Below are 72,089 nucleotides of genomic sequence, written 5' to 3'. Positions count from 1 at the left end.
AGCTGCTGGAGAGTGTCCAAAGGAGGGAGCTGGGGCTGCACAGGCTGGGATTGTTGGGGTGTCTGTGCAGGGACAGGAGCTGGGTCAATGATCCTTGTGGGTCCCTTCCAACTCAGGATATTCAGTGTCCCATGATGTTTTGAATTGGCACAAATTACCATCAGCAGTACTTTTTCACCAGCTACAGAACCAAATATTAAATACTCCCCATACCCCCAAGTCCCTTGTTCCCACGGAGAGCCTGCCTGGAGTTCCTGCAGAGCTGCCTGATCAAGCAGATGAAGCTCCAAAATATTTGGTCTACAGCCACTTCAGACAGGCCAGTCTGTGGTGTTGACTGAGAACTTTCTTCCTACTGACCACACAAAGTCTTTCCATGGAAAACTCTCTGCACACAGTAACACTCCTCCTACACAGGGAGCTCCTGGGATGATAGAAAAAATTAATTTCCTGTTTTAGACCAAATCTGGGTTTCTTTTTTGCAGCTAAATTTTCTACAATTCTTTCTCCATTTTCTTTTTCTTTATGTTCAAAATGATCTCTAGACAAAGCACCCTTTGGAGAGCAGCATCTGTTCACCATACTAGTTCAGTTAAATATTGCCTGATAAGTAATGAAGCTCATATGTTTTCTACAGATTTGTCTTGAAGTAAACTTTGCTGCTACTTGCATTTGAATTTTCTAAGAGTATTTAGAGTTTTTCTAGAGAAGAATTCTAAAATAAAAAAGAAGAGAGCAAATTATCTACATTACATTTCATTAGCCTGAAAGTCTTATTGAAACCAACATTCTAAAATATATTCCCTTTTTTTAATCTACTGATGGATAGCATAATTAGGTGGCAACACTACTTAGTATTTTGCATGTCTGATAAAATACCAAAATAGAAATTAGTTGTTTTTAATGTCGTATCCTCACAGAGCTTTTTTTATCTCCAGGTTCTACTTGGGGAAGCTGAGGCAGGAAGTTAATTCCTTTTGCTGGGGGCTACCCCATTACACTTGGAGCCCTTTAGACTTCTGCAACCCCTGTGATGACATGAGCAGGGGCAAAATTGAGATTAAAGACAGGTCTCTGCAGCTCATTCAACAGCATCAAATACCTGCAGCAGCACCAGACTGTGCAGTTTTTTACATTCCCAATCTTTAAGTATTCTTATTCACGTTCCTCACAGATCCTAAAAACTGTTTCTTTCTGATAGAAAGCTCCTGAAAACAAGAAAGACCTCATACATGAAAAGGAACCTGTTAAAAAACATGAACAAGTTTCTCAAGTAAGTGGAGGGACTGTCTGGCTCAGAAGAAGGTGATTGAATTTCAGAAAGGTTTAAATCTAAGACACCTTCCGAATCCATGGCAGATTCCCCGTGAGTGAAAACCATTACCATGGTATTTGTGCTGAGGTATGTGAGATGAATTTGGTGTCTCAATCCAGTGTGTTTGGAGCAGTCACTCGGATCACAAAGTCAGTGTGACATCCCTCAGTAACTGGCATCCTTATTGATGGAATCAACAGGATTTAATGGCCATGGAGACTGAACTATCTCTGCTCACACTCCAGGCATATAGATGAGGCAGGGTGGATGTTTGTGCTGTCACTGACTATACTATCACAGCCCCAAGATAAACAGAGGGATTTCAGCTTTCAAGCCTGTCAATCTGGCATCTTTCACAAGAAGGAAACAAACTAAAATAAAGAAGGGAGCAGTGCAGCTCCAAATGACATTAATACTGATGAGTGGCTGGGAAGGCCATGCTTAATATCACTTTGTTAAAAATAAAAGGCACATGCCAAGTTTTCCATATCCTGATTTTCAGCCTGTTTTAACAGAACCACCTGTATGTGGAGAGGGAGAAAAGACAGCGCAAGTATAGGTTGTTAGCACTGCATTGAAATTATACCTGACAGAAATGTAGAAACTCTGCATACAGCAGTTCAGAACCAAAACACAACATGTTTCTCTATTTCAAGCGGCCCAGGCTCAAGAATCTAACCAGAATAAGTGAGGACTAAAAGCACTTCCATGGAGTGATGGCTTCAGCAAAATTAGTCATTAGGGATAGGTAACACATTATTTTTTTATTTTCCCATGACAACGAGATTTCTAACTGTTGACAACTTCACCAGGAAACATGGTGAGGTTTATTATGGCATTTCACAGTCCCTCCACTTTATAAGAAAAATTCAACTGGCTGGCAACATTTTGTGGAAAAATGAAGAAAGGAAAAAAGGAAAGAGCTTTTATAGTAACAACTGCTGTGTGAATCTTGGAATGTGGAGATTTGTATTCTTCTGTTGCATAAGCATCTGAAAGTGAGGGCTGTACTTTGACAGGAAAAGAACTGAGGCAGCCTACTTTAATAATTTAAGTGGAAGGAGAAGATCATTCTTTCAGTGCCTGCTTTGCAGCGAGAATATGCTGAAGATTTTTCTCTGGAAACAAAGAGGAGATTAACCACTGGAAAAGAGGTTTCTTAAAAAACTTGCAAGAAAATTTCCACTGTTCCAGCACTTGAACTGAGATACACAATGGAATTTCACAGGAAGTTATGGCATGGAAGGGGAAAGAGCTACTAATCACTTCATCACTTTATCTTCTTCACAGCTCATTGGGACAGTCAGTCTCAAAATGAATTTCTTTCCAATGCTGGTACAACCACTGAAAACAACCATGCAGAAGTGTTTTAAAGGACTCTCTTCTTTCTGGCTTAAACAACAACATACCAGAAATACCACAGGAGAGCATTTATCAAGATTGATACTGCAACCCTCATTTTTGTTGGATGGAAGCAGATTAAGAGAGGAAGTTTCTTTTCATAAGTGAAGTGATAAAACACCATTGTAAAAGAGGCACTTGTGAACACATTGGCTTTTCTGGCTCATCTTTTCACTGCTCAACCTTTGATTATTTTTTGCTTTTCCTTGAACTTATTTTTGCATCTTCTTAAACTGCAACATTTATTTCAGACACCAATTGTAACTTATCTCTAGGAAAAACTAATTATAAAACAGTCTTCTAAAATTGATTGGATTTTAATCAGAGAGTTGATACAATTAATAAAATCTACTCCTCTTCTGCATTTCTGTTGGTTCCACAATAACCAGCATAATTTCTGAGTAAGGAAAGACATTTTGCTCTTACTAAGCAAGACTTATTAGCACACCTTTGTGAGTTGCAGAGTTAAATTCCACAGAGTTTTCATGGTGCTCTAAAGGATAAAGAAGACATTAGTAGAAATCAATGGATACTACAGTGCCAAATGATGCACTTTTAAAAAGGTCATTTTATAGTAGGGAGTAAAACCTGGATTTGATCACTTGGTTATCCTCTGATATATGTCCTCCTTCTGAAGCTCTTATCAGAGCAAAACAAACAGAAACCAGCTCGAAGTTGTCACTGGCAGTAAGAAACTGCACCGGTCAAAAGTTCAGATTCAGGTTCAAGTCCACTCCCTAAAGTCAAAGAAAATCAAAATGTTCATTGCAACTGTGGTTGCCTTGTTTGATCCACTCTAATGAGGAAATTTTTCCTTTGGTAGAGGTTATTTTATCAGGCCTTATACACATCCATACACACACACACACACACACACATATATATATATATTTTTTTTTTTTTTTTTTTTAATTATTTTTTTTCTCTCATTGCTTCCTTGCCATTCACTAGTCATTGCTAGGGGGCAGCCATTGGCACAATTCTGTATTTTTAAATATTGTGTTATACCAATTTATCTTGTCCCTAATAAATATCATCTCTCAATTGTTCCTTGAATCCAGAGTTTGAAACTGGATTGAGTGGTGCATTTAAAATACCAACCAAGTACAATTAAAATACCAACTAAGACTTACAGATAATCCTTTCTGGTTTTCAGTGACAAATGAGTCATATCTGAAGCAACAATGCAAAACCTGTATTTCAGCTGGCTGCCTTCATAAACTGCTATAATAATTGCAAGTAAGTAAATTAGGGTTTCTGATGTAAACATCACTAAAATCTGCACCATGCTTGTGCTGACAAAGTGCAGCAACAGAACACAGTATCCACCTTTCCAGATTGCCAGCATCAAAAACATGATAACAATATGTTTCCCTGCCTGGCTGCTTTCTGGAGATAAAATTAAGAAATTATTCTCATAGCACTGCAGAGGGTAGAAAATATTTCTGTTTCATGACGAATATCTTTAGATTCTCATCTGAATAAAGTAAAGCAATCTAAAGCAGTGTCCAGACACATATAACATGCATGAAAATGGAGGACAGACCTATATTTAAACAGGACACAACAGATGAACAGAACATTCCCATACCAAATGTTGCACTCTTAGAAAACTCTTCAAAAGGATCATATTGAGAGAGAAAAAGAAAATGGGGCAAAGGAAGAAGAAAAGCAGGCAGAGTTACCTGGGATAAAAATCCAACCCCCCCATCCTTTAATTTACTAGATGATATTTTCATAACTCTACACGAAAGCACACAAGTTAGTGCCAAAGCAAGAGAACTGGGCGTTTAACATTCCAGAAACATCAGCTGTGCCTTCATAATCTCTGATCCCTGTTTCCTCTTAAAGGGTCATGGGATTAAAGGCTTTTATCTCAAGTTTATTGGCTCTTTTGTAACCTTTTTGCTTTATTGGATTATACTTGTATAAGTTTTCTACTGCAGCACTATGAGGCTATTAGATATGTGCTGCCAAGAAATGGAAGTCATTCACCAAGAAATGCCACATAATTTGATTTTTTTGGCCTAAATTTAGACATATTATGTGTTAAATCTATTCTCAATATACACAGAATTTCTTCACTATTTATCTGTGACATTATTTTGTTTCTACCTTTGTCCGAGCTTCCAAGCTGGCTCAACAATATTCAAACACAATGCAAAATAAATAATAAATCACTTTCTAGCACCTAGTCTCACTGATACTCTTTACTTCAGTATTCCATCTATATTTTCACTCTCTGTTTTTTGTGTTCACAGCTATTTTCTGTCTGTAGCTCTAAAAGCTCCCTTGTAAACTGCACAACAAACCCAGTGCTGCACAAGGCCTGGGAGTGTTCTCTATCTTAGTGCACATTATTGTTACACTCTGTAGTAGCTGGGAAATTCACTTTAGGCAGTGAATTGTACCCATGCAGATTCAATACTGAATTCTAATTTTAAATCACCAAAACACTATAGGGTGCAGTTTCATGTCTATGCTTCCTATGTGGGAACCACAAAGAATATTCTGTCTGAAAATATCCAGCAGAGATTTTTATTGAAATGAATGTGATCCTTCTGGGTACAGGCATTCCAGCTTTGTACTTCCTTGCCTTCATACTTCAGCCCATGGATGTGACCAATTAAGCACATAACAGGGCCCAATATTATCCCAATATAGTTATTCTTTTTTTATGGAGAGCCCATTAAGCACACAGATCCTGGCAGTCAGAGCCGACTGATATTAAATGAGTTTCTCAGGGACTCTGGGATTACAGATCAAGAACCTTCACTAAAGTACCTGATTTGCCACAGACAGTGTTGGGCCTGTGAGAAAAATCCATTGCCAAGTATCTGATGGAAGCAAAGCAAATTCCAGGAGGGAAAGGGTGACACTGGGCTGGTTCATTGCTACCATGGCCATTGCTTCAAGTGTCTCCAATCCCAGGCTGACCTTTATCATCAAAAAAAAATCAATTCCCCAAGTACTTAAAGGAATTTCAGTAATCCACTACCTGCAGTATTATCCAATAATAATCATTACATCTTCCCCATTAAAAAAAAAAAATCTTATATAGGGTGGATTAAATTTACACTTGTCCCACATGATTTTGATCTGACCACTCCCAGTTGGGCAGTTTTACAGCCTGAGGAGAAATTGATTCTTTCTCCCCACATACAGGAAGGTGCCAACACAATTCCCTCACTACAGAAGAGGCAGAGCATCCACAGGTGATGGGATTCACAGAGAATCATTATTTGCTTTCTGAGCACAGTGGCACCAGCACTCCCACACAGCCACTACTACTCAGTGTGCTCAGACCAGGAATCAATGTTTAAATCAACACAAAAAACACATCCCAAATGGATGTGAAACAATGGATAACTCCAAGGCTGACCTGGACTGAATTTATCCCCTTATGGATAGCAGTGTCATGCAAAGCCAACCCCAAAGATGCTTTGCAAGATTGCATATGTTGTCCTGAGTTTGGTGCTAAACACACATCCCAGTAAATACAACCAGTATTTTTTTGCCTCTTTTGATGTAAGAAATTAGAAACTTGGGCAAAAGAAAATACATTGCAAGCCTTTCATTTACATAAATTGGAAAATGATCTGAATTAAACAGACATGTCTTTTCTTTATAGTTGCTAACATTCTGCATGGCTTAAAACTTTCTGCTTGAAGTGGTTTATCATAAATAGACATTTCTGAAGGTCCCCCAAGGCAGACAAGTGCACTTCTAGAGAATTAGACACAGCTTTGTTTGAAAGCAGCCTAAATTTCTTTAATTTCAATGAGAGAAAAATTGTCAAGTAACATGTAACATCAGCTTTGCCCTGATCATCTCTGATGGAGTCTGTCAGTAATATCCATTCTTAGTTCAAAGCAAACTAATTTTATTTTCTACTTTCTAATCTGGAGTATCCATCTCAGTTTCAGTGCTTGCAGAGATGATAAAATAGGTGACAAAGAAACCAGGTAGACTCTGTTTATCCATAAGCAATCTCAGAGTGGAGCAAAATCCCTGTGAGTGTCTCTGCAGACACCCCTCTCCAGCACAAACACAAACTGCAGCCTCCAAGGTTAAATGTTAGCAGATTTCCTCATCTACAATTCTATCTCCTCTGAGCTGCTCATTCACTGCTCCTGGCAGAGTGCAAGGACTAGATCTCAAGGCTTTGTTTAATTAATTTCCACTGCAAGAAATGGATTTAAAGTTTTTTTGACTGGGCACGAGGCAGCTCCCAGTGAAACTCCTGCTCTCACACCAGAATATAATGGAGTGGCTGCACTGATATCGGTGAAGCACTCGAGAAATTCATCACTGTAACATAGGTCAGGCAGTGCTCCCTGGGCCCTGTAAGGTGTTGACCTATTCAGAGAAAGGTCATTTTGCTGCAGAAGACAGTTTATAAGTGGAAAAGAGCCCAACGTATAGTCATGTTGAAGGCTTTTGATCTAACCAGGAGCATTTTGCACACACTTGAAGTAACAGGAACACAGGTATGTACTGAAGTATGTAAATTTTGTGCGAGATTTTGTGTGACATTTTTCAGACACATATATTTTAAAGAATTTAATTTAGCTTTCTCTTTATTACCCTTGAGCAATAACTTCATCAGTGCTTTAAAGCAGGAATTTTTCTGCTCCTCAACATCTGCATGGTCTTACTTCAGGCAGTGGTTTACAGAGTTTCAGTGAATTTTGCAAGCATGATATGGGCTCTTACCATTAGCCTATATTGGAACCCTAGACGCTAAGAATTTTAGACTTTCTGTGTTTTTAGACACAGACCCTCAAAAAAACTACTACATTTAACCTGAAGCTGTAGAGAAAGCTTCCAAAATTAATTGATAACACTGAGATTATAAGTGTATAATTTGAATAAAAGTGTATAATATCACGTAGTAGAAAACTTAGAGTTTAAAATTTTAGAATATAGTAATATATATAAAACTAAGATAGAAGTTTTAAGGCAGTAACTAATCCTTCTTCCTCTTCATAACTTTGAGTAATATTGTATAATTAGACAGAAAAATCTACATTACAAGATATAAGTAATTAGTTATTGAGTTAAAAGTAAAAATAATTTAAGTATCATTTCTTAATTAGATAGTTTTTCCTGAAAAGACCTTGTAAAAATAGACACAGAACCATTTTGTACCTTGTTAGTGTGATACTGTAAGACTCACGACTTGTAAGACTGTAATATAGATAAAAATAATAAACATCTAAGTCTGAACACAAAATACCATCTCAAACACTTTCCATCCTGACCCTGACAAAAACATAACAAAAGATAAAAACTTAACACCTTGGTTCGAAAAAAAAAAACCCAAAACCCACAACATCCACACAGAAAAAAAAAATACTGTTATGAGAAACCAGAAAAACTATAATGCTTATTGACTCCTCCACACAAATCCCTGTGCACCCAGAACTGTCCAAGGCCCCGAGCTCTGTTGCTCTCAGCCTTGCAGCAGTTTCATATGCAAAATAAATCAGTAAGATTCTTTCTGCTTGGGATAAACCATTGTGAAATTTGGATATTTCTTCCACATTTTTATGAAGCTGAAATGCACAGGCTGACAGCATAACTCACACTGTATTGATTCCATGCCAGTGCTCGTTAATGGAGAAGCCAATTCTCACTGAATGTATGACCTACTGATATCCCAAGGCAGTTTTTGTCTCAAATACCTCCAAACACACTGAATTATTTAGAGCACAAAAACGTTACAAATGCTTGGTACATCTGCACACCCATACCTGTGTGCACAGGTATAAATATCCATCAGCACCTTGGTGAACACACAAACACAGAAATTTGGCTGAATGCACCACCACCATCACCTTGCTTTAATAAAGCCTCAGGTCCTTCAGCCTCTCACTAAACATCACCTGCAGGTTCCCTGGGGCATAATAATTTAATCTGTAATTTGCTTAAGTGTAATGGATTTATAGTGACAAATCTGGTCATTGTCAATCTATTGATCTGAAGTTGCAATTTCCTGATCCTTTTTGTGTCATTAACCACTGTTTTGGAAAGAGCTTGTGGTGATATAGAGAATTTGTCTGTGGATAAACACTCTATTTTTTTGTAAAGTATGAAACCCAAGTCTTCCTTAGATATTCAAACAAAGCTTTAAAAGCATCAGCCATGACATTTTGTATAAATATTTTTCAACTGCCCCACGGATTTTGGCAAGCATGTGTTCCAACATTAGGAAATGATAAGAGACTTAAGAACAGATATACTGTGAGAAGATATCTTCTTAAATTCTTTATTCAATCAGCTGTGAAACGGTATAATATCTTAAAAGGACACATTTGGTAGCATGAAAGACAAGTGCAGCGAGGCTTGAGCTTGCTAAATTCATTGCATTCTTCAACCTTAGGGCTGCAAATAGATTATTTTTTAACCTCTCAAGAGGATGGCAGGTATTCTGCAAGCAGCTGGCATTGTGAAGCAATTTAAATCATCTCTTTGTTAGCTGGTTTAGTGACTGCTAAAAGGAGTGGGTTAAGTTTCTTAGAGGCTTTTTGCTTTTACTCAGTAACTTCGGGCTAATAGCTTGTATTGCCAAGCCCGACACAATGAATCCACTGCTCCAAATGGATTTGAAGACACAGCTTGTGGAGAGCTGGGGACTTGACTTCTGAAGCAGAGTTTGCAGGGTAGGTTAAAATGTGACTGCGCTAAAATACAGACATAACTTTTGCTCTGCAAACTGCAGACCTGCCAAACTACTTTGAAATTATTTGTGTAGTCTCTGGGAAATCACTGCAGTTATCTCACAACTCCATCCCAGGCTGCTATGACAGCAGAATGCCTTTTCCCTCTCTCCTGTGTTTTCCTGATCTCTTTGAACAAGGAGGGCTGCAAGCATTATTCATTTAGCCTCCCAGGTTTGTATTAATTGCATTCATGAAATGGGCTTCATTTACTTGGATAGTGCATGAACCTGTTGAGCATTTCAATCTGGCAACACCTTACTTTCCAAAATTTACTGAAATTTGCTGAAGTCCTAAATTTTACCTGCATTTTTAATTGACTGTATATCACTTATCTTCCTTTGAAACTTGCACCCAGTACACAGACAGATGGGTGCACTGAAGCATGATATTAATCAAAAAGAAATCCAAAAGCATGCCATAGCATATGAGCATCTCAGGCCATCCACAGAGCTGAGTGTGCTTTGCCAGTTTGGGCAGAGAGTTTGGAATCCCCTTGGTTCTGCACAGAAAACTACACACATTTTCATGCAGATTGAACACGGTACATGGTATTTATCAGCAAGGAAGCATCCTCCTTCTAGCCTGCTCATGTGGCTGGTTCTGATGCTGGGGCTTCTGCTGCCTCCATCTGCTCATTTGCCACTGCCATGACAAACCCTCTGCTAGGTGGAGGCACAAGGGGAGCACAGTCCCAAACTTCACATGGGAAGAGGAACAAACTTGTCACTGCATAAAGGATGGAAGGATTGGTCCAAAAGGTCACTATCTGACACTGCCAACCAATCTTTGGCTCTGGTAATACAATGGGGTTTCTAAAGCAGCACATAATACATAGCCTGGGACATATTCAGTGTCATACTACGCTGTACGTAGTATTTTCAAAATATATTACAAAGTCCTAGGCATTGCCTAGAGTGTAATTCTCCCTGTAGTTTCTATCTTCATTATATCAGAAAGGAATGACAATGCCTGTGCTGGATGTATACATGTGTGATTTGGGATTCACACGCCTTTTAAACCTGCAGAATTGCACAGATTCACACACTCATACAGACACATTTTTCCTATACAGTTAACACAAATGGAATCTGCATGAGCCAATCAGTGTGGTATAAAAATGCAATTATTAACAGTCTAATGTGTGCATTAACAGGAGGGTAGGGCTGTACTTTTCCTTGTGGATGTTTTCAAGAGACCAACCCCACCAGACACAGGTGAAGGAGAAATGCTATTCCCTGTGAGAGCAGGCGTTCCTGATCAGCCAGACCTTTCTAGGTGAGAAGAGAAAGTTCAGTTCTTTGCTTTACTGAGACCCACCTTATACAACTGCTCCCTATGCCTGTTTTCAGGCTGAATCATCTTTTCAAAGCATTTATAAAGCCTCAAATATTTCAAGAGGCCTTTTTTTCTGATGACCACGGGGGTATGAACAGGTAAACAACTGCATTTGGATGCCTCTATTTAAAATTTATTTTTATCTCTCTTGACCCTGGAATTTGGAGCCCACCTCCCTCTGCATACTAAGAAAAGCAGGTTCTGTGCTTTGAATGTTTGTGTAAGAAAATTTAATTATGAAATTTAACTATTGAACCCCACAGCATCATCTCCATTCGTTCTCCTGGGCTCTGGAACCAGCATGTCTGTGGTGTGGGCAGGGACTGATGGGAGAACAGGACTGTGCCAAACATAATCCAAAAACGTTATGCATTTCTGTAACCAGATGGTTACCCAGCAGCTTAACACAGAAAGTGAAATCCTTTCTTATTATTGCTCACCACACAGAGACAGATAAAGATAACAGGCCTGGTAGTGCCATGCTGAAAACTCAGTATGAGCTCCTTCCCACATTGCACTTTCATGACTCTTTTCAAGTTCCTCTCTTCTCTTCAAAACAAAAGTGTTCCTAAAGTTTGATGTTCGAGCATCCTATTTGTGTTTCAGTGTATTATTATACATGGCCAAGGATTTTAAATGTGCATTTCTCTGACAAGTATGAATTGTGATTGGTTTTAGCATTCACATCTTACAGTCTGGCTTCAAGCTCTTCTCACACTTGATTTGTATCTTGTGTCTTAGTGGATAACAAAAAAGCACTTTTATATGAGCTATGAATTTTATGCAGATTATTTTTTTACACTGAACCCCATACTCAAAATCCAAATTGCATATAAACAGTACATGCCAAGCAGCCAAATCAATATCCAAATAATAACTAAAATGTGTTATACTTTCAAGAATATAAGATAAATTAATATAAAGAGCATTATGAATCCTTTGAAGCACAACAAAAGGAGCCATAGTTAAAATTTTAACAAGTTAGAATCATTAGCTAAACAAATCCTGACAGCCTAGCTTTGCACTTCCAGTCACACATGCTCAGAACAAAGGCTTGATATGTGAGGCAACTTTAATAGGTCCCTCTGCATATGACTAATTTTTCCTCAAACAGTCATTTTTCATTTCGTATTTTCCTCTGGATCCTGAAATGTCACATTTTATTAATCTGTGTCACTCATGTGGATTGTTAAAAGAGCAGACTAGCACTGGAGGAAGTGCTTCTCATCATTACCATACGTATGTGGGATGACAAAGGAATGTGCTAAAATTTGGAGTAACGATTATTCAAAGTAGAACAAGCAAGAATAGAATGTAACCTGTTTTCCTTTAACCACATTCCAAAGTGCACTTAGAGAAATGGCAACAGCAAGAACTGGTCCAGAAAAACCCTGGTTTGTGTTTGCTCCCTCAATAAAACGCAAAATGCGGTCAAATTCACTGGCCCTTGCACCAGCTGCGGCAGAGCTGAGTCCATCTCAACAAAGAGCCAAAGATGATAGAACTGGGCAGTTGTTTTTATTCCTTTTAGGTCAAGTTCCCTGCTTGAGTGAAAACATTTCCCAGCATTCACAGAATTAGCCAAAAGCAGAAACAATGCATTTTGAATAAACTGACTCTCCCCTCAGACAATAGTGGCTGAGGTGACCTCTAAGACCATAAATACCCATGCAGAATTCAACATGACTGTACTCACCTTAATGAAGGTACAGCACACATTTGGGACAGGAAGGGGCTGAGAAAGGTGTTGAGGTTTCTGAGAACAGAAATCTGTTCTAAATTATACATTTTAAATGGCATATCTATTCTCTTAAAAACAAAGAGCAATTGTAACTTTTTTTAAACAAAAACATGGAATAAAAAGAAGAAGCTGTAGAGAAAAAAATTATAGAAATGTGAGGAATTAAATATACAAAAACTTAACTGAAAGTTGTGTAGAAGATATTATCTCCAATTCCAAAAACATTTGCCTGAGGAACAGGCAGTACAAACACAGTTACACAGCCTATCCCAAAGAGGAAATAAAACCAAACAAACTACTGAAATAATTATCACAGCTTAGTTGTTTACCAACCTGCTCCAACCAAACCAAAATATTATCACAAAAATAAAATAAACACACTGCACTGGCAGAACCACTGGGTTGCAGAGGGAGGATACCTAAGGTTACAGAACAATACTTAACAGTTTACATTCACTAGCTGTAAACATATTTCTATTTCTAATTGATACCACAAAGCAGTTTATCAGCAATTATCTCCTTTAAGTGCCCACATCCACACTGCAGCTTTCCTGTCTGCGCTTCACAGAATTATCTCTTCCTAAATCCCAGCTTTACTTAGTGAATTTTGAGGACCAGATTAAGTCTGAGGAGTAGCTGGATTGAATAAAACAGAAATCCTCTTCCTCTCACAGAATGCAAAGTTGCAGATGGACACTGAAAATGCCACTGAGAGCTTTCCTTGGAATTGATTTAAATTAGGAGGCTCTCCAGCTTTCCAGTGGTTTCCTAATGAAGTGCTCTATGATTTGTGGCCCTAAATGTAGATGTTTAGAAGCTGAACATGTCAAGACAGTAATGTAGCAGAAAAATTATGTAATTTTATAAAAGTTACTTTGCTATATATTGTGACATAGCTACCATAGAGCATTTGACCCTAACTCTATTATAGTTGCTTCCCTGATACTAATTTGGACATCTGTCTGAGGAGAAAATACAACAGATGGATACAGGCAGAGATGAAGATCTAAAAAAAAAAAAAAAAAAAAAAAAAAAAAAACCAAAAAAAACAGACAGTGTTTTTCTTGGTTCCATCACACGAGGATTAAACAATTTAGGCTTAAAAGATGAACACATAATTTCCCCAGCGTGCCTGTTTTACTGGCCATCACATCAGGCAAACAGAGTGAGAGTTACACAGATGTCAGTGCCAGATCTGAAAACCTGTTCTCATCTTCCTCTGAAGAAGCCTGAGAGGAAAACAAAGGGAGACTTTTAAGCCAACTTAAGACTTGATTTTTTTTTTTCCTGTCAAAAAATCTTACTGCAGTACTTGAAGTGTATTCAAAACAGAGTGGTTTCCCACCTAGGCTTGTGGGGTAGAGAGTCTAAAATTAAATTGAAGGTTATATAAAACAGGCAAACCCACGAGTGTTCCTGGCCTTGGCTGAACATGTGCAGAGCAATTTGGCAATTATTCAGCTACATCTGCATTCGTGGCACACCCTGGAATACCCCAGTGCTTACCTGCAGGAGGTTCTGATTAATGCCATATTGTTTGCAACCTCCTTGCAAGGAGCATTGTGAGGAAAGCTGTGTTTCTCCCACACACACATATGGCTACATAGACAGGAATTAAGAAAATATCTTTCTTACCTTTCTCTGGCTCTCCACATGGCAAGCTAGACTTCCTAGAGAGGAGGAGCAAAGAAAATAATGAGACATCCAAAAATGAAAACACTGATTTCTGTCCTCACAGACTGGGTGATACACAAGAAGACTCGTCCCTATATTTTGAAACATTTTTACTGACGAGTTTTGCACAAATCAAACAGTGCAATTATGCTTAAACAACCCTTACAAATGGTCCATCAACCCATTGATCTCATCTGGGAAGATGACATTCCCAGCCCCAAATCTGGCAAACAGTCTAATGCTGAGATTGTGAGCAGAACATGAAAACCAGGCGTCTCAGAAATGAGATATTACAACAAGTATAAAGGCTGTTAGACTGATCAACAGCAAATCCCTTGAGACCCATGGCTTCTAAACTAGAACTGGAGTCATTTTAAGTTCGGGTTGTATTTGGAACTAGCAGACACTTCAGTCTGACCCACTTCATATTTATTCCTATTCCAGGTCTAAAGATGGGAGAATGACTTTTGAACCAGGCTCTACAGCTTGCATAGCAATCTTCCATTTATTAAGAAATATAGATTTAAAGAAAAATCATTTTCTGTGAAAAGTTAGATTTTAAATTGAATTTTAATCTTCCTGCTCCCACCTTTGAGGCTCTACATAACTCTGCTCCTCACTTCTCACTTGATTTAGTCTCCTCTCTCATAACACTTCACCCAGATCACCCCAAAAGCAATTTAACATAATCAAGTGTCCAGCTATCCCAAAGCCACATCTACAGTTGCCTCCCCCTTCTTCAAGAAAATATATTTTATTTTAAAAGCTCATTTAATTTACTCACATTATTGTCCCCTCCACATTCAACCTGAAGGCTCAGTAACTTGCACTCCCTTCCAGATCTACTTTACAATTTGTTTGGAATCCTCCATTTCATCTATTTATCTAATTTCTTCTAGATTTCATTAAGCCAGGCATTGCTTTCACTCCTAAACAGCCAGGTTGCTTTGATCATAGTAAAATTTCCTCAGGGAAGCAATTCCTGCTTTCACTTACTGTTATATCTTGCCTTTAAAAACAACAAGGAGATAGACTGGGGCTTAAGATAAATGATTGAGTGGCTCATATTTTATAAAAGCCAGTTTACTTAACACTAATAGTAAAGAGGTGTTGACAATTTAGGCAACAATTTATAAGAGTGGAATGAAATCACTGTGATTTATTCTGGTGCTCTTCTGTGCCTATAATTCTGGAGGTTACGGGTAAGTCTGTACCAGAGGAAAGGAAAATACAACCTGGATGTGTCAGCATTTCCAGGACTAAAATATTGCTTGCAGATATAGCTGGAGATAAAAATGCACTGCTGGGATTGGAAGGGTCCCACAGACACTGCCAAACACACGTTGGCAGGACTGCCCTACACAGGGCCCAGGGAGTCACCCCAACCTGAAATAATTCACCTTCCCAGAAGTGCCTGAAACAGCAGCTCCAGCTGAGGATGAGGAACTCCATAGTACAGATTCTTCATGTTTTAATCAAAACCTAATGTTTGCCATTTAACTCAGAATGAGCCACTGCCCTTGCACTGCTTGGTGAAAAATGTTTTTGAATTGTTGTACCAGATAACTGAGAGTGATTTCATTTACACCAATTTCTTTAGTCCATTTTCTCACTGTAGGCATCTCTGTGCCATGCAGCTTCAAGAGGTAAACAGAAAAAAGCTTTGCAACCTCTCTGGCAAAGAATATTTTTGGCAAACGCATTGCAGTACCATGAAGTGTCAGGAAATCAAAGACTTCCTGAGCAGTTCAGCAAACATCTCTAAAGAAATCCAAAGTACTGAGTACAATCCTTTACAAGATGTGAAGACCCTTCTTTAAAAACCTGCAGTCTGACTAAAGTCACCTTCTTATACTGAATGCCCTTCCTGGTCAGCATAAAAAGCAGAATACAAAATAAAAGGTGTTGAAGTTAAAAATAATTCTGTCTCATCTGTGATAATACTTTCACATGTAATTAATATTTCAACATATAGAGGGTTGTTAAAATGCTTGACTACTTTATATACATATTTCAGAAACAGAACTGCTCCTTCATGGCCCAGGCAGAGGTGTAATAGGTAAAATGTAAATCAAATGAGTACCTTCCTATTAAGATTCCTCTAGGAAGATAAATTTAAATGTTTTTAAATTCATATAATTATATGGAATTCCTAAACCCTCACTAACCTCAGCATCTCCAGGAGATATCCATAACCTCCTCAAAACCTCTCTGATTTAGCCTTGTATTAAGTGGCACCTGATCTGGTTTGGGTTAACTGGCATTCATTAGCACAACCAGGAGACACACAAAAACCAGAGTGCTGGCACCTGATCCTTTTTAATGCTTTCCATTCTAAACCTGAAAATGAGTAACCACTACCCATCCGCAAGCTGTGAATCCCAGCTGTGTGCTGAGTGTCAAGTACTCTTTTTCATTAAGTTACTACACAAAAAATGAATAAAAGTCTCCTGGTCTTGGCCAGTCACGACTTCTTCCTCCATATCCAGCATATCCTCCTTTCCACAAACAGTTTCTTCTCAGATACCCCTCTTCACTGGCAAAATGTAACCATTTGTAAGTTCTGGAGGCCCATTTTCACCTGTCATTCCCCATGGTGGTCACTTACTGGGTGAGATGAGACTTTTCCCAAAAAGCTTTGCAGCCTTTAAGACCTTAGAAGAAAATTTTGGTGTGTTGTTTTCAAATTATCTCCAGAATGCCAGGTTTTAGAAAGGCTAGTTTTAGGAATGGGGTGTGAATCCAGGTTCACTTCGTGGAGAGCTGGGAGTGTATATCTACAGTGGACATAACTTCAGGAAGCAAATTTACTTCATTCACTCCGCTTTGATGCAGATGTTAGAACTTTTCTTGGAATTTTGCTACTGTTCTTGAACCTCCAGTCACAGACATATTTTAACCTTATGAGGACTGAAACATTTTTTCATACAGGCTGAGACAGCTATTTTTTTCTACTTTTTTTAGTAAGTAAAACTGTATTTAAACTACAATATCTGAAGCAAGCCTACTCATTTAACAGAAACTTGAAAGGCACAAAAAGACTCAGGAAGATAAAATTATTAAACTAATAAAAAAAAACCTGGAATTTTGAGCAATTTCCAGTCAGCAATAGGAAAAAACCTCCCAGTACCTCATCTATTAGAGAATGTGCCAACTAAATATACCCCAAAAAACCCTCATCAGTATATTCAGGGGGAAGAGCTGGCAGCACCTCGTTTAGCAAGTGCAGGGCACAGCCCCAGCTCTCTCTAATTACACGTCACTCAGCGAGCTCGTGCACAGCCCAGCGTGTTCCTGGTGACAGCAGTAAACAGGGGCTGATGGAAACTGCTAATTTAGAAATTAGGCACCAAAAATAGAATCTTAATCTGCCACTCCAGTGAGTCTGACAGCAGAAGGGATCCATTAATCTGAAGTTTCCCAGAGCAGCCAATCTGGTCTCGGCCAGGGGTGTGTGACAGGCAGGTTATGGATGAGGATCTCAATGCTCCACCATTCCATGGACTTCTGGGAATATCCTGCACTTTATTCTGCTCCAGCTAGCTTGAGAAACAAAAATGTCCCTTCAATCTTTTGCATTTAAGCTGAATCTTACTTCTCTTTTGGTGAAAATCTGTTTGCTGTCTGTCTGTTAAGTCAGTGGTAGATGCTTTCATCACTAATGACAAAAACACCTTTGTTTGGAGTTTGTGCAGCCTGAGCTCAGCAACAGAAAAACACCCAGAAATTGTCCCTTCATTGCCAATATTTAACACTGAAAGAGTTCTGTAATTTTGGATCTCTGCAGTGCAATAGCTTTGAGAGGATTGGGTTCCAGCCCATGGACAGGCCTGTACAAAGAATCACCTTCCTGCTGTGGCAGAGCCTTACTGCAGTAATTCCAGCCAACAAATCCAGAGAATATGAGGAATGGGTGATCCTAAAGCAGTTGTATTGGTTTGTTAAACATGTCTTTGACTGGGGAGGTGATGCTGTATTTTAGTAACAGTGAGTTCTTATTAAAAGGAAGAAATAAGCACACATCTACTTTGGGTAAAACTGAGAACACACTCTTACAGTAAGCAATCACTAACATTTAGCTGTATGGATTTTATTGTTAAATTAATATTAAACTAATTAATGTCGAAGACTGGTCAATAAAAGTCACAAGTTCCTTTGCTGTTTATTAACATCCATGATGTGTAGTCCATGTATTAAAAAAATGTGTACATATATGTGTGTGCATATAGAAAATGGGGGTTTAATATAAAAATATATTTAAGAATCTATATAACCGTAAGCGTATTTCAAAGTGATGACTCCATTGTGTTGCTTCCTGCCTTTCTGAAAAAGCATGAAGGGGCAGTCTTCTTCCTCACCTGGGGATGAATAACTCTCCTCTTACTCAACTGCAGTTTCATATTGTTTCTCCTCTCCAGCACGAAAACCTCGCACAGAAATAATTCTTTGTGGTATCTGAGAGAGGCAGCCTCCTGAGAACAGCAAAGTGATTCACAAGAAGATGCATTCATACCACACCCATAACAATATCTTGTTTCTGCACACCCTGAGCCCCAAGCCGTGGCTCTGCAGCCACCCAGAGCAGGGCTGAAGCCCATCCCACATCTCTGCCCCTCCAGCACAGGCCCATTAAAGTTAGAGCAGGCTTAATTGCAACCCAACACCACACACAGTGTTTTCCTTCCAATCCCTCTGCAAGTTTAGCCTGAATTCAATATGTTTCCACTGTAGGCTATGTTTACTGAAATAAAGCTACATTCAACTATGGGCAACCTGTCTTTGAACATATGCTGTAGGCAGCAATCTAGCAGAGAAATGGGCGACAAGCTGTGAGACTAAACTTTTATCATCGGCTCCATAAATCAAGATGAAAGCTATAGACTTCCTCCTGTGGACCTCATACAGCCTTGAGAAAGAAAGTTAAAATATTTAGATTGAAAGAACCAAATAATATAAAGAGAAGAGAAAAAACAACTCAAAGTGAAAATTAGTTGAAGCATTTGTCCAGTACTAAATAGAGTTCCCAAGAAAGCACAATTTAGTATATTTTTTTTAAAGATATACTTGACATCAATTACTAATTAGTAAGATTAATGATGTCTGGGCCATTCAAAAATCTTCTTTCTTCAGTCCCATTCATGTTGTTTGCACAGAATTCCCACTAATCCAACTGTACAGCAAGTTATACTAGCACAGCTTTAGTGCAGCAAGTAAGAGAGTCTTCTTGGTAATTATCACCTGTCAGCTAATTAAGCAATTTACAGCATATCATATAGGCAGGCAATAGCACCTGAAGCCCCATAAACAATAAATCCATATAGATTCCATTAAGTTTCCAACATATACAAAATTACTGTAGAGACTGGGGTTTGCACTGATGCTTTTGCACTAATAATGAATACAAAACCATTGTCCTTTGTGATCTCGGGGGAGGATTACAAAATTCCTCAATATCTGGTTAAAAGAGACTTTGCAATTCTATTGAGAGCCCACCTGCAGAGCTGCCCCAGCCTGGCCAGCACAGGAGGGACCTGGAGCTGCTGCACAGAGCCCAGAGGAGGCTCCAGGAGGAGCAGAGGGATGGAGCAGCTCTGCTGGCAGGAAAGGCTGGCACAGCTGGCATTGCTCACCTGCACAGGAGAAGCTTTGGGCTGAGCTCAGGGTGGCCTTGCAGGGCCTGAAGGAGCTGCAGGAAAGATGGAGAGGGACAATTGCCAAGGGCTGGAGGGACAGGACCCAGGGAATGGCTCCCAGTGCCAGAGGGCAGGGCTGGATGGGATCTTGGGAATTAGGAATTGTTCCCTGGCAGGGTGGGCAGGCCCTGGCACAGGGTGCCCAGAGCAGCTGGGGCTGCCCCTGGATCCCTGGCAGTGCCCAAGGCCAGGCTGGACACTGGGGCTGGGAGCAGCCTGGGACAGTGGGAGGTGTCCCTGCAAAGGGCGGTGGTGGGGGGGGGGATGAAATTATCTTTATGGTCCCTTCCAATCAAAACCATCCTGTGATTCTACACATTTTTTCCTACCATTTAAGCTATCCCTTCCTGCATGGCATTACTTCTTTCACTATCACTAGGATAAAAGAAATAACCTTACACCCAGCACTAGCATCTCATCTAGAAGCAGCATGCAAAGGTAGGGCTTAGACTTCAAAATAAATAAATACATAAATAAATAATTCATCCCCAGCACAGAGATGTCCTCTGAAATCCAGAGAGCAAAGCTCACCCCTGATAACTCCTCTTGCCCTGCAAGCTCCAGTCCCATTGATCTCACCAGGAGATCCTCTCAAAGTGAGAGCTGCTTATTAGAGCTGAGCTTCAATGTGCACATCTAAGTGGGAAATTTTGTCCTTCAGACAGACCTATGATCAAGACACAAATTTAGACAAAAAGGAAACAGGAGTATGTGAACCACTACTGTATTTGCACAAGCAAAGGGGGTAACAAGACAGGCAACGGGAGTGCCTTGAAATGATCTTTACACCTCTGCACACCAAAACTGGGCACAGAAATGGGAAAAATACTCCTGTTGTACCAAAGGCAAATACCAAATTATGAAGTTCATTACTCCAAGCAGTAGAAAGAGAAATTATTACAACAATTTTGCCCTTATTTTTCACCTGCTAGTTGTCATGTCCTCTTCTACTCTCTCTCTAATATTATACAGATTCCATCTTTTCATTTAATCCTCCCAGTCTTGGAAATAATGAACCACAAAAAGTCAACAAGAGCCTTCATACTTACCACGTTGTCTTGTAAAGGCATCAAATAAAAAAGAGCTGTAATATCTTTCTGACTTCCATTCCTGCCAACATGGCTCTGACAGAACACACATTTCAGAGACCTCCTGTATGATTTTTGTTCTTTGAGCTTTCTCATCCAGAGCTATTTAACTTAACCATCTCAGACTAATAGTAAAGTGCTCAAGAGCTAAGTACAAAATATCACAATATTAATATTTCTGCCCTTTCAGAGCATTATGTAAGGTTTATCTCCTGATATGGCCAGGACATACCAAAATTATTCCTATTATATATAAAGGCAAATTTTCCTTATTTCATTTAAAGCCAAGATATTTTCCAATTTCAAATTAATATGCATGCACACTGTATCCTCTCTGACACAAATCTATGTAAGATGCTATTTACAGTGTGCCTTTTTACCTACCTACAAATTCTTCTATCAGCAGATAAAAGAGATTTATTGTCAAATTCCCATTTTATCTTCTAACATTTGCCTAGTGGGAAAGCATAAAAGAGACAGGTGACCTCCTGTTTGGGGGTTTGGATCAGTGCTTAGTAATTCCCTGAGACAAATCCTACTTAAGGAGCAACATTCTTGTTTCTTTTTTTGTTAGATCTAAATATTTGACACCACTTTTAGAGCTACAGAAGGTGGATTTACCTGTCAAAAATCATAGGAAAAAACCCAAGTGTTTCTAAAACTCACTCCAGATTTTTAAGTTTAATTTGAAATAAAAATTGTATTGAAGTAAAATAGATGTCTTGCCAATTCTGGTGTGCCAGGGCATGGTGTGTTGCTGAGGTGAGGAATGCAGAGATTCCAGGTGCTGGGTGTTTGTGTGAATAAGGATGTGCAGAACCAGAATATTTAACACTCCAGCATTTGCAGACAGAAAATTTCAAACCTCAATCCTCAGACAGCTGGACTCTAAACACTGGAACCCAGTGAGAGGACACTGTTCCACAGCCCTGTGCCACCCCACACAGTGGCTCTGCCACACAGTGACCATAGGAGCAGTTTCACAGGTTTGGAGAAAAGTGACAGTGCCTATTGCTCAATTTGTCACAGCAGACACAGCCTCTGCCTCACCTCAGAGAAGGGCTTTTGAGGAAACTTCGTGGGAAACCAAAGGACACTGAGGATAAGGGCAGGAGTGAGGTCACAAGGCTCTAAGGATGTCCTGCTGTTCTTCCTTTCATCACCAGGAACCTGGTACCCTTGGCAGCTACAGCTCTATCCTATCTTTGCCAGCTGACAGTGAGGAAAACAAGATAGACCTTATCTCCTGCTGATGTTTCCCAGCTGTCATCCAGCTGGAAAGATCCTGCCTTCACAAAATAAATTCAGTAAAACACTGGTTTTGGTGGCCTTGATGAAATGCCTGTGCTGGCTGTGCATCTCCTTGGGCCACTGGCTGTGGGAGATGGAGATGCAGGGCTCTGCTGGCCTTGTGCTCACAGAACAGCTCCAGATCTATTGCTGCAGTGGAGGAGTGAATCTGAAGAGAGGAGCAAATTGTGGCTGTGGCCTGACTGGATGTCACTGTCCCAGGGGGAAGGGACAGAGATTCAGAGATTCACTGTCTCTGTCACTGCAGAAACAGAGAGCAGTGAACACACACAGGGAAGTCTGAATGATCCAGGCTAAACCAGTCCAAATCCTACAGCAGATCTGAGATCTCTGCTTTCCAAGGCAGATCTCAGTAAATCTCTGAGAGAGCACTGTACACACAAACAGTGAATCTCCACTAGAGCCACAGGGGAAAATGTAAATAGTGAATGATATAGTAAAATGTCATCGAGGTGCATTTTGGGGAAGTATTTTTAGCTTTTAATGCTGGAAATCAAAAACTCCAGCCCTTTGTGTTCTAAGGAAGAGAACTAAAAGCAGCAGATTTAAATGCAGATAAAGCAAAGGTAACACCTGCTGTTACATCCTCAATTACTTGAGAGGAAGCTGATGCCTACATTAGAGACAAGGAAACATTGACTGCACAGATCTTGTAACTGCTACGAGTGCACAAGAATTACACAGCCCAACTGCAGCAGCAGGAAGGGAAAACCTGCTATTTTATTTAATAAAAACCTTAATGTTTATTAAAATCATACAGATCTTTATTTGAATTATTTGTTATTTCCTTCAAATTGTCATCTACCTGGACTTAAAATTTTACATTTCTCTAACCCATTTGAAATGGATGATTTAGGAAACAAGGTGAGATAAAAAACTTGAAAGCAGTAACATGACTCATCTGAACCAAGTTCTCTTATCCTCCACTCTGGTTTAGGACTCCAGATGCTGCATCAACCACCTGGCCTCCTCATTCCTCTGCCTTGGCCCTAACAGGATATATCAACATTTTGCTTGTGATTCTATTAAGATTTGATGTTTGAATGCTTTCCTGCTTGGATGAGACACATTCTTAAAGCTACATAATGCATTTAACAAATCACATTACTTGGCTGAAGAGATGTTATTCTGGAGGATAATTGATTTTATACTATTCCTACCTGCAAAAAGCTGGGGAGGGCCTTCTTAGGGCCTGGAGTGCCAGGGCAAGGGGGAATGGCTCCCAGTGCCAGAGGGCAGGGCTGGATGGGATCTTGGGAATTAGGAATTGTTCCCTGTGAGGGTGGGCAGGCCCTGGCACAGGGTGCCCAGAGCAGCTGGGGCTGCCCCTGGATCCCTGGCAGTGCCCAAGGCCAGGCTGGACACTGGGGCTGGAGCAGCCTGGGACAGTGGGAGGTGTCCCTGCCATGGCTGGGGTGGCACTGGGTGGGCTTTAAGGTCCCTCCCAACCCAAACCACTCTGGGTCTGTGATGCTGATGGCAGCAGGGGCCATACTGAGGTATTTTCACCAACTCCACATAACATCTTTTTTCTCTTTACCCATTATCCCCATCAACACCTGCACCACCCACTGGAAATTATTCTCTCTATTCTACTCTTGGCTCTCTCACCCCACCTGAAATGGTGAGTGGTGAAATCACACACTTATTCCTTCAGGATAATTTCTACTCTAAAATACATGGTTTTGGTTGTGACTGTAATTTTGAATAATTATAGTAATTCTTGTGCATTGTGATACATCCAGCCTCTGGATGCCATGGTGGGCTTGGTCTGAATTTGTAAATGTCTCCTATAACAGATTTTCTGAATTGTAACCTGTGTGACACATTAAGGGCATGGCTCAGTCATGCCATGGCCCCTTCTCCAGAGACCTACATCACCTGGGGCTGTCAGGAAGGTATTACAGTGGGTAGGGGGTATTAAAACCTGCTTCCAACAGCTCTTCCTGCTCCCTCCCAGCCACTGCCCTCTCTCTTCTCAAGGACTTAGTCCCTGGCAGGGTGTTTCAGCACTGCTGGGGACAGGCCAGCCAGACTTTCTCTGTCATCTGTCCTATCCTGATACAACCCACAAATGAAGTTTAATTCTCTTGCTGTTTTGGTGACATTTGAATCTTTACTTTGGCAGCCATTAAACCCAGTAAGAAGCAGTCAGTGTGTTTATAAAATATTGGTATGCACAAAATCACCAAGACAAAGGCAGGCTCTCTGCTGAACATGGCACTGTGAGTGACAAAGCTCTTTAAAAATTTAACTATTTTCCCCACACAATCCACACAGAAAACTCAGATCAACAATAAATACTTTAGAGTCAAATGTTGAGCCAACATGAATAATCCAATGTGCACTGCAAAAATGAAACCAGGAGAGCAAATAAAACAGTCCTTCAAATTATTATAAAGAGGAAAAGGTTTGGGTTTCTTTTAAGAGTAGAAAAGTAGGTATGTTAACCTAGGGATGGTAAGAACACAAGAGTGATGCAGAAAGGCCCCTCCTACTTGCTATATAATTAAAGTACAAATATAAAAGCTCTTGAGAATCCAAGTAATGGCCACAACCATCACCCACCCCATCCTACCAGTTTGCCATTCTCCTCCTCCTCTCCTGCCCAGTATCCAGGGGAATAAACAATTCACTTAAATATGCAAACAGTTTTGTTCACTCTGAGTGGACACCTAAAATGTGCCAAAGAGCTTCCCAAGACAAACACATCCTTCCCCACAGCCCTGGGCTGTGCAAAACGCTTTTTGAGTGCATTCTGTCCTGCTCTCCTCAGGCACAAACAGCTTCCCACGAAAGCACCGTGCACTTATTACATCTTATCTCAGAAGAAAAGCCAGCTTATCTACAGGCAATCCTGGGAGAGTTATTTCATTATATTCCTCTTTATGCATTTTAGAACTCCATGCAGTGCACAGGTCAGGCTCAGCAAAGTCTTGGCTGCAGAGTAACAACAGCAGGACCCTCACTGGGACTCTAATTGCTGGCAGAACTCCTCGGCTCTCCTTCATATGTGCAATGTGGGGATATTTTCTTAGTTAAATGCTGCCTTGCCTTTTGATCCTGTTCCTGCTGATGTTGCTGAGTGATAATGATCTGTGCATCTGGACTATTGATAGATATAAAAATTAATAGCACAGTTAAAGCTAGTTGGGAACTTTTATTTACTTTGACCTATATTACCAGAACAATGGAAATTTCAATGTAACTAAAAGGCAAGAAATTTAAGGGTAGTTTTAACAATTACCCACAGTTAAATTTTCAAGCCTCAAAAATCTATTGAAACAAACAGACTGATAAGATTTAAAATAATACCAGACATACAGCTCACTTCTGATAAGAGCTTTTCCAATTATACTCACTATGGTGCTGCTACAAACATTTTCTATTGCAGCGTGACTGTCTCTCCCCTTGTACAAAGCAAATACTTGGATTTTCCTGAACTTGTCTTACATCAGTACTAAAACCAACAAAGAAAGCTACTGCACAGGTCATTATTTTTTTGCAATTTATTTTCTCCATTCACTCAGATAATCACTAAATGAATAACTAACAGGAATTTAAATAAAACACTAAATTTGGGGCACTGTAGAAAATATAAGAAGAGACAGTCTCTAAGGCACACAAGCTGAACATAAGATGAGACAGAAAAAAAGTGTCATGAAGGTCACTTTCACATTTGATTATGCATTTTGTTATATTCTACATGCATCTAGAAAGTTTTCCCATCAAGATTCAATTCTGTCACTCCCAGCCACGCCCTTGCACCAGCCCCCAGGATAAACAGAGGCTTAGGAAGGAGTGACATTATATTAGAGGACATACTAGATCATCACATGACTATTTGTCTGCAAATCAATTGCAATAAACTCAAGAAATGTAATTACAGGAAATCCTGCCATATCTATCTCCTCACAGTGCAGTGTTATTTTGCAAAAAAGTCCTGATAAATTCAGGTTTGTACAAGTATAATCTGCACTGACAAAACAGTAAAAATGGTACAAGCATAAAATCCTTGCAATGAATGCTGACCTGAAGGATTTAATGTTGGCAAAAGAAGGTGGTCCTTGCAGAAGGAGAGGTTTATGACTACCAAGTAAGCAAGTTACAGATAACAGTCTGATTGCTTCAGTGTCACACTTACAGAGTACTGGAAAGCAGAAAGATAATGATTTTGTTTCAACACATCTCAATTTAAGTACAAACCATTGAAAACAGAAAAAATAAATATTTAAAATGCACATAATCACCTCTCTTTCTTAAGTGAAATGTTCCATTGGTTAAAAGTTTGATGGCATTATCTACCAAGATTGATATTATTACAACAGATTATTCTTTCCAGTGAGACTGCAGACAGAAAAGTGAGGCTGTAGGAGCATAATATTACATTTAATCAAATTTCTTAGAAATAACAGTCCTATTATATTAGCATTTGAACAGCTTTCAATGAACCAAGGGGCAGTTGTGTCTTCATCTTTTATTTCTAATCAGCTAGTAAATCTACAGGTTGCCAAAGCCATGCCCAGATGTTGGTGTGCATTCTCATTCCTCATCATCTGACTGCAGCCATGTGCACTCCCCTTAATGACTGCTGCACACAATGTCTACTGGAAACAAAAGCCCATTTTTAAAAATTAAGTTTCCCTAGTTTGTCCATCAGCCTGGTATTTTGTTTATTGACTGAACATTTTGGTTTAGAGCCTCTTGTAGAAGGAATCACAGTGGGTGAATTAGAAATGAAAGCACAGGGGCCTGTTGGGGTTCCTGAGGGGCAGGAGGGGGATGGGGGAAGGCATTGCCCCCAAAGTCCAGAACAAACAATATGGGAAATCAGCACAAGCAGTTTGAATCTAAAAGGAAAAGTGTTATTAGGCAAAGAAAAGGTCAAGTTTAAGAGTACTTGTTTGGGGTACTTTAGAGACAAATAGAGAAGTGAAATTAAAATGATGCCAGAAATAGAACATGGGAAATAATAAACTAATACACCAAGAAAATAGGATAAAAAAAATAAAAGGTCTTAGGAATTTAGGAAGAGTTTAGCAGTTCAACCAAAAAAAAAAATATTCTGAGAAGAGTTAAGCAGAGCCTTAATTATGTGACTTTGAAGATGGGAGCTTATTTTTTGGTTTGTTGAATTTATTTGTTGAGTTTAAGATTTTTTTTTTTTTTTTTTTTGGGAGGGTTTTTTTTTGTATGGCTTTTCTTGTGGCTTCCCCCCTAACTGGTTTCATTAAGATCTGTACTGGAAATGGCAGAAAATAAACATCCCAAATTCACTTTCTACACGTCACTCACAACTGAGCAGCTCTCTGCAATACCCCCTAAAGTCATCCCTTTTCCAGGCTGAAAAATCCTGTTTGATTTAATGGCCCGTATACAGAACATGTCCCATATTTGATTATCCCTGGTGTGCTTCACTGGAAAACTTAAATTCTTTGGACAAACAGACCTAAAATCCCTGGAATAACATTCTTATCTGTCAGCTGAATGTACCTTAAGTGAGACCTGAGGTGTTTAAAGCCAAATGAGGTGGGTGTGGAGAGCAGTGGAGTCACAACAAGCTGGACAGAAGAAATGGAATTGTGCTCAGAGTGACTCCCTCCAGGTTTTCCAGGGCACAAAGCAGGCTCTCCAGCCCACCCAGAATGGCAAGCCACTGCTATCAAACTGTGCAGGAGATAAATCCTCCCAGCTAAGCACAGAAATAAATGACATATCAGAACTGCTAAGCTCCACAGCTGTGAGAGTGGTGCTTTAAAAATGAAGCACATAAACCATACTGGAGAGGTGTTTGATAATGATCCCACAGTCACAGTCCAAAAGGCTGCCTGCTCAACAGAACCTTCTGGGGACTTGCACAATGCTTTCCTCAGCTTTAGGGTCCCAGTTAGGCTCAGGATTACAGCTGCTCAGGCCAGGACATGTGGAGAAAGCAGAGCAGCTTAAGAATCTCTATGCTAAAGCTGAAGGCTGCCAGCAATAGACAAATATTAAAGTAAAAATTAACCTGAAATTTTAATTTCGGATTTAAGCATCTAAACCCTGCTTGTGTCTGGTGAAAAGCCACCTGTGCTGGTTTGTAATCATCACTGCTCTGCTGGGCTGACCAGAGCATTCTAATCATGGGAATCTGTTTGGAAGGATGATTGATTTCAGTCTTTTAAGTAGATCCTTCATCCACATAGGAATTGAAAGAAAAAGAAATAAAAGCTTGATGGTGAGCTGCCTATTCAGCTCCCCATGCTTATTTTTTTCCTGAAAGGTCAGATAATTGAAAATTGCAATTTACCTGTCTTGGGGAAAAAACCCAGAAGGAAGCAAGAGCTGTGATGCAGACTCACTAATAGCACAGTCAAGACACGTAGTTACTCTGTGCTTACCTCATCTGCATTGTTTTCATTTACTTAATTTCAATTAGATTGCAAATTATACAGGGATTAAGGTGTTTCTGCTGTGTGACCTATTCAATTTTGCAGTCAATTGATTTCTACTTATTTAGTAAGTGTTTGGACCTTAGCTGCAGTGGCAGTTAGATTTACACTTGAAGTCGACTCTCCAGCATGGCAAGATGCTCACAAGCTTTGTTCCTCAAAAACACGACAGAGGAAATAATAAGGTGCAGGAAATGACCTGGATGAAGATCACCTTTAACAGGATTTAAGTCACCAATGGCATAATTAGGCAAAACCAAACACTATATGCATAGTAGGACACGTTAACAAAGCACTTTGCAAAACTCAGTGTTATCCTTCCACTCCATCAGGGTCTTAAGATAAAGATGTAGTTTCAGCATCTTCCATAAAGATCTTTCCATAAAGATCAGTTTCAGCATCTTTCTTCAAAAATAGTGATGGGAAAACACTAATGAGGCAGAGATTAAAAGAGAAGAGAGAAAAGTGTTAACTGCTCAAGCAAAGGGGAGGAGAGAGGGGAAAGGCTGGCCTAGAGTTCAAGCTGAAGAAGAAAATTCCAGGGGAAAAGAAGATGGGAGGACATGACAACAGTCTTCAAATATAGTATTCTGCTGCAGACAAGAACAGTGATTACTGATGTCTCTGGTCAATATAGCAGCCAGAGGATTAAGCTGCAGCAAGGAAGAGCTGGGTTAGACATCAAGAATAACGTTCAAGTTACTGAGGGAGTTCACTGAAGCAGTTTAGTTCCTGTCAGTTGATCTTTAGCAGCTGGACATGCAACTGTCAGAAATGACAGAGAGTTCATCTGGATTTTCACAAGAGGCAGAAATAATGAATGGCCTTCTGAGGTTCTTTCTGATCATATGAGAAACTACACAATATTAATCCCCTCTGCTCTACATTCCTGAAAACACTGAGGGCAAGTTCTCTCTTAAGGGACCTAGACTAATTCTAACATTTTTAAATCTAGGTGTAATGAAAAGAGGCTCCCTGCTGGCAAGCCAGGGACCTTGATTTGTTATTGGCAGAGATGTCACAAGTGAGTGGGACAACCCTGGGATGGTACAGACAGTAAGCACTCGTCCCTTCTCTTTGCATCTTACCATGCTGAAAGGCCATATTTTTGCTGACTTTTCACTTCATCATTGATGAGAAGCTGATAATGGCATTAGCATAATTAATAAAGAAGTTAAGAGGGATTCTGGATATTCTGATGAAATGTTTAGAGCCTTCAGTAGGACACCAGTGTCTAGTACAGATGTCTGAAGGTGCTTCAAGATCTGGTGTCAGGCTTCAGTGCTGTGCAGAAGGAATATGGCCAGAGGAAGTGCAGCCCTGCCCTTACTCAGGAGCATTTACACCCAGGTCTCACTCTGAAAGCAAGATCAGCTTCACTTCAGCTGCTGGCATATTGTTCACAGCATGTAAGGGAACAAAACCTGGCAGCCCATCCCCTCCTGTGCCTCTGCAGTTTTCAGCATGCAGGAAGTTTGGTGGCACCAGCTGCATTCCCTGTGTCCCCCTGGCAGCAGTGGCTGCACAGAGCAGCATTTGTCATGGACACAAACCCCAGGAGGGCCAGGACACAGCAGGATAGGGGAATACTGCTGGCACTGCCTCAACCATTTGAAATGCAACACAGGTAGAACCTGCCAGATCTTCTCCAAAAATGTATTGCAAATTTTTTTTTTCTTTTGCCCAAGTAGAATCTTTTTCTTCTTCCTTCCTTTACCCAGCCCAATTGTCCAACTCAGAGCAATTGTGGCATCCTTTGCCAAAAGCCATCAGTAAAACACTCACTGTGACTGCAAGAGGCATTTTTTAAGTTAACATTTGTGCTTGCTGAACATGTCTGATATTAACTCAATTTGCATTACTCTTGTTTAGCCTTGCTGTTTTGGGGGTTGTTCTAACCTGCTCTGTGGATTGAGAGGTCATGTTTGCCACAAAGTATTCCAACAAAAAATTGATCCAAATTACTATTCTGGGCCACAGCTTTAGTTGTATTTTTTTTTTTTTTTTTTGCTTACTGAGTTTGCAAAGCATAGAAATAGCAATCCCCTACTGTTTCCATCATGTTTATTTTCTTGTTATATGTGTTTGCTCTGTTTTAGGGTTTTTCCTTTTGATTCTTATTTTATTTTTAAGACTCAGGGCACAGTTTCTTAAAAGAAAAGCAGTCAAACAGGGGCACAGATCCTGCTCTGCAGATTAACAGACAGTAAAGAGTACGTTTGTGGAAAGGACATGTTTTTATGTGCCTCATCCTAAAAACACTGCTGTCAGTATGAATACATTCAGCTTATCCATGGAAATCAGTACTTGGCAGGAAAGGGATCTGAAAGGGAGCAGATGATTCCACTGTTCTTGTTAAGTGCCTTAAATGTGATCTAAAGGAATTATGAGCAATTTACTCATGAAATACCAGAATGTAGCAATAGTGCTGCTACGTGAGTATTTATGAAGGAAAACAAAGCAGAGTGATTTAACAGGAAGGCCTTTGAGAAGAGCATGGAGAGGAAAAGCATAACTAAATCAAGAAGCTCCCATATAACAAATAGCAAAGAAAGAAAACAAGGCAGTGAAGAAATGAAAGCAAAAACATTCAAGAAATATATTAAATTATTCAAGTTGATACCCTTTTGCCCCCAAGCCTTGTTCCACGATGAATATCCCCACAATCCTTCCAGCTAGGAAATCATTCTTTGGACGCAGACCAGGAGGTGCAATGAGTCAAACAGAAACAGTCAGGAAAGAGGAAAAAAAATACTGAAAAATACAGTGGCTTTGCATAATACATATCCACAGTCAGCAATGTGGTCATTGATTTCTGACTCAAAAGGTAAATATAAATAAATAAGGATCTAAAATAGTTTCTCTTACTCAAAGACAAGTTAAATATAAATAGAACAAATACATTATTATTACTACTCTGAGTACCAGAAATGATACAGTAACTTCAGTGAGATTTCCCCATTTGAAATAGAACTCAAAAATAGCAATGAACCACAAAACCCTGGGTCTCCTGGGCCTTTGCCCAAGAGCAGCAATAGTCACTAGTGCCCAGTGATCCAGGTTCTTTAGGTGGCAGGTGAGGCACATTATCCAGGCTGGGGGCAAGAGCTGGATATTCCTCTGGCTCTGGTCCAGGGCTTTCCCAGATGCCCTGTGTCCCATCTGGGTCACCAAAAACTGATGCCGTGTGAAGGCTGACCTAGAACAGAGGCTGGACAGAGCTAAAGAATAAAGGAGGGATTTGCTAAAAGGCCTCACTGGATCCACCTTGGGCAGCACAAGAGCCCAGCCAGGGCTACAGCCAAGGTGAGCCAAAAGGGTCACAGAATGGACGACCGCTCACAAGGTCTCTCGCTTTGATCAGTTCTGGCCCATCTGCATATTGGAGTTAATTGTCCAATTCCAGCTTTAGCCCATGAAGTCCCACCCTTCTTGTTTTTCTCTCCTCAGTCCACGTTGTTTATGCTCTTGGCCTGAGATCTGGATCATTTGTCCTTGGTCCCCAGCTAGAGAAGGAATTGTTTTGTCTGCCTGCTCTGTGAAGAGAGCTCACCATCCCCTAATATGAAGCCCAGACCCACACACTAAAGCAGCACAGAATATGAAAAATATAAAAGCTAAAACCTGAGGCATCACCCAGGCACTCCTACACCCACGTTGCCTCTCCACACAAGACTTCCCTGAGCAGCTGTACAGGAGAGGCACAGGGGACAAAACACTCTTTTAGGGGTTACCCTGGAGAAAGCCATACTCTCTGAGCAGGAAGGAAGTGCTTCAACCTCCTAAAGCCTCTCAGAGTCACTCAGCACCTTATTAAAAGCCTTTGCTTTACCACAGCAAGGAAAATCTGGACTCTTAAAAAGACTGCCTGTGGGTTAGGGCCTTCTGCTGAGCCCTGGCTTTGTAACCTGAGCGCTCCTGTGCTTGTAGGAAGCCTGGCTGCCTCTCCAGTGCAGCTGGGGTTTAACTGTAGCATGAGAACTCAGGCTCAAGCCACCTCCAATCCTGTAAGCCTAAACTTGGGCAGAACCATTGCATCACTTAGGTTGGAGAAGGCCTCTGACATCACTGAGTCCAACAATCAGCCCAGCTCCACTACCATGTGTGGCAGCAGCTCTCTGGCCACAGAGAGAAACACAGAGCTTTCCCGGCCATCGTTCTGGGAAAAGTCTGTGAGATCAGAGAAAAGAATGAGAAACAATTCTTATCTTCACTTGCTGCACCTGTTGTTGTGCACATGGGGAATGTGTTGTGAAGATTTGTTTACCAAAGGGTGATTTCTAAATTGGCCAATGGGGATGGTGTTTGGATTCAAGCACCAATTGGGTCCACCTGTATCGTAACACTCTATAAAAGAGCAGTGGGTTTCTTAAGAAAGATTATTGATCAGCCTTCATGGAGTCTATGCTAATGCTCACCACTGAACCACGTCCTCAGGTATCCACGTGCTTTGTGAACGCTGCCAGGGATGGGCACTCTAGCACTTCCTTGGGCAGCCCATTCCAATGCTTGAAAGCCCTTTCCATGAAATTTTTTTCCCTAATATCCAATCTAAATTTCTCCTGGCCCAGCCTGAGGCCATTCCCTCTCCTCCTGTCCCTGTTCCCTGGGAGCACAGCCCGACCCCCCCGGCTGTCCCCTCCTGGCAGGAGTTGTGCAGAGCCAGAAGGGCCCCCCTGAGCCTCCTTTTCTCCAGGCTGAGCCCCTTTCCAGCTCCCTCAGCCCCTCCTGGGGCTCCAGCCCCTTCCCCAGCCCCATTCCCTTCCCTGGCCACGCTCCAGCCCCTCCAGGGCTCTCTGGCCAAGAGGGGTCCAGAACTGGACACAACACGCAGAACCACAGAATATTCTGCATTGGAAAGGACCCCAAGGATCTTGGAACAGTGAAAGACTTTAAACACTGGTAAGAATAGCAACTAGAGATGAAAGCCAACAGGAAATGAGAGCAGAAGTGTAGAAGTGATTCACACAGCGTGTGTCAATGTGCAGATGGAACACAGCACCTACACACAGGAAATTTCCTCCTTGGAAAGCAGGGCCATGGCAGGGCCTGGACAAGGATATTAAACCCAGCCTTCATTTCAGGAGCTGAGATACCAGCACCTGCATGAATGAGAGATGGGCTTTAGCTGGAGCAGCTCTGCAGCAACCTGTGGTGGTGGCTGTGCCACCTCTCTCAGAGCCCTGAGGCCATGCCCATCCCTGCTGGGCTCACCCCGGCACTGCCACGGGACATTCCTGCTCCTCCTGCTCTCTGCAGGCTGCTTTTCCATCGTGCAGGCTCTAACCTTTCACTTTAAATCATTTTACTGGTTAAACTCCAGTTTTCTGCACCTTAACAAAATCAGAGCAGCTTGCCAGTGGGGCAGGGTGATTCCTTGCCAGGTGGCCACATAACTGGATGGATCAGAGCTGGATGAAAGCAAACAGTTAAAGGGCCCTGGAGAATTCCAAGCACTCCAAAAGGCAGGAATCAGGAATTCAGGGTGAGCCATTCACTCCTGAGCCATGCCAGTGACAGCCCCACACCGCAGTCAATGTGGGTCTTTGGCTTCAAAGGACACATGAATTTTACACAACGTGAATCCTCCAAATTTCACACCATTTCCCAGCAGTTTTGTCAGCTTGGTTCATGCTCTATGCAAGTGCTTTTAACACTGTCCTTCCTTTCATGATGTGTGATTTTGTTTGCCACATGATTTCCTACAATCCAAGTAAAAATTACAATAAAACAGGACACCTTTTTACATTCTACTTTAATTTCATAATTTGTATTAATAAAACTGTACAAACATAACTCATTTTGCATAGCACCAAGATTATGGGTAACCTCCTATGGAAAAAACACAATAGCTTCCCAAAATCAGAGTAATGTTTCAAAGTAGAAAGGAAACTAAGCAAATTTAAAAAAAAAAAACACATTAGCTTTATGCAAAACATAAGTTAGATGCTCAGATCTGACAATAAATATCTAATATAAAACATCTAATGCATTAAAAAAATCAACGCATCATCCTATTTTGACCATATGAACATTTCATAACTAAAGCTGGTTTGATAAATATTAATATTCAATTTCCTTTCACTTACTAAAATGTCAGAAACCCACAAGATAGCAATTTTGTGTAAAGAGCAAGAAGATAACATTCCCGCATACAGGGAAATCTGGAAATTATATTGAGTGAGGCTTCTTTAAACAAAAAGATAAATTTAAAATATTGTAACTTCTGATTTATTTGTTAGTTTTATACTGAGAGGATTAATAAATCTTCCAAAAACTTAAAATGTGTGAGAATAATATCAGGTAAATATATCAAATGAGTAATCTTAATAACAATTATATATATTCCCATCCTGTGAGTAAGAAAAGGATTTTTCTTTCCACGCAGTAGATCCATCCCTTCTATTTGGGAAATCCCTTGCTAAAAGGAAAATTTCCCAGCTGTGGATTCTGCCTGTCAAATTTGTTTTTTAAAGCTACCAGGAATTCCAAATGATAGGTTATGTGAAGGCACAGCAGCTTCACTTGGATCATTGTTTTTCACAACTCTCATCCTCACACACTGTTGAAAAGAAGCAGCAAGAAGCTGTTAATATTAGTTTCCAAATATATATATTAATAACATAACATAACATAACATAACATAACATAACATAACATAACATAACATAGTATAATAATATGATATGATACATAATATTTATATTATATTATATTATATTATATTATATTATATTATATTATATTATATTATATTATATTATATTATATTATATTATATTATATTATATTATATTATATTATATTATATTATATTATATTATATTATATTATATTATATTATATTATATTATATTCCAAAGATCTGTGTGAATAACAACTGCTGACCCTTAGGGCCTCTCTCCTCCCCACTAGCACATGTTGCTCCTCAGGGCCATTATTTGGGTTGTTGCCCCTAAACCAGGGTGTGGATTTTTAAGCTACATAAATATATTGTGTTCTTCAGGAGACACTGCAGAACACTCAGACAGGCTTCAGCTCTGCAGCCACCTAAATGATCTAGCACTTAGCAGTTTTATTTTTCTTATTTAACAAAAACGATCCCTGGCTAGTGTAGCATGAATAACCTTCCTCAGGATAGTTTAAAGCCACCCTGTAATAAAGTATGCATCCTACTACAATGATTACAATGTCATCTACTCCATTTCTGCATGAACAGCCTAAATTGTAACTTATTACAGCATTGCTGGCAATGTGCTGGGTATTTTTTTAACTAAGAACAGTCACATGCTTAGGGGGCAGACACAGGAAAAGGCAGCAGAGTAGAGGTCACTTAGGACAAACCCAGGTGGCAACTGCACTTTTAGCATTTCAATACCTCCACTTGGTGTACAGTCTCCTGCTCCAAAGGGCTTGGAGACAGCAGTTAACTGATTTTGTGGTTTTGTTGTTGTAGTTTTTTATATTTCTAATATTCTAAGCCAAGGACAAAAGTTGGAATTTGATGGTCCTTGTGGTTCCTTTCCAACTCAGGATATTCTATGATTCTGTGATTTCCATTCTAAATTTAAACTTAACATGTAATATTGTGCATTCAATTCAAAAAGTGATGTTGAATGAAAAATCAAAGAGTCACAGAATAACAGAAAGGTTTGGCATGGAAAGGGACATTAAAATCCATCTTGTTCCACCCCCTGCCATGTCAGGGACTGTCCCAGGCTGCTTCCACTGTCCCAGGCTGCTCCAGCCCCAGTGTCCAGCCTGGCCTTGGGCACTGCCAGGGATCCAGGGGCAGCCCCAGCTGCTCTGGGCACCTGTGCCAGGGCCTGCCCACCCTCCCAGGGAGGAACCCAGTGCTTCAATCAAATTCTTTTAGAAATGGATTGCTATAAAATACTGGAATAATGTTCTTCTAGAACCCATTCATTCAAAAATTCTTGTTCAGCACCCGCTGCAATGTTTCCATGGCTATTTCCAAAAGCCAAAGGTTTTGGTGCAAACAGAATTCTGTGAGAGGGCCCTGAGCTGAGCCACCTGCTCTCAGCACAGTCCATCCACATGCACAGCTTCCCCTCCTCGTGCTGCATTCTGCCTGCACCCCTGACGTGTCAGTCCTAGTCATTAAATGCCCAAGTATTACATGGTTCCCTGCTGAGCAACCTTTTCAAAGTTCAATGCCTAACAACAGTTTTTTTTTTTTTCTTTTATGTCCACAGTGTTCTGTGATGTGCAAAGATCCCTGGAACTGAGGGGACCCGCTTGATGAATGCAATCTCTTACAGAATGTACTGATGAAAATCAACCTCCAAACCATCATGTAACAACAACTAAAACTGTTCAGAATTAGAAAATATCAACCTACAGAGAATGATGCTCACTGTTGATTTAAAACCAATATTTTCCTAGTCCAGTTCTTTTGGATATTCAATGCCCAGTTTTAGACCAAGCCTGCACATCTCTCTTTCCATGCAGGTGTTATCACCATGTGCACATAACTCCTAATTCAGGCTCAGACATATTTAGATACCAATGTCTGGATAGGAGAGATGTAGTATTAGGCAATTCCTTTGATCTGGCATACATATTAAATGTATCTAAACTGCATGTTTGTTATGAAAGGCAGCATTTTATGCAGCTCAAAGTATCTTTACATGATTTAACTTTTGTTAACTTCCCATTCTGCAATTTAACTGCTAGGATAGTATCTCTGATAAGGCCATGCCAACGCTCACAGCTCAATGTGTTAAAAACAGGAAATTTCTTCTGATGGGGATACTTTGGGGAATGATCACTTCGTTATTTTTTCTATACTAGTATTTTCACAATTGGCAGGTGAGCTAAGTATTCCCTCAAAGCCCCTGCTGCCCGTTGGGCACAAACTAAGCACTAAAATTGTATCTTTAAGATAACTGAGATGCAGCACTCACACACAGAATATCCATTATTCCGTGCTGTTCTAGACCAATTGTTTCCTGAAGGACTCCAAGGTGAAAGGACCACAATGACATAATGGCCTTCAATTTATAGTGCTTTAAACATTCAACAGTTTCTATGTTGCTGCATTTTTCAGCAGTGGTAAGAAACATTAATAGAAAATATTAAATTCTAGGTCAGTGTTTATTTCTTGGAAAGACTGAAAACCTTTCAGATATTTCAGGAATTAAAATGCAGCTGTTGCTCTATTAAAATTTGGCTTTGAGGGTCAGTCACATTATCATGAAAGAGGTGAAATAGCCCTGAATTGGGCAAGGGACATTTGTAAAATGCTTTTCACAGACAATTCAGGAGGATGATCATTAGCTGTGGCATAGCTGTGTGTCTACCACAGGTGGGAATGGGACCCATGTGGAAATCACCCTTCACGTTGCAGCTGTTTTTCCTTAAGTTTTCAGTAGCTCCACGGAAATTACCTGGTAAGAGACCATGTGATTAACACTCATACATTATCAATAAGGCTTGAGAAAAATACACCCAGAGCATGCTGAGGTGACAATACAGAAACTTTGAGACAGAAATCCATTTGGAAAGCTCGCTGTACAAGGAAACATCTCAGTTCCTTTCTCAAGTTAAATCAAAAAGTTTGTCTGGATAAGGACAAACATTTCAGTCCTTTTCTCAAGTTAAATCACAAAGTTTGTCTGAATAACCACCATATATTAAGAAGGAAATGTTAAACCCAGAAGGCAACTATGAATACAATTGTCTAAATAGGAATGTCAAGTCTAGTTAGTCCAGAGTTTGTAGGAAAACTTGTTTTTTGTTTCCCTTTACTATGGAAAGTGAAACATTAGCTGACAAGAAAGAGTGTGAAATGAAACAAAGCAATGATACAGTGCTGTGTGATTTAATTGCAGACAGCCTCCAGCTCAACCCCCAGAAGCACTTACCCAAAATGCTCATTCCTCATGGAGGCAGAGTGGGAAGTTCTCTAATCCATTTCAAATGTGTGCCCTGCCCTCATCCAAAATACCCTCATAAGGATGAGAACTCATGGAATTTTCACAAATTGGCAGGTATGTGCTGAGGAATGATGGAATCAGCCTCAGCCTTACTGCAAGTGACTTCTGCAGCAGGGACCTCACCAGAGACATCAGCAGGTGCTGATGCAGAGTGGTCACAGAAGGTATTTCAGGGAAATAGAGAAAACACCACTTCAGAATCCTTCTTCTGTGTCAAAGCCATGCTGACCAAATCATGGGCCTTAGCAGAAACAATTTAAACACTAATTTTTTAACCTTTGGGCAAAAATAATTTCTGTAGAGTTTCTAATCATAGAATTGTTTTGGAAGGAGACCTTGAAGATCATCTAGTTTCAACCCCCCTGCTGTGGGCAGGGACACCTTCAACTAGATTCAACATTTAATAAATAGAAAATGAATTAGACACCTGCCCAAGAGCTGGTGTCTGTCTATTGTTTCAAACTTAACCAGACCAGCTCTTAAACATTCACTAATCTTTAGACTGAAGACTTCAGAACTGGCAAAAAGCAAACCCTGAAGAAATCATTGTTGAACTGAGGGAGCACAGGAGCCAGCTCAGCCAAGGAGAGGAGGAAGCAGAGATTTTGGAGTTGTTAAGCACAGAAAACACCGTGCTGCCAGAACTGCTGGTAATTCTCACAGAAGGCTGTGCTTGATGTGCCTGCCCAGGCAGGAGCCCTTCAGCCTCAGCCCTCCCAAACACTGGAGCAGAAAGTCAGGCAGGGAATGCAGAGTCCAAAGGTGTGGCTTGGCAGGCAGAACTGGCTGTAGGTGTGTCCAAACCAGGAGCAAACACCCAATGAACAGATTAGAAAGATTAGGAAGATGAAGCATCACTTTGGTGCAAAACCCAAACAGTTCTGTGAGAACAGACTAGATCCTGATCAGGATACACTGCATCTCCTGAGTGCAGGCAGGGGAGGAAAGGACAGGGAATGGAGAGCTGGAGCAGCACTGATGGAAAAGATACAGCTCTCCAAAGCAGGATTGCTGAACATATTCTTTAGAGAATTAAAATCCAAAAGGAAATTTGCAAGGCAAAATAAAGGCCTAGGAGTCAGGATGTGTACAAAGGAACAACACAAGCAAATTTCAGTGCAATACTACCTACAACCAACAAAGAATATGGAAGTCAAAAAGGAACACAAATATTGTACAGATTCGCCTCCCATCCATCAAGTAAAAAAAAGAGAGTTATAATTAGCAGCCAACCCAACTTCAATTGCTTGACAGGTTCTGAAAAAATATTATTAAATAATCAATTAATAATCACCTACAGGATAATAAAGTGATGGAAATAGGCAACACAGATTTGTCAGGAGCAACCAATTAAATTTCCTGCCTTTACAGGTAGCTGGTGTAAGTGATAAGGCAGAAGCAGTAGATGTAATACAGCCCCACTTCTATAAAGCTTTAAATACTGCTAGGCATGGAATCTCCATTGGCAAGCTAGGGAAATATTACCTGGATGAAAAAGAGCCTTGAGCTAAATCCTTAATTAATTTAAAAGATATGTTCAAGGAGCAATTATCAATATTCTTATTTTGAACAGAAAGAGACATTATGATGGAAATTCACAGGAGTCCACTCAAGCAATATCTAAATTATCCTCCAGTGAAGAGGGCCAGGGAAAAAGTGCTGGGGAAAGAAGGCAGGAGGACATGCAACCATGGATCTTTGTGATCCAAAATGATCTTTGTAAGCTGGAAACAAAGCCAATAAAGACCTCTAGGATGAAATTTGGTAAGGCAGATTCAAGTCATTTTGTGTGGGAGTAAGTAGTGAAATGCACCAAGAACATCTAACAAGAAAAGGGTCAGATGTCAAAATTGAAGAAAAGAAGAGAGGAGGTGGAATTTGAACAGCAGTAAAACACCCCAACCCCCAAGCTCGTTCTTGAGGCACAAGCAGGACTGCAAAACATGGACAAGTATTCCTGACAAGTGTGAGTATGAGCCAGGTTCTGAGATCCCAAAATAGATGATGTCAAATTTCAGGCTCTGCAAGAAGGAAACAATAAAGACAATAGATTTTAGAACATGACAGATAAAGAGGAGCTGAAGGAACTTGATGTATTTGATTTACAAAAGGAAACATTAAAGTGAGATTCATGAGAGACTTACAATGCAAAAATCTGCAAAATTGCAGTCATCCTAAGCAGGGCAGGAAAAAACAAATGACAGGCATTATAATTTGGTTCAAAGATTTACTTTAGATATTAGGAAAAGTTTTCTGACTAAAAGAGGTACTAAGTCTTCAGAGATTTCTAGAAAGGCTGCAGAAACCCTTTTGATTTGTTGTTGCTATGAACACATTAGACAAACAGCTATTTTAGTGCATGATTTCTTACAGACCTCCTAGGCTTAATTTTCTAGAGTTAATGGATTATTTTGCTACAGCCAGAGCAACTCTAGACCAACAACATTCTAAGAAACTGAAGATATTATTTCTAAATCCTTAAGGAGAAATTAATCTTTGCAATTTTAGTGAAAGTCACTAGAAGACATAGAGCAAAACAGATATTCAATTCAAAATGTGATTGAAACACATTAGAGGTGGCAAATATTAATACACTGCATTTTTTTTGATTTTGCTTTTTTTAGAGAAAACTTCTTCCCAATAATAATTTGTTATTACAGATCAAGTAATGTAATGTAAATTTATGTAATGGCAAGGACAGCTGAGCTTATGTTGTTCACTGGGATTCACCCCTTATATTCAAAGTCTGATTGTAACTATAATGAAGAAAAAATGTGAGAACTTCGTAGTTCTGACAAAGTACTTCTAAAACTTCCTTCAGATGGAAAAAATGAGACCCTTTGACATCCAGGACAAGAACTTAATGAACTGTAAATCATCACATATGGTGACAGCATCCCTGCTGTGGGAGGGAGCAGAGAGGGACAGAAAAATGCATGGGAGAAAACCATTTATTTCAGTCACTGCATGGAATGGCTGTAATGCAGTCACTGAACCCAGCCTTCGTGCCACCTTCAGGAGCAGAAATGTTCACCTTACCAGTGCAATTGATCATTTATACCTGTTTTGATCAGCAGAGAAATATCCCAGTGATTGTTTTATACAAATAAATGATTTACCACCCAATCCAAATCCTGTCCTTTCCTGAACACCAACGAGTTGGGTCAGGCCCAGTGTCAGGAGGATTTTCAGCCCTGTGGGGAGGATGCTCAGAACAGCTCTCACTGAACCCATCCCTGTCCCTACCACAGCCCCACTGGCTGATTTATTCCTGCTTGCCAAGAAATCACTCTGCTCCTCTCTTTACAGTGTCTGTCTGCTGGGGCTTAATATAGGTATTTAATACCTTTTGTTTATTAAGATAATTTAAATCTGTTTATTAAGATAATTTGTGCTTCTTGGAAATATGAATAAGCCACCAAATGGTTGATATGAACTTCAAGTAGAATGAAAGGTGGAATATTAGCATGAGGATAGAAATAACCTCAAGCTCTGTAGAACAGAGAATTGACAGTTTAGTTTAAACTGGCCCTTTTCCCCTCTCTATTTTGCAGCCTGTCAACAGGAATTCTGAGATTTTAGGAACACAAAGCAATGAAACTTGGATTTTCCAGGCAAAAATTGCTCCAGTATTGTTATTAGCTGATAAAATGCTGACCAATTTTTGGGCTGCTGTGGTATCCCACTGACAAAGCTGAATGCTTTCACACAAAACCAGAAAAAAACCCGAATTCTCTTTCTCTTTTGGCCCAAGGACCAGCAGGCACATAACAAACAGGTACCATAATGGACATAGGATGTTGTAGTCCTACTTATTGATAATTATCTTTTATATATCTGAGTAAACTTATGTTCCTGAAGGTGAAGGGATACCCTGGAGGAATAACAGCAAGAATTAACACTCTAGTGCACATGTTAATTAGGATTTAATTAGGGAATTTAAAAAATGCAGAGTGCATGTTTTCAGCAAGTGCAAATTACCAACTTACTGCTTATAGGGTTGGGGGTTTTTATTGCAAATATTATAATTGTCACTTTACATAAAATTCAAGAAATTTAAATTCTATTTCAGTTTTTAGGAAGAAATAATTTTTCCTCCGGCACATTTTCATCCATTACAATTCTTGTAACATTCTATCCCAATTTATATTTTTTTCTACATTATTAATTCAGCGTGAAAGATATTAAATTGCTTTTCTTTATGCTATTACAACGTACACAGGATGTTCCCTACAAATTGCACTATAATATTTTCCTTCAGCCTTTGCTGTTCATCTGAATAACAGTTATAACCTGTGGGTCAATAAAAATATTCCCTCAAAAAAGGAAAATGGTGCAGGCCTTTCTGGGTTTATTTTTGCCCAGGAAAAAAGGAAACTGAAATTGCCAAGCTCTGTTTTAACACAGCAGTGCTTGCCTCTCCTGCTCCCACCTGTCTCTCCCAGGCAGATGTTCCACTTCATTCAGAGGCTGGTGGGATCCTGGCATCAATAGTCTGGGAATTTTGACCCTGATCTAAAACTATACAGTGCTGACAGGAATTCTTCCAATCCTTTCCCTGCATTTGGCCATTCTTTGTGTCTGCTCGCTGGAAAATCCACACAGGAGACAAATAAACATGCAATAAAAGCAAATTTTAAAGATCTCTCTAGCTGGGCTCTGAGAGAAACTTCTGGCTAGGGACTTCCTAATGAAAGGGAATTAACAAGATGATTAAAGTGTTAAGAAAACTCAATTTGCATCAGAATTTTAATTCTTTCAAAACAGACCCTTTAAACAAAAGGTAATCTTGTCAAATACCTTTCTCCCTTAATTATTAATGCTAATTGCTGTTCTTCATTGTTTTCTTTTCAAAATCAAAACTTTTCCAATGTGCTTCCTTTTCTGTTTCTGGATGTGTTTTTCAGCCCCAGTGCTCAGTGAACCCAGGTGTATGATTTGTGTCGTGGGAAGGCCAGCACAGGAACACCCCCTGAGACTTCCCACCTTCCCACTTTAATTCCTGGACATCTTCAGAAACAACTAATTAGACTCCAGCACAATTAACATCCTTACCAGTGTCTCCATCCTCTCATTCTCTGTGGATGTGGCTGAATGGGAAGAAAGCAAATATTGGCTGACTTTACAAGAATCTCTGGGATGGAGCACCAGTGAGAGCACTGATGGCACAGCCTGTCAGAATCACCAGAAAACCATGGCAGGATTGCTCAGGACATAGAAAACACCTGTGGACCACGAGCCCAAAGCTCATTTTAGTCAGCAGTCCCCACCAACACCGAGGAGCAGTGTCAGTTTAGGGGCTGGAATGGCCACATTTATTTTCTTTGTTTTCATAGGCTGCATCTTTATTAATTTGCTGAACCAAGATTTGAAAAAAATAAAAATTAAATTAAAACCAAGGAAAAAACCCAACCAACCACAGACCAAATAAGTGGAAGATACTTCAGTAAGACAGCCCTGACACCGCATTTAGTTGTCTGAGTGATTTTTAGTGCTGATATTTAGGCAGGTAATTTGGGTTCTGCATCACTGAAGTCACCAGGTTATTCTGGGGGGGGGGGGGGGGGGTGGGGAGAGAGCACCTGAACACACAAGCACTCAGCACAACTGCATCAGCCAGAAAGGAAACAACACCTACAAGTAACTGGGAGATGCTGATGACACATCTTTGTGGTAAAAATAATTCATCTAACTTCAGATACAAATCCTTTTCCTAAAAAAGCCTCAAAAAATTAAAAACAAAACAACAACAAGAAGAAGAAATAAAATCCAGAACAAATGACACCTAAATCCTCAATTCCTCCTTTGTCATAAAAATTGTCGATCTACTCTACAGTGATCTGAATATACATTTTACTTCCTTCAGTGCTTCTACTGAAGCTTATTAGGAGCAAACAAAACATTCCAGAAAACAAATCAGGAAGGAAGATTTCTAACCTTTAGCAGTCACCAGGTCCAAGAATAAAATTCATTGTTTCTGAAGATCATGCCCCATGTAAAAGGTAAGTGGAGTACAGTCTTAAACACTGTGATTTTGTCTCAGTGAAGTTACGTTTTAAAAAAATAATAGAAGCTTCAGGAACTGTCTAGCAGGATGGATTTGCTGTTAGAGGATAACCCAGCAAAAACTGGGACTTCAGACTTTGTTTAGTTTTCCCTTTGCTTTCATTCAGCATTCAGGTTCACCCTCACTCAGACAAGATTATAACATAATAATAGGCAAGAGCTAATAAATTTGTGCTCTCAGTGCATCACTCAGCTGTCTCTGATATCACAATATTTAAAGGATCTATCACAGCATGAAACATTTCAGATAAGTCTTTGTAACAATTGCAAATTAAATCATTTGAAAACAGTTTTATAACCCACTTCCTTCCAAACATTTTTCCTTGCCAATAGCTGGACTGAATTTCAAGACAACATATAGGAATATGATAAAAACAGCACAAAAAGGCAGAGTTTTTATTAAAACATTGTTTCAGAAAAGACTTTAAATGAGATTAAATTTAGCAGATGTTTTGTAGATAATTACTAGGTCACTTAAAGAAATATTTACTTTTTGACTATTCACCATGTGTACAGTAAAACAGGTGGTTTTACAAGCACTTCACAGCAAGATCAGGGATAGGCTTTATCTTGTAGAAACTGAGTTTATCCTGCTGAAATGCCAAATGCTGTCAATTGAAATATTGAAATATAAGACACAGCTTTTTACAGAAATGCTGTAAAACATTTGAAAACATCAGAGCAAGAACTTTCACAGCTGGTCACCCACCCTGCTGTATTTTCAGTGACATCCCCATCGAGCACAGCACTGGATGCATTCATGTTATATTTTCATCTGCAACCAAACCAGTGAAGGGCAACAAGACTAGAAAATAAAAATTTCTGACGTAAAAATTTCAGAAAATGAAATTTTTTTCAATTTCTTCCTGGAGCAACTCGTCTCTCTCTAGTAACTCCTCCAGGAAGCCTGGAAAGAGCAGGCTTGAGTTTAATTTGTAAGCTGGAGGAGAAAGATAGCATTTCATGTCAGGACCAGAGGCCCTTTCTCTTCATGTCCAAGGAGGAAAATCAGGGATTGAGATGGGTCAGAAATTCAGGCAGAGCCCTGCTGTGGATGAGGATCCACCTTTTGGATTTAACTTCCTTCCAGTGACATCTATCCTGGTCTAAAATCTTCATCAAAAGATCAAGGATTATTCTCACTAAAATAATTGTATTATTATTGTTAAAAACAGCCATGATAGTAAAAAGTCCAAATCTAAATTGAACATGTTTCTTTCAGATAAGAGACTGCAGTAAAAGCAGTTTTATTGACAGATCTCTAACTAACACTGGGATATAACTCACAGGTTTTTATCACAGCCCAGCAAAAGCAGGGCTGTCCCAAGAGCCCAGCATGGACAAAGAGAGAGAATCCAAGGAAAACCTTCCTGCTCTGCAGGGCTTGTTGTGCCCAAAGTCTGCACTCAGAGCCTGGTACAAATGCAGGGCATCTACTGGGAGCATGTCTCAGGTTTAGCTGGGTGTGTGTTCTATCACCATCTGTCAGAGCTGGGGCAGTTCTCTGCTGTTCATTGGGCAGTTTTCTTTATCTCTCCCACAGCCAATCCTCCCTCAGGAGATCTCTTCTGTTCATGGCCAGTGAGTGTCCCTGCATGGCTGAGAAAATTCCATCATCCCATGGGGAGATGCTCCACCCAGAGGAGGAGCCAAGCATTCCTACCTGGATACAATCTGACCTTTTGGGACACCACAGCAGCCTTTGCTCACTGCATTCCCAGAGGAGCAGCTTTCTGCCCCACTGCATTCCCAGAGGAGCGGCTTTCTGCCCCACTGCATTCCCAGAGGAGCAGCTTTCTGCCCCACTGCATTCCCAGAGGGAGCCCAGGCCCATCTCCAGCAGCCCTGGAGCTCCAGAGGAAAACTCCAGCCTTGTCCAGGATCCCTGCTCCAGCAGAAGCACAGCTGGCACTGCAGGAGGGCTGAGCCCCCATGGAATGGCACTGCTGCCACCACCCTGACCCACAGGCTGCCAGGGCATGTTCTGACTCTGGCAGAGTTGTTTTTGTACTATTGCATTTGTATTTTTAAATTTCCTAGTAAAGAACTGTTATTCCTACTCCAATATCTTTGCCTGAGAGCCTCTTAATTTCAAAATTATAATAATTCAGAGGGAGCAATTTACATTTTCCATGTCAAGGGAGGCTTCTGCCTTCCTTAGCAGACGCCTGTCTTTCAAACCTGGACAGAACAGACACTCACCAGTACAGAAAAAAGAAGATAAATGATGGGATCACAATTAGGGCTTTTGTGCAAAGTCTTGCCTTGGACCATTCCTGCAGAATTTCAGCTGCTTAGGGGAAGTCTGCAGCCTCCAGTTTGACAGATACCAAAGGTCTTTCGCATACAATGGAATTGTAGGTACTGGATTTTGGTTTTTCTTACTCCAGCTACAGACACATTTTGTGTTCTGGAGGTGAAGCTGTTAAGATATATATTTGGCTCAATAAGGCTGGTTGTACCATCCAAGTCATCTCCCCATGGCATCTCTTAAGTCACATTAAAATCTGGAATATTCCTTAAATAGCACCAAGGAGCAGAAATAATTGCTAGGGGACACCACAAGCTCTGGCAATTTGTGTCAACATTTGTCTTTATCCCACAGCATATTTAACACAGATTAACCCCTAACCTAATCACTTCAGCCTACTCTGTTATCTCAAATTCTGCAAGTAGTTGCAATGACTGATTTCACAGCATTTCAACAAAAAGTTCAATGGAATTTAAGGTTTTATAAATCTTAAATTATAATTTGATTCTGCAAAACAAGCTTCATTTTTTTTTTTAATGCAGTAGGGAATTTTCAACAAGTGACATTTTTTTGGCACAAACAATGTAAAAATGAGGAATTGTGAAAACCAACCTGTACAAGATTCCACATATTGGTACTCCAGGTAACACCTTTTGGATTTAACTTCCTTTCAGTGACATCTATCCTGGTCTAACATCTTCATAATAAGCTCAAGGATTTAATAATAATAATAATAATAATAATAATAATAATAATAATAATAATAATAATAATAATAGTTGTTGTTATTGTTGTTGTTGTTGTTAAAAACAGCCATGATAGCATAAAGACCAAAATCTAAATCCATATTTCTTTCAGATAACTTAACTTTACTCCCACTATTCCACACCTGTAATTTTCAAATAAAAGTGGGAAAAAATAGTGTTCCTTCCTGTGTCGACTTCTTTAAAAAAGTTAACTCAGAAGAAAGGTCATTTCATTTGAGTGCATTTCAGGTCGTTGTGTGTCTGAGCACCAGATTGCAGCACACAAATACTGATCAGTGAATAAAAAAATGAACAGTACAGGGTACAAGCTTTCAGGGTCTGCAAATTAAATATTTATTTGCATATTTAGAATCATAGCATATCCTGAGCTGGAAGGGACCCACAAGGATCATCAGTCCAGCTCCTGTCCCTGCCCAGACTCCCAACAATCCCCCCTGTCCATCCCTGGTGTCCAAACACTCCTGGAGCTCTGGCAGCCTCGGGGCCGTGCCCATTCCCTGGGGAGCCTGGGCAGTGCCAGCATCCTCTGGGGGAAGCAGAACCTTCCCCTGATGTCCAGCCTAATCCTTGTGCCTTTAGACCTTTACTGCAGTTCAGCTTCATATTCCTCTTGCCCAGTTTAAGCAAGTTTCAAAACACATTTCTTCATGACTGAAATCCCATTTTGTGTGCAGTTGGCACGTGCTTTTTGAGCTCTCCTGCTCATGACCACTCATTACAAACATTCTTTTCTCCATCACTGTTTGCAGCTCTTGGAGCCTTCCACACATCTCTGGGGGGTTTCACAGGGTGCCCTCAGCCTTCCCACACCCTGCAGAGCTGAGCTAGGAGGACACAGCAGTGGCTGCAGCCAGCCCTGACCCTGTGCCAGGGCAGCGTTCCTGCCCAGCCCAGGGCTGGGGCTGCCACACCAGGTTTGGAATGGGACAGGACATTTCCTGGGAATAACATGCATCTCAGGAGTTCTGCAGGAGATAAGTAATATATTCCTGAAGGTCTTTAACTCCTGCCTCTCTCTCTCTCTGTTTCAAAAACACTTGTGAAACATTCCCTCACATTTTTAAGTCTATTTATATTAAATCTGGCTGTGAGAGATCCATTTCCTTGGGTCCATTGCACATAGAATAACATACAAACACACAAAATTCTCCCTTCTATGGTATATCAAATCTGTGCAGAAGTTTGGGGTTTTTTTCCCTTTTTGCCTCCTGTTTCACTCCCTTTGAGGGCATTTAGCCAGTGACCAAGCTGACTGAGCTTGTGCTGATATGCTAACATGGGTTTGTGTAAGGCCAGGCAGATTTCTTACACTTCAAACAGGTTTCTAACTCCAGGAACTTACTTTTCTTTCCAAATGAATGGTGGTAAAGATTCTATAAAAGAGAGCAAGGTGAGGGGAAGCTGACAAGCTACTAGGTCAAGAGAGAGGTGAAGGATCTGAAAGACTCATATAAAAATGAAAATAAAAATTCTTTGCAAGCTCATAATGGCATTTCTTCCAGTACACCAGGGAGCAGCAAATGACTCTGCAAGGGGATGTAAAGGGGAGATGGGGAGGAGGGAATTTCTGTTGCAGGAGGAAAAAAAATCAGAAATCCAGTCCTGCAAGGACATCTCAGAAACCCACAGTGCTGCTGGGCAAGAGCAAACCAGAAGATTAAGATGATGTTTTTGGAATACTGGAGAAGTTGAAGAATGGATCAGGACATATAGAATTCTCCTAATGAACAAAATTACAGAAATCAAACTAAAATACAGCTTCTTACTGTATTCCAAATTGAAATCTACAGACTGGGTGATTCTTATTCTAAAATGTTCTGGCCCAAGTGCTGGAACTGATCATTCAGCATCCTTTCATCTTGGCTGCTGCCCATTCTTGAAAAAGTTGACAACCACACAAGTCTGGACAGGGACTGTGGCCATGTTTTCATTTGGAATTGTGGTGCTCTGCCACCTAAGAAGAGCAGATAAACCTGTGAGCACATATCTCTCTGTGCAGTGGGGCTCAGCACAGGATCAGCAGTGGCTGTTGCTGCAACTGCAATTCAAAGCTGGGGCTCAAACCTTCCAAGCTTCTGAAGGGCTGTAACAGTCTAAAAGAAATGGCATTATTTCCTCAAGACCAACTTCTTGACCACTGTTCCAGCTGTGTTTTCTTGGCAAGTGGCAGTACATTCTAAGAATAGAAGGAATACAGAATATTTAAAATGACTTTGTGCTGTCTGAAGTTGACTCAGGTGTGTATGGGGAGACAGAAATATTGTTGGCTCTCAGAAAAAAAACCTCAGGTTTTGTAAGAACAAAGTAATGGTAGATCATCCCTTTAATTTGCATCACACTCTTCCTGAAGTTGCTCTTTTCTGCTGCAGCAAGGCTCTGTCTTCTGCCAGCGAATTGTTTTAATTGTCAGGCCAACAAAGAAATGCAGCAAAGCTTCCCAGTCAGAGCTCTCCAAAGTCAATGGTAGCAATTAAACTTGTCCCTGGAAATTTTTTTTTTTTAATTAAAATTTATTTGCTAGAATTAATTCATGCTCAGTAATTCCAGCTGAAAGCGCCATCCATAAACGTGTTCATCTATTCCTTCCAGGTCCTTTAGCAGTTTTCAGAATTCTCTCAGATTATACAGAGATTTAACAAGGATAAGTCATAAAATAAGAAGTATCTCACAGTAGTTTCTGCTTTTAGTTGCATTCATATTTAACTGAGCTGTGCTTGTCTTATTTGGCTCCACTTAGGAGCTAAAATTCGAATTTCACCATGGATCCAGGGAAGATGAAGGCCTCCTCAATTTGTAAACTAGGAATTAACACAGTTTGCTTTAACACTGTAAAATCTTGCAAACAGATCATGAGAAGTACCAGCTCCTCTCATTTGAAGTGACACATTCACACCTTTGCTGATAGCATCGTTTGGCTGCAGAGAGCTTCTGCAAGGTTGGGCTAACAATGCAGCAGAGTTTGTGTTTACATGCTGAGAGTGTATCCTGGAAACAGAACCACAGCTTCTGGGGTAATTCCAGAATACACCTTGTATATTCCAGCTTCTTTTTCACATTTTTTTCCTCTAGGGTTTTTTTGGTTGCTTTTGGGCTTTTTGCTTGTTTGTTTTGGTGGGGGATTTTATGTCTGTGTTGTTTCTGATACCAAAACAATGCTATTGGAAGAGTTTCTGGGGATTCCATTGAATTATTTGTGGCATAAACCATGCAGAAGTGGTCTGACAAAAGCTCTGCCTGCAGGCAGGTAGGGAAAAAATGTGACACAAATTCTACTGGTTTCCTCAACAAACAGGATAAGGCCTATTCTACAACACTGAATTTCAGTCCAAGCCATTTCAAATTCAGCTATTTGTGTTAGACATTTGAATGTTCCCCAGTAGAACCCATGCTTAGAACTTTTAAGAATGACCACTGTAATCATAAATGCATATATACTAGAGAAAAAGGAAGAGTTATTATATACTAGGGTTTTCATTAAGCTTTACCATAAAGCCATTAATATCCTCAAAAGCAAAATTAATGATGAGAGTTTTTTTCAAATTTGCCAAGAAACACTTTAGCACAACCACTCTCAGACAGGGATCTGTAGTTTCAAATAAAAACATCATTCCCCATTACCCCAACACAACCTCCTAGTATTAATTTGAGGTTACCTCTAAGCCACAGCAACTTGGCCTCTTCACACAAATTCCTGTTATTTCCAGCAAGGCTGCAGATCTTTGGTTAAAACCCCCATAACCCAAAAAGCAGCACTTTTTTTTTTCAGTGAATATTACACAAAAAAATCTTAAATTTTCATCATCTTGCCAACTCCCTAATGGCAAAGTTGTATAAACTCATATGTAAAGAGCAAAACCACTGTGTCCCCATCCTGAGTCATACAAATTACTGCTTTAAAAGGACCTACTTGCTGAAAAGGAATATGAAGAAATGTCCCTGCATCTTTCAGTTAATTTGTTTTTCTTTTTTTTTTTTTTTGACCTTCAAGTGTCATCACAGGAACAAGCACAGAACACTAATTAGGACCCTCCAACCACTCCTAATAAGTCTTAATAAGCAGTCTGCTGTACTGTATGAATCAGCACCACTGTATGAGGTACTCCTGCAGTTCTCAGGCAATATTCCACCACAGTCTGTGCATTCCTCTGCCAACAAAATACTCACCAGCACCTCTGCCAAAGCTCCACACATAGTTACTTTGCTTACTTAAAATGAGATTAATGAGTACTCACTTTAGCTTATTTTTTACTTATTAAGAGTTTATTCAATTTTAATGTAGCCTAAATCAACAATTATGGGACCTTTGTTGTATTTGCTTTTAATGCTTTAGGCACTTTCAGGATTTACTGTTCACATCTGAAAACATTGCAAAGGTGCTCTGGGTAATTTTTCCTCTGGAAATGCACATTTACAATTAAAATTAATTGCAATTATTAAACACCAACACTTTGCCTCAGTTATCTGAGCACTCACATTAGAAAAGAAAAACCTTAAAATATTTATTTGCAAGAATTAAAGAACATTACTTTAGGCCTTAGTGAAGCCTAAAATGCCCATTAAATGTCTGAGTGAGCTTTGGAATACTCAAATTCCCATTAAAGCTAAAATATTGACCACAGCACACACACTCCTTTTTCTGAACTCTCCTACAAGTCTAAATCAATTCCTCAGTTGTCTGATACTTTGAAGCAAGTGGCTTTTTGAAAATATCAGGGTACAAAGAAGTGATGAGCATCAATCCCTTAAATAAAATATTTCCCTCTTTTGCCCTTTCTTAGAAACACAAGAATTATTTAGGTTGGAAAGAATCTTTCAGATCACTAAGTCCCACCATTATCTTGATTCATAACACTTTTTTAAAGAGGAAAAAACCAAAAAAATATACCAAAGTATCCTCATCATGAGAGGTTCTATGTAGCACACATAATTATAAGACCTCACTGCTTTGAAAAAAGAGCTTTTTTAAAAAATCAGAGTCCAATTCTGAAATTCTGTTACATTTCTCAATGTTTTGCAAAGTATTCTGCATGATATCCAACTTTGACCCTTTTGTGCATGCTGTTCATTAGCAAAGACATAATTTGGTTCTAACTGTATATTTTCTGAAATGTCCTGGCTAAAAGGTCTTGAAATATTTCCAGTGGCTTTTGCAAAGTGGCCATCCCTGATCTCCAGCCTGGACTGCACCAAGGGACTCTGCTGGAGCTGCCTGGGACACCTGAGTATTTGATAGCAGGGGTTTGGATTTGTGTGTGTCATGGGACTTCCCAAATTCCTGCTCCTCAGGGCACAGACAGATCCCAGGATCACCCGGGACATCAAGAATGAGTCCAAAATTGTATCACAGGTTTAGATGTTTGCTGTTTATCCTCTGCAGAACCAGACAAGGCATGGAAATTTTCCTGCCCTCCTACCTCCAAACTTGACTCTGCCTGATGCTAACGCCTCTTTCTGTTTGATTTATATTAACAACCCAACAGTAGCACTAGCTGTAATCTCACTTATATAAAAATACACTGCTCCAATGAAGTAGACATAAGTAAATAACTTTCCAAACAATTTCTTAATTTTGTCTGTGCCCATTTCTGCTGTCTCAAATGGAGTACAGAATAAAACAAACCTACAGAATCCTCAAGAAGCAAATGAAAGCAAGAAGTATCTCTATTTTTTTATCCTAGTAATATTTTATTTAATTGTAATCACCTTGAATTAATTTAGACTTTTCCCAGCAAAGCATTATTTTCTATTGACCAAACTAAATCAACCAACCTAAATCAGCAAATTTACTAATTTCACATCTCCTGATGAAGGTAACTTATTTCTCTACTTCAGAAATGCCAAATAAGCAACTTTTTTTCTTACTGAAATAACTAGATCCATACAAACACTGCTATTCAACAAACAGTACCACCACCAACACTGTGAAGTTCTTAAATATTCAGGTTGGGTCGTTAAAACAGGTTGGTGTAGAATTAATTGACACAAATTGCTACAACTCACCTCAAAAGTATTTGGTCATGATGAGGTAAAAGGCTAAATTGTATGTAAAATTATATTCTTAAATCACCATGAATCAGCCTGGCAGTTAGGCTGTTAACAGTTTAATCCTTTTGGATTACAGAGTTAAGAAACATTATATATTATTAATATGGCTGGCTAATTTCTAATTAGGATCCCATTAGCAGTTCTAACAACAAGGGATTTTGATGGATTTGCAGTCAACCTGACCAAAAAAAAAAAAAAAAAAAAAAAAAAAAAAATTACTAGGTGACCTCTTGCATGGGATTTTTCTATCTGTGCATTATCATTTAATGCCAGTCAAACCTAGACTGAAAATAGAGACAATGTGGGTGTGTTCTGACCTAATTTCATCAGTGCACAATGACCTCTTACCTTCTATGGACTTCCCTGGGGGATCATGGTAATTTGTCTTAAATCAAACTGTTTTTTCTTAATTAAGAATTAAAGCCCCAAGTTATTTCCTGGCTCACTCATTCTCCTAAGTTTGAAGGTGTACCCTGAGAGAAATGCAAGCATTAAATCATATCTACATGGCCTATTTGCAAAAGGGAAGAATAATAATTGACATTAGTGGGGTCTGAGCTGAGCTCTGAAGTCAAGACAGTTCCAGTGGCTCTGCAGAAAACCAAAGCATTGCACAATGAGGGGTGTGGGGCTCTGCATCACATTTGAAAGGCAAATGGACAGAAAAAATGGAGAAGCTGCTCAAGGCTCACTGAGATGTCCATCACTCCTCCACAGAGAGGGAATATCGAGATAAACACGATTTAGCTGTTTTTCCCTTTCATTGCTTAGAGCTCATAAAAGCCAAATTAGTCTGGGAGAGTTTTGAATAAGCTTTATTGGAGTCATTCCTTGTGGATGCTGAGAACTGGACAGAGAAGAAAGTCAGATAAACTTTCCCAGACATTCCTCTGGGAAGTTTTGAGAAAGCTCAGAGCAAGAATTAAAACAATCCTGCAATTGGTGTTTTGAACTTTTTGTTACTTGTAAGATGTTTACAAGAGGGGTGTTGTTCCTAATTAGCCATGTGAGGGGTGTTCATTAAAGACCAATCAGGTCCACCTTTATGGTGGAATTGTTAGAAAAAGAATGTGTGGTTTCTAGTAAAGGTTGCCTTTTGCCTTCTGAGGCTTTGGAGTCTACGTGTCGCTTTATTCACCCATCCTCAATGCAACAGCGACAGTTCCTATCCCCAGCTCAACTCACAGCTTCAGCCCAGGTGTAGCTCCTGCTCTGGAGAAGGTTGAGCAGCAACAGTGCACTGTTTGAAAGGGAAAAGGGGTCAATATTGAAAGGTTCAGTTTGCCCTGCACCGAAGGGACAGCAGAGCATTAAGGAAAGGGAAATGCGGAAACTTAAAAACCAGCCAAATGCCTTCTGTGGAATACCTGGAAGGACTCTGGAATCAACAGGAATAAAGGGATGCTTTGCCAGGTCCAGGCACTGCTGCAGCAGACAGTCCCAAGTGTTGAGGGCATGTTTTTAAGGAGTACTGGGAAACTTTTAAACACTGCCCATGAACTGCTGCTTCTTTGTAAATCTGTAAATTTCAGATGCTCTGGCTCCTGAGAACGCTGAGGAGCAGTTACCACCATTTTACTGGGGTCTGAGATGAAATTCTGTTCTGGAGAAGAATGAAGCAGGACAGGAAGGAGTTCCAGCATTTCCTAGAATGGGATGCAACAGACTGAGCAGCATCTTGTGTCCCAAAATTCATAAAGTGCATGTCAAACACACGAACAGGACACAGTGGGAAGAGTAAAGCCAACCTGGCCAAGAACAGCTGTCTACAAGCATTGATCTGGTGCTTTTTGTCTCAAACCTGTGGGTATTGACTGGAATAAAATGGACTGAGTGGCAGCACAGCTTTCAGCTGGGTCAGAGTGGTTTGGAGATAATAATTGGATGCCAAGTCACAGAATAAAGTAGGTTATAATCAAGGGAGAAAATTTCTCATGATATTCCACTTCTGAAATAAAGCAGAAAGCTCATGCATTATCCTGTGCTTGCAAACTATAAACTCTGTGAACCTGTAATCCCACTCAAAGTAGCAAAGGAAAGGTCTCTTATTGCTATGGTGTTTTTTTGAGATTTATTCCACCACCCACCCACTCTGGTATATACAAATCCCCTTTTCTTTCCCTTCTCTTTCAAAATAGCAAAATCAGGTGGGGTTTTTTCCTTGTTTGTTTGTTATTTTTTTTTTTTTAAGAGTGATGAAATCTGAGTCAGATCATAAAAATATTAATAAAATAAATAAAATATATTTTAAAATTTCATACCTCAAGCCAAAAAAAAAAACAAAAACAAAACCAAACTAAAATGTCCCCAATTATTACCATTATACTAATCTAATTTATTATATAATATGACATTCTTCTAGATTTCATTAAGAGCAAGAATAAATTTTGGGGCTATCCACTACCCTATAATGAAGATTTCAAGTCAAGCATACATTATAAATGCTGAAGATGGCTGCAACAAGTTAGCCAGTGAGTTATTCCTAAAATTCTCTGCCACTAAAATGAAATTGACCCTGTAGCCAGCCCTGTTTCTAGAACATATTGTAACAGATTGTGTTTTATTGCTGATTCTTTTAAAGATCTCAGACTGCCAATGGAAAGCCCAAAAGCAGCCATTTATGATAAGTTTAAAAACCCTGTAGAAGTATGGATTATACACAAATTTATAACTTGTATACATTTAGATCTGTCTTGAAAAAGATGAGAAAATGCTAAATGTTTGTAAGAAAGAGGCACAATTAAAAATGAACAGCCAAAACAGGATTGTTAATCAAATTTCTCAGTGTTTCAGTGTCTGGCTCTCTTGAAACATTTCCACACATTTCACAACTTGGCTTAAATTACTACTGCAGTTCAGTTTTTACTGCAGAACTGCCTGGGTTTCAGTATTTGGTGTCCACTGGCATTTGAAAATTTGATCAGTGGCTTGTACCAGCACAAGAAAATTGCAATTAAATCCCTGTGTGCCCTTCTACCAGTTTAACTATCTTTTCTGTGAAGTGGATACCCTGTGCAATTTAATACATTATTATTGATATCTAATCAATAGACATCAATAACCAGCCATGGATAGCAGGTTTATTTACTGTCCTATGCCAGAAAGACTCTCCTTCCCTTTCTCATGAAATAAAGGTTTCTTCTGCTGCAACTCCAATCAAAACTTGATTTTAAGTTTCATATTGGATTAGTTTGATATGTTTATTGTTAATTCCAAGCACTGCCTGCCATAGATTCTTAATTATTGCTCAGTGCAGTCAAAATATAATTTATTTTTTTTAATCTCATGAGCAATGGCTGTTTTCTGCCTGATTCTGAACCCACACTTTTCTCCAATGACTTGGGTACTTGCTTTCTGTTCCCAGACCTCCCTTTAAGCTCTTGCATGGACAACATCCCCATATTTTTGTTTTTCTAGTTCAGAGGAGAAGCTGATGCACTTTGGTCCCAAAGAATGGTCCAGTACTGAGGAAATAGTAATAAATTCTGCTTTCCTTCCTTTAATATCTCTGAGTGTTATATCTCCCTATTTCAGAAGATATTTTAGCTTCAGTCAAGGTATACAAACACATATGGTGTGAGATCATAAGTGACAATTTCCTTTTCCAATATCTTTTCTGAGTTATTGTAGGAAAATGCAACATGCTCTTAAACACTGCAGAAAAATAAATTACTAAAAGCCATTCACTTGCAGGCTGTTTTCCTAAATAACTAAAGACCAGGTAACTTTTTCTCTTAAACCATTGTGGAGGACCCCAGGTAAAAACAGTAATGGAAGAAAAAATACCTTAAAGTTGGCAAGCTGAGTAGCATGAAGTTTGTTCCTCTAGAAAAATCAATTGCTAGAAAGGCAAGAAAGCTGAAAGGAGAGCAGGCTGATGAGAGAAAGGAAAATTAGGATTTCATTGTTAGGCAGTAACATTCTCACTGACAGCTCTTTTCTAAGGATGCTAAAGACAGGTTAGATCATTTATATTCTGAAAACAGTTTTTCCCCTTTCACCTCAGATTACCTAAATTCAAATAATTCACTCTGATTTACAGATCTATATTGTACTTCAAGTTTAAGTATGAAGGAGGAACCATCTAGAAATCCACTACTGCCACTTACAAGCTGGCTCAGAGGCTCTCCCTCTGCAACTGAAGTTACAATATCCAGCCCCACATTCCAGAGGTATTTTGGATATATCCATATGGAAACCAGCAACCCTACAGAATCCTCAGTGTCCTGCATGTCACTATAAAAGCTAAAAGCTTAGTTAAGGTACGTTCATATGTGGTTATGCACAGCTTTTCAAAAGCAAGACACAGAAAATTAGTAATCCATCAAAGTTTGACTATTAACAGAGTTGCAGCATTAAAGATAAAAACAATGTTGTTGCTGATCACTAAGCAATAAGAATAGCATATAAATATTTGCTTGATTTCAGTTCACCTTAAAAGAACAACAGAATACAAAACAAAGAAATAGCAGATAATGCTGCAACTCCCACTTAAAAACCTTTGCCTCACATTTATGAGGAATATTTCTCTGCTTCTCAAATGATAATTACAGCTTTAAGTAAAGTTTCTACATATTCTTGCATTGTGGCCTCCCAGTACCTGAAGCAACAAGAAAAGTGGAGAGAAACAATTTACAAAGGTCTGGAGTGACATGACAAGGGAGAATGGTTTCAAACTGCCAGAGGGCAGGGCTGGATGGGATCTTAGGAATTAGGAATTGTTCCCTGGCAGGGTGGGCAGGCCCTGGCACAGGGTGCCCAGAGCAGCTGGGGCTGCCCCTGGATCCCTGGCAGTGCCCAAGGCCAGGCTGGACACTGGGGCTGGGAGCAGCCTGGGACAGTGGAAGGTGTCCCTATCATCACAGGTGTAGAAAAAGATTTTGAGGGTCCCTTCCAACCCAGCCCATTCTGTGATTCTCTGAACACAAAGCAGCTTTCTGCTTTCTCTGATGTTAGCTACATAATGCATTTATGCTCCCAAAGTCACAGGCACATGAAGGAGGAAAGAAACTGTAGAAAACTCTCCCTACATTCAATTTCCTCAAATTGCAGTTTGTTTGCAAGAGAGGGTTTTGGTTAGTCAGGCTCCAGTGTTAGTTTTATTTCACTTACTGTATGCCGTAGGATTTACCAGGTACAGGGAGAAATCGAGTTTAAACCTTCCTCATGCTGGGGGAGCAAAAAAGTAGAGGAAGACACAAAAAATTATCTTAACCTTCCCTTCTCTGCATGGGCTTCTTTCTGGTTCTGTCCCCTCTGCATTTTTATGCCCACACATTTACATGTCTAAACCAAATACACACAGACATGCAGGGCTTTTACATGTAGGTAAACAATCCTTTGTAATATGGCAGCTCCACACGCATGAGATGGAAAGATTGCTGCTACCATCACAGGTAACCATGGCTAGGATAAAGCTAAAAAGCCAGAAACAATGCAGGCAAAGTGCCTCAGTTTATAGAAAGGACATTTAGAGCTGTGGGTGAGCACCAAGATCAAACAGAAGAGCAGCTCTTCACTTCCAGGGTTTGTTTTGCAGTGGAGCTTTCATCTTCAGCATGTCAGTCATGGTTCACACCAGGGTTTTACAAAATCACTGCCTGGAATAGGAAATGTTTTAGAGACCCTACAACAAGAGCCCCTCTGGCCCACTTAGAGCCTCTGTGGGGCCCTAAAACATCAGTGCTTTGGGGTCCTGACTCAGTGCAAAGAACCTGGGAGGGTGTGATGGACCCGTCACAGACCACTGGGGTGCTGTGGGTAGGAAGGCAAGCTGAGGGAAGCCTTGCATGGACCCATCCGTGGTGTCTGGGTGGGACAGTGCTGGAGAGCTGCTGTGGAACATCTGGCCAAAGCTGAGAGAACCCTGTTCACCCTGCCTGCAGCACCCCAGCAGGAAGCTGTTCCTAAACTGAGCTTTTAAGGGAAAAGACAGACATAACAGTCCAAAAAATGCCAAAAAATCAAGGAGTGCCAGGCTCAGCTCCTGCTGCTCTCCTTCCCCAGCTGCACAGTGTCTCTTGCTGGGAGGTGGGGCTGCACACAGAGTCCAACAGCCACCACTCCTCACACAGGGACTTCAAGGGGACCCCTGGGCTTCCCCACAAGCCCCCACGGATCTAATCATCCTGACAGGCTGGAAGAAGAGAGGAGAAATTACTTTCAGACAAGGTTATTTACTTTTAGGTTTGTCTTTTTCTCCTACCACAGTTTGCAAATTTGCAAAAATATCAGGAAGGATCACTTGGGGCAGGGACCAGAAACTTGTTTCTTTTCATTCACAGGGCTCTTCTCAGCCCTTCATCTCTGAGAAAACAAAGATCTGATAGAAGTCGAGTGCTGGAGTATCTATAAAACTTGGGGAAAATATTTTCTATGACTGAAGATTGTGTTTATTCCTTTAATGATACACTTAGTCACAAGGGCTTTTCAAACACGTATGAAACCTAAAACAATAATAAGTATCTAAAAAGATGCCCTAGTTATAAAGGCTGAGCACACACAGCTCTCAAGCTAAATATCCAATCACTTGTTTGGGGTATAAGGAGTTTCAAATAGAATTTTTGCTGGTTTTTGTTCTCATTAACACTGAGTGATAGCAGCTCTGTGGCATAAGAGGGAACTTGTGGAAAATACAAAGACAGTTCTAGAGATGAATAGAAAAACTGTGATAGGGGTCTGGTATTACACATACATATATGAAATATGCTTATCCAAATGCCACCAATTTTGTGATAATGCTCTTGAACAGAGTAACAAATCATGTTTCTCATTAGTGGTTTGATAATTCTTTTTCTTTAGAGTTTTCCACTTTCTCTTGTGCTTCATTCTTCTGCTCTAACTCGAATGGCTTAACAGGTTCTAGATCAAAAGTGCATTTCCTTAACTGAATGGAACAGGCACCAGCATTTCACTGTCACCTTGTACCTAAATAAATCCAGAAAATCTTGAGGATTCTGAAGCAGAACAGGCTGACTCTTAAAGAGATGAAGCAGACCAATGCAAGGGTCCAGCTAAAACAAAACAAATCCAGCCAGGTCTTCTGGAATTTTTTTTGCAAACACGTTCAGCAGAGATTATTCCTTCCCACCTGGAAACTGCAGCAGCAGCAGCCTTGAGATATCCATGTTTATCACACTGCTCCTGTTTGGATCTGTGGAGACCCACAGCAGCTACACTTCCAGTTCTTTCCTTATCTCTACAGGTCTCCAAACTTGCCTTCATTGACACAGTTCAATTGACACAAGACCTTTTTTTGGAAGCTTGGAAATGTGATTTCCATGATCTTTCCACACTGCTTCCCCTTTTTCTCTGCACAAAGCCACAAATAGTCCTTTGCCATGCCAAAGGAAAGGAGAATCACACCAACAGGGAACATCAGTCCTCACTCCTGCTGTTCTCTTGCTCAGATCTGGGATCAGTCTTATAATAGCAGTTTCACACTTGAATTTTTTCTAATCATGATGAAACTGCCATTAATGGTACAGAACTGCTGCTATCCTGCTCAGCTGGCCTCTGGATCTCTCTAGAGGAAGGAAATATAATTTATAATAATGTAATACTTGTTCCTGTCCAGCCACAGCACATCTCTGAACTCCTACACTGCATTAGCTCACAGTATGTTGTGTACATTCCAAACAATATTCCAGGCTGCTTCTTGATGAACATTTTAGTATTTACTCTTGACTCAGGATTTAGATTCGGTGGCAAACAGAGCTGAGATAAAGAAGTTCTCTGCTTGGACAGTCCACAAAGTTCAGCCAGCCTGGTGGGATGCAACCAGAGCCAGCATCACCTTAAATCCCTCGTGTTTGTTAAAAATTTATGATTCAGCAGATCCCCCCTGGTGCCTTTTACTCAGTGGCAGCAGAAGAATGCAGTCTCCAGTACACAGCATACAATTTACAGAGAAAACTGATTTATACCGGGTCCAACACGAGGAGCCACCAACTACGACAAAATCCAAGCCTTTAAAGTGGATTTTAATGATCCACTGATCCTATTTACAACTTCTGTGTCTTAAAAAGCTGCAACTGCCCTATTACAAAACTAGATTTCCACCAGATTCTGAGCAGCTGAGCAGAATTTTAAGGAAAATACAACCTTTTTGTTACATGTTGGTGTTCAGGTGCTCTGAACATCAAACCTGCATCACTCACTGTTGTTCAAACACAAACATCTGCAGCTTTAGGTACTTTCAGGCTATGTGGATCTCCCTTGTTTAATTGCCTTAGAACACACATCAAACATGATTGAATGAGAAAGATAAGCCTTTCCTTTTTGTGGAAAGATTTGTTCCAAATTCTGTAGAACAGGAGACTAAACCAATATGAAATGTTTCCCTTCACATCCCGACCAAGATATCAACAGCACTGAGCAAACAGATTGTGCTTTATCACCTCTTTTATTGTCTGTTTATGTACAAGCACCATTGCTATCGACTGGGCACATTCCTCAAGTCTCTGCAACATCACAGCCCCTCAACCATTTGATCTACAGGCATAATTATGATAAAATATGAGAGGCTTGATAGATTTCTCAGAGAGGAATTATGAAGGGGGAAAACGTGGAAAATTATAAAAGAAGTTTTCTATATATATCTTTATGCTTGAATCCTACCAAGTAAATAACTCTTATACTCCATTTGCTGAAAGTAGAATTGTAATTTGTACACATACACAGTAAGCTCCAACAGAAAATAGAATTTTTTATCACTTGAAATTGAAATAGAGACATTTTGTATAGAAGCCTAAAAAGCCCCACTACATACCTTTAATGTATCTAAGCTGAACAATATTAATTGCCATAAAAAGTAATTTTTTTTCCACTCTGAACAATATCAGGTAAAATATTTGCTAAGCAGAGGAAGAGGTAAATAAAGTCTGTGTTACACTGTATGGCAAAAGGAAGAGACATTTCTTCATTCATTTTCCCAAAGGAATAAGGCTCACACACAATAATTTAGAGAAGAAAAAATTGCAGGAGACTTTCTTATGAGAGGCTACATCTAAAATCCAGTAAAGAAAATGGGAATTTCTCCACTGAGATCACAGGACTCTAAATCTAACACAATATCTAGAAAAACCCCAATGTATTCAACCAGTTCTCTGTAAGAGGTATACAGAAAAACCTCTTTTAATGATCAGAAGCACTTATGTCTATCTCTAGTAATTACCATGCCAGGAATATGTTCTTTTTTTTTGGACACACTGGACTGCAACAAGATTGAGGCAGAAAGCAGAACAGCCACTTTTCTGAATTACTACAGGAGTGTTCAGGGTATCAGCTCTAGCATGTGTCTCATAGTGAGCACTTCTGCTTGTCTTAATGACAAAGATGAAAATGCATCAAACAAAAACTAAGCTCAGTCAGGGAGTCAATCAAAAAAAGCTTAGCCTAGGAGGGAAAAAAAAAAAAAGGCGAAAGGAATTTGTAATAAAATAGAGTATTTTTATTTGTTTCTGGGATTCCAAACAATATTGTTCTCCTGTCTCACTAATAATGAATCCCAGTACAGAGTTTATTTAGAAAAGTGCATGTATCCCTCCTGCCTTGTTATGAAAAGAAATTCTCCCTGAATTAAAGGAATTGGAATGGGATCCTCTGCACAGAAACTACTTTATCTGAAAGTGCATAATTCCTCTGCAATTTTTTCCTTCTGATATCAGGTTCATGTTTATCACTTGTCTCAAGCAAAAGGACCATGTAGTTTTCATAGTTCACTTTTAAACTTTCATTGAGGTATGAACAATATTAAATAGATTTGATTCCACCCATCAAAAGTACAATTGGATTCTTATATTGTGATGTTTAGTAAAGAGAAACTTTGGGGTCCAAATTAAACTAAGTGGAATTGATCTGTGGGCAACACCAAAAAATAAACACTTCTGCCCTTCATTCTTTAAAGAGAAGACATTTGGCAAAGCAAAAATCTTGTAACAAACTTAATTCTGAGCACATGCACTGCATAAAATATAAATAAATGTAGAAGCTGGTACAAGAAGGGAGGTCACTTCAAACATCTGGTGTTCTGTCTCTAAAGTTCTCTGGTATTGAGTTCTAGCTGTTATGAACAGTAAAATAAATTAAAAAAGAGTTATGAAAATTGCAGCCAGTTAGAGGAGAAATTACATTTATTTCATGGAACCTCCACCCTCTAAAGACACTGATTGCTGTAACCTAATTAGACCAATCAACACATTTTGTGTTTTTATGTATTATGTATAGGTGCATACACTCACACATATCTGTGAGTGACACACATATATATCTGTATATATATATTATAGATATATATTATTATAAATATATATTCACATAAATATATTTTAATATAAATAAATATATTTATGTCTTTATATTAATATATATTAGTATATATATTTATATGACAATAAGCTTAATTCTTTTAGATTTTGCACTATTCAAGTTATTAAAGTAAAAAGTGTACTTGCTTAAACAACACCACTTTCTGCTACTTTTTACATATTGTTTACACTGGGGAAATCACTTTCTTTAGGTAAATATTTCCTGATTTCTCCACATCTTATGGGACTGCATCAGGCTTTGCAATACAGTGAGGTTTGATTCCCCACACAAATGTTTCCTTGTGTAGAACAGCAAGGATAAGGGTGAGTTCCTCTGAAAGCACTTCCAATCTTCTAGCTTGTTCCATTGCACAAGGAACGCTGAACATAAAAGGAGTTCCCTTCCCCCAAAGGCACAAAGCACTACAGTTAAATTTGTTAGATAATTTCACCAGTCGCTGACCCCTTCTCAGACTAACACATGAAATGAGGAGTAGCCCACAGAGCACAGCTCTGGACATTGCACTTTGTCTCAGGAGGATGAAGGCATTCCCAGAGCTTCAGCTGCCCATCACTGTCACATCAATCACTCCAGAGCAGGGCTCCCTCCTCCTGACCTGACAACAGCCGAGCTCCCGCACTCATCACCAGCTTGCTCCTGACTCCTTCAACATGAAATGTTACAGTGCACTGCTTGTCTTGGGAATAAGAATCATGAAATGACTTACTGGATAATTATGGCTTGAGAAGAAATGTGTTAAAAGCACAAGCTGTTTAAAGACAAAACCCCTACTTGAATTCACAGATAACTTATTTACTGTAAATGTTTGTGCTCTAATCAGTAAGTACTTTAGAAATCAATGTGGGCACGCTGAAAATGTTTTACTCAAGAGATGGAATTATCTTGGGACACCTCAGGACTGTGGAATAAATCTTATAAACTAAGAACTGTCATAAATATTTGCACATTTCAAGAAACTTCCTGCCACAACCAGCAAGTGTGGGGCTGTGTAAACACCTGTGCTCCTTCCTTCCATACCCTCCTGCCATCAGCAGCACGTCTGTGCAGTTATGCTGATTATTGTTTTACCAGTTCCTTTGTTTTTGCACAAACACATGCCATAGGAAACTACAACTGAAAACAAGGGAATTTGCTTTAGCCCACTCCCCTCCTAAAGAACAAACTCCCTGGTAGCTGTGCACTGTGGTGTTCAATGGACCTGCAAAGCAGAAGATGGATACCAGGCAGGGCTGAAGAGGCAACACCTCACCCAGTGCCACCCCAGCCATGGCAGGGACACCTCCCACTGTGCCAGGCTGCTCCCAGCCCCAGTGTCCAGCCTGGCCTTGGGCACTGCCAGGGATCCAGGGGCAGCCCCAGCTGCTCTGGGCACCCTGTGCCAGGGCCTGCCCACCCTGCCAGGGAACAATTCCTAATTGCCAAGATCCCATCTAACCCTACTCACTGGCAGTTTGAATCCATCAAAGATGGAAGGAAAAAAAATATTGTATAGGTAGGAGGGTAACACTTTTATTTACTGCTTTTAACATATCCAGCAATGCATAATGAACTTATTCATTTTAGGATATCCAAATACATGACACTAAAACTTATGAGTCATTTGTTTGTGATAAAGCTTTTCATGAGAAAATTTCACTGCATTTTTAGGGACATTATTCAAGATCAAAATAATTTTTTCTGTGAATTTCAGATATTGTTCTTGTGGCTTTCTAAAACACAAAGTCTTCCTTCAGTATGAGACTTTAGAAAACAATCACTTAAAAAGTTTGACAAAAATTTAAAAAAATAATTTAAATTAAGTGCATCTGTGGAAAAACAGTTGTATTTCCAAAGAACACTGGCAGCACTCCTTCTGCACCTCCCCTCCACAGAAAATTTGCCCATGAATAAGAAAATATTCAGCTTTTGATTTCATGACCAGCAATCACATTTTTAAATACATTTGTTGAAGTATCTACATCATAAAATACATATCTGAATTCCAACATAGCACCAAGTTTCACAGCTTAATAGAAATTATTGTTAAAGTTCTCATTTTGCAAATTTAGTGGGGGGATTCGAAAGAGATTCACACTTTTAAAAATGTGACAGTGACAGACCATAAAAGGGGGGAAAAATGATTTTACTCATTGGGTTAAATATTGCTTGTCTGCCTGCAGTCCCTGCTGCACAAAGCACCATGAGATCTTTTTGATAAATATCTACATATTTTGTAAATACAGCAAATATCCAGCATACAACAATAAAATATGTACCTGGAGAGGAACCCAGCAGGACTCCAATTTTCAGAGCTGTCCTGCAATTAAACTTTTAGTCTTTACATCAATAATGGCACTGAATATTGAGCTAGATTGCCATGCAATAATTACCTTTAAAACAGGACTAATGTTTCTGAATGCCTCCTGGGCTGTACGCTGTGAAATCCTGGGTGATGTTATTTAGGACGTGCACGCAGCACATTGGCAGCTCCTCCCTCCCAGTGAGGGATGGCCATGAAACCATTATTGTCAGGGTGATTGCTGCTAACTCTCTCCTCCATTAGTGAAATGGGCTGTTCAGCTGTGCTGCAGTGGCCAGGATCCTGGCAGTGAATGATGACCAGTACAGATGTTTTATGCATCTGTCTTAATGAACGGCCAAGACAGGGAGATAACAACTTTTAAGAAGGATGCCAAATAACAATTTGTTTATTCACTGCTATACGTTTCTGGTGTTTTTGCTTATGATGGGACACCTTTTACATTTTTGAGCAATGCATTGCAGAAACAAACATTGGAGGTGGAGTGAAAGATGTAGAGCAATAGCAGAGGTAAAGTGAAATAAGACACCAGCTTTAACACTGCCTGAGAACAAAGGGCTGACCTGTTGAGTAGGCAGGTTACAGAGAAAAGTCCCTGTCCAAGATAATTACATTTTGCACATCAGCTTTGGGCTGGATAAAATAGTCCTGGGTTTGCTTGTGTATCATGACTCCAAGATTTGAAGCAAGTAAAAGGATGAAGGAAATCAGCAGTGCTGTCATTTTCTTCCCTGACACTAATGCAAGAGAAAAAGAGAACATGTTTATATGGTGTGACTGACACAAGACTTCAGATTTAAGGGAGCATAACCATTTATCCTTGTTTACAGCAAAAGAGAAGGATAAGGGACTGCTCTGTGATAGCAGAGGCAGAGCTTTCATTATCAAACACTCACCAAGCTTACCCAGAAAGTGAAGCATGTGTATTTTAGAAACAAACAAAAAACAAGACTGGGAAAAATATTCCAGGAAAGTGAGAGAACAGATCCACAATCCCTCGTCTCCAAAGGCACCACAGTGTAACAGTAACTCTGGCTATGCCACACACACTCCAAAGATACAGAAGTTATTTAAGAAGCAGGGTTTGAATCAGTGGTTTCACCCTTTCCATTCTGAAGAGATTCTGAGAGAGAAGTTCATCTGCTTCTTGATGCTTCTATGAAAGTCAAGAAATGAACTCCTTCTGATTAATAAAGGTCCTCTTAGAGATCACCAATCCAAATTCAGTTTCAGGCAGTCACAACAATTTGCCTTCCCAGAAAGACCTTGTTTTGCATTTCCAGTTTTGTTCTGAACCTTTTTTTGTAGCAGGCTTGGTTTTTAACAGCTGCTGAGTTTCACTGCAGCAGTGCCTCTATTGATTAGGACAGGAGCACAAATGAAGTAGGAATAGAAGAGCTGATTTAAAGCGGGAGGCAGTAACTTTATTAACTTTTATCACAAGCAGAGATATTACACGAAAATGTTTTTGCTTGGTTCAATAAGTTGCTAACAGTGTTCCAAACCAAATAAAGATACAGCCTAGGCCCTCAGATCATCAAGTCTTCCACTATTAAAAAGGAGGAAAGCAAATACAGAAGAGCTGTCTTAATCAGAGAGGATTAAAAATATCTTTTTAAATTATTGTACCAAAAAGATGTTGCTCATTATCTCCTTAATATCCTGTATCACATTGGAAGTAATCTGTTATACTGCAAGTAAACCTGTTGCTAGCTGAGTTTACAACTTCCCTCTCCCTTGTAACCTGGCTCTAAACATCAAGCCTGCTGTAAGAGGAGACCTTGGAAATGCAGGTTCCCTGGAAAAATGCATTCCTGATTGTGTCTTAGCACAGTATCCTGGGAATGTCACAGCTCTCTTTAACCCAGGACAGGGGAGGTGGTGCCTGTCCCACACATGGACACCCAGGGGATGCAGACAGGAGCAGCTCTGCTCTCCTGGACCATCAGCCGGCCAGCAGTGGGCTGGTACCTCTGAAATAAAAGTGGGAAAGGACCTCAGCCAGACTCCAGGGTTCATTTCCAGGGATCAGCCTTCTCCCTGCCTGTGTGATCGCAGGTCTGGACAGACAGGAAGATTAAAACTGCCCTGGAACCTGCACACTGGCACTGGGAGGGGTTCAAACCCTGCCACACTGTTCAAACACACACAGAACGGTCCCAGCTGACTCCAAGGATACACAGCATAACTTTTTAAACACCAGAGTTTTTAACCACATTAACAATTGCTCTCTGACACTTTAACTTGCAATTAAAAAAAAATATATATATACACATTCCTTCAACCTCTATGGTTCAAACAGAGCCAGTGAACTCTTGCTTGTAGCAGAAAGCAGATTTTCTGCAGCAAGAAACCACTGCTGTGGTATCAGTTATTTATATTTGCATGACAAACAGTTGCTGGCTCCTTGCCTAACGCGTTGGTGTTGGAACATTTGGTCCAAACAGTGTGTCTGCCAGCTCAGGACTGTGCTGAATCTGTCACCAGGCGTTGGATAAATGTGTCACCCTTGACAGCCTGCATGTGGCTGGTTTGAACCACGATGAGGGCGAGCGACTGACCACAAGGCAGCCTGTCCTAGGCTTGCACACACTTCCCACGCACACAGAAATTGTGAGGGCAGCTCTAGACCCATTTCTATTTCCCGACTGCGGGTGTTGTACTGTTGCCCACCACTCTGAATGCTATTTCAATTCCATGCAAGCAACACAAGTGGGCCAAAGCAGCCTTTACAGCCAAAAAAATCCCAAACAAAATAAATGGAATGAAAGCCCAACCCCGCACTCCTATGTCAGCAACTCAAAATCTGCTGCATAAATTAGGATATTAAATACCACGAGCAAGTTCTCCAACCACCTTCCCCTGAGATTCTGCCACTACAGGGCACCTATTCCCCGAGTCAATGGATGCAAAGTGAGCAGCTCAGGCAATGAAATCCTGCAGTCAAAAAGAGCCACCAGGGCTCTCACCAGTCACTCGTGTGTGTATCTTCACTGTGTGATGCCAGATGAACTAAAATCCACTCGTTTAGACTGTGCTGGAATCACAGGGATAATTCTGAGGCTGTTCTGTGTTTCACTGAGGCTCTGACCTTCCTCCCTCTGAGCTCAGTAGGGGTTGGCTTTCAAAGAGAGAACCACTGAGCCCAAAGGTACCCACACTACAGGCAGCACCAGAAAAACACTAGTGGGATTCCAGTGATTCGAAGGAAAACTTATTTTGGTGCCTCACTGGAATTCAGAAAATCATTCTTTACAAAGCAAATAGAATGAATTGTAATAATTGAAAACAGCATGAGCTCTCACTGTTAATTTGGGGAAAGGGATCTTGAAATCTGAACAGTTACCATCTGAAGCAATGACAAAGAATTTACCAGCAATTTATATAAATACCAACCCAACGTAATAGGGATTTAACTGAGCAGCAGATGGAAAGGAAAAGAGTTGTCTCTGCTTTTGCAGAACTGCTTAGCACAAATGAAGCCAGCAGGGTATCTGCTGAGTGACATCACACTTGGATAATAAATAGATCTTCCCTGGCAAAATTATGACCCAAAAATGTAACTCACTTTTTGAAAGTTTAGAAAACATATATAAACAGTATACAATTCTTATTTGTCCTGTTTTCTGGAATACTAAGAAGTGACTGCCAAAAACTTGGATTTGAACCTGCATACGATGTTCTGGACACTCATCCTGGCAAATTTAAACACTTTGTTCCTCAGCTATAAAAAAAATTACCTATATTGTACTTTTTTGTTGTTGTTTTGTTTCCTTTTGGGATGCTGAGAATTTAAGTCACTACAAACAAGTGATTGTCCTTATCAAAACACAAGACATAACTTTGCTTGGAGGTTTCTGAAGCTTAATTTCTACTTTCTATATGCTCATGATCCTGAAGTCAAATATACTTCACCTCACTGCAGTCAATTATGGCAAAACTACGTGTCTGCATCTGCTTTACCCTAATCCTCAACATAAATGAGCCTAAGCATGGGAATTAACCTGCTGAACCATACTTAATTATATCTAGGGAAGAAAAAGACAGTTCAGAGCCTGTCCTGGAGATCGGATCCATATTCCACACAAACACCAGTCCAGCAGGAGGGCTCTGCTGGGGCCTGAAGTGGTTCCAGGGGGTTGCTACAGCCCAGGAGCCAGGCTGCGATGCTGCAGGAGACAGCGAGGGCTGGCAGCCACAACAGAGCCTGTGCTGGGGAACAGCTGAGGACACAGCTCCCTTCCAGCCCAGATGTGCCAGACAAAAGCTGCTGCCAAGTTCCCTGTGCCTGTTCCTCCTCTCACAGCTCTGTCTCTGAGTGTCATCCTCCTTCAAATGAGCAGGGTGGCTCCAGCCAGGTTCTGGAGGAGTCTCTCCAAACCCAGCTTGCTGCCTGGAACAGGGCAGGGAGCTTTCCAAAGGGCAGCTGTGCTGCCAGGGAGCACAACTGGCCCTGCAGGGGTGAGCAGGGGGGTGCAGGACATCACTGGCAGGAGATCATTGCTTCCAGAAGCACAGGGAGCTGCAGCCTGGCACAGCTGTCTGTGTCTGTGATGCCTTGAGAAAGCTGCCCTAGAACAGAGGCTGGACAGAGTTACAGAATAAAGGAGGGATTTGCTAAAAGGCCTCACTGGATCCACCTTGGGCAGCACAAGAGCCCATCCGGGGCTACAGCCAAGGTGAGCCAAAAGGGTCACAGAATGGACGACCGCTCACAAGGTCTCTCGCTTTGATCAGTTCTGGCCCATCTGCATATTGGAGTTAATTGTCCAATTCCAGCTTTAGCCCATGAAGTCCCACCCTTCTTGTTTTTCACAGAATCACAGAATGACCAGGTTGGAAGAGACCTTCAGGATCATCGAGTCCAACCCAGCCCCAGCACCTCAACTGAACCCTGGCACCCAGTGCCACATCCAGGCTTTGTTAAACACCTCCAGGGATGGTGACTCCACCACCTCCCTGGGCAGCCATTCCAGAATTTTATCACCCTTTCTGTGAAAAACTTTTTAATATCCAACCTGTATTTCCCTTGATGCACCTTGAGACTGTGTCCTCTGGTTCTGTCAGTGCTGCCTGGAGAAAGAGACCAGCCCCACATGACTGCAACCACCTTTCAGGAGCTGTAGAGAATGATAAGGTCACTTCTGACTCTCCTTTTCTCCAGGCTAAACACCCCCAGCTTCCCTTTTCTCTCCTCAATCCACGTTGTTTATGCTCTTGGCCTGAGATCTGGATCGGTTGTCCTTGGTCCCCAGCTAGAGAAGGAATTGTTTTGTCTGCCTGCTCTGTGAAGAGAACTCACCATCCCCTAATATGAAGCTCAGAACTACACACTAAAGCAACTAAAGCACTGCCCCCAACCTCTGCTCATTTCCACCCAGCTCGTCCCTGTGAAAAACAGGCTGTAATAATCCCAAGGCAAAGTACTGGTAAATGTTTTACTGGTCTTTTCACCTGAATTTTAATGATTTTACTGTCCTTACAATTTTAAAGTACTTTCCTGAGAATCCTTTGAATTATTCATCCATTGTGCAGTAAGGCCAACATAGAACACCACTAAATATTATGTAGGTACTGAATGGGGAAGTGCTTTGTCTATTTGCTATTGTGTTATTTAAACAGAATTCTTAAACAGCAACAAAACATTACTACCAGCAAT

This window comes from Vidua macroura, chromosome 11 (genome assembly GCF_024509145.1).
Source record: "Vidua macroura isolate BioBank_ID:100142 chromosome 11, ASM2450914v1, whole genome shotgun sequence".
Lineage (NCBI taxonomy): Eukaryota > Metazoa > Chordata > Aves > Passeriformes > Viduidae > Vidua > Vidua macroura.
Note: the sequence above shows the minus strand (reverse complement) of the source record.